At 40.3% G+C, this 72089-nt stretch overlaps 1 protein-coding gene across 1 annotated transcript; it reads right to left on the bottom strand.

The window, feature by feature from the left end:
* Positions 1-37940: 37940 nt before the first annotated feature.
* On the bottom strand, positions 37941-62919 carry LOC139689601 (protein trapped in endoderm-1-like). Its single transcript, XM_071586765.1, has 5 exons — positions 62774-62919; positions 58868-59114; positions 49850-50155; positions 42692-42833; positions 37941-38890 (listed from the first exon to the last, which is right to left on the bottom strand). The coding sequence occupies exons 1-5, from the start codon at positions 62889-62891 to the stop codon at positions 38666-38668; spliced, it is 1038 nt and encodes a 345-aa protein (XP_071442866.1). The 5' UTR covers positions 62892-62919; the 3' UTR covers positions 37941-38665.
* Between the last annotated feature and the right edge of the window lie 9170 nt (positions 62920-72089).

Below are 72089 nucleotides of genomic sequence, written 5' to 3'. Positions count from 1 at the left end.
TTGGGCTTGGTACTGGGTGAACTCAGTAATCGCCAACCAAACCGACCTTTGGGTTGATTACTTTGTCAATCAGGGACACGGATCGATCTAAGCTTCAAATGAAAGATCGTGGGGGACTAACAACTACTAGCAATGTGAATATAAAGAGATTCTGCGCTACTTCAAGGATCTCTACTCGGAGGAGGAAAGGACCGAGGCTGAGTTTGAAGGCCCAAGATAAATTAACTATCTGCCGCATCGTGCCGCGCGTCGACCGCGGAGGGCTTATTCGGAGCACTATAGAATGTACGAATCAACCGAAGAATGAGAAAAAAGATGTAGATGTGGAGAAAATAACAAAAATGTCGGGAACAAGCAGACGCGTTCACCTTGATGTCAGAGCTCTCATTGCGTCGGGACATCCTCAATCGTGCCGTGATCCATTATACGTACCACCCAGATGGGAGCGCGTAGAATTTACGAAGAAGTTCAGGTTTTAGCGTACATGGTAGGCTAGAGGGTAAGCGAAGTATTAGGGAATTTGATAATATTACAAAAAAGTGATTAGAACCATCCAGGCTACATACGCAACGTCCCACACAAGATAATTACGTGCTCATTAAAAGAAATGTTTTTGCTAGTTAATCCACATGCGTTATACTGCATTACGTAGGCCTCAATATTTTGAAAGCAAACAATGACCCCGACGTAACAAGGCATGCGTGCGGTGCGATTTCCAACTCCATTCCCACTTCCAACAGACACGACGCTTTTCACACAAAACAAATACTATCACATTAAATTGAGTGAGCATAAGAGTGAAAGATTGGTTATAGCACACCTGTCTGCAAGTACAAAGTCAGATATTGTATGGGTACTGAATGTTGCATTGCAGACAGTGAGGTTTTTCCGAAAGGTTTCGTCATCTACAGAAAGAAAAAGACCACTTAGACTAGGTGGAGGAGTATGCATCACAGTTTACTCAGAAACTATGCATTTACCACAACGAATACGATGAACACTGTCTAGAAAGGTTTGTGTTACACCAAGTAATATAATTACATAAGCGCAATAATATTTTCATTCTAAAGGCCATCCGACTCGAACATGGATGCTGTATCAAAGCTCGATGGCGACAATCAATTGGGATAACAATTAGGCAGTTAAACAAAAAATCACAATTAATTTGAAAATTTCTGAATACATTCAACAAATTCACGTTAGAACAATTAGTTAAACCGACGACATGAAGTAACAGTATACTCGGCAAACTTACGACCAATAGCCCAGATATTATTACTAATATGTGGGCATAAATGGGTGAATTAGCGACAGCAAAGCATGTAGGTACTAGTAAAAAAATAAGCGATTAAGGAAAAGCGTTAAGTAGCTCTACCAAAAAGATAAAACTATTGGGATTTTGGGGGAATTGAAACGGAAACTAAAAATTACGGTCGGTAAATTACACCGCAGACACATAACGAAAAATATTTGTATGGTAAATATTACATGGAACGGGAATAAGAAGGCTATCCCATACAAATTCGAACTCGAGGCAACATTGGAACCAAGACGATAGAACAGAGATGTCAGAGCGTTCTTAAGGGAGCAAAGAAAAATTCGCAAAAATTATTAAACACTTTAAAAATGACGTAACTACAATGAAGATCGACCAATGCCGCTTTCGGGAATTACCGCCGAGTAGGTGAGTTGATGGACAACTGTTTCGCCCCCAGTCCTGGAGGCGTCTTCAGGTCGAAGTGACCTGGTCAGTTTCATGACACGGCTGGTAGGAACATGTAATAAAAAAGTAAGTGATCGGTGTTACTACGCTTTACTTGGCCACATGCAGAACACGCGCCAAGAATCTGGAATCCACGGGAGAAAACATTAGTTAAGTAATCGGATTCAGTTCACGGAAAATGCGGCAGGAGAGTTAAAAACTGACAAGAAAATCGAGTAAGCGTGACGGGTGCAGTGGATGATTCGAGCGACGGGCCTCTTGATTCTCGAGGAGAGCATACTTTTGGAAAAGTACAGGGCATTCGAGTTCTCTTGCGACACAGGAGGAATTATTATGGCACCAAATGGCACATTGGTAGATTCGACCACGGAGATGAAATAAGAGACACACCGTCAATGACCACTCCAAGTGCTCTGGCCTACCACCATACGCAAACATGCATGTATCAAACCCTACAGCCCGAGAAAAAATAAACAGAATTGAATATTAGAATTTTCTGAATTGGTCCAGCGCAACAATTATTGAAAGATGTGTGTATAGTATCTACATCTACTTAATACCCCGCAAGCCGCCGCAAGGGCGTGTGGCGGGGGGTGTTAGGACACCACCCGTAATTTAGAAAAGAAAAAAACCGCATGCAATAACCACAAAATCATACATCCACAAAAAAAACATGGCATACATTCATGCATGAACACTTACACCCCACACACATACAAACACTCAAACTACATCTTACATACGCATGCACCTGAAAGTATACCTAACAGCTTTGCAGTGTTTCACTTTGCTCCGACTTGTAAATTCAATGATTTCAATATTTCTAAAGTGACTTCGGTTTCTTACTATTATGATTTGTGATTGTTCGGGGAAAGAATGAGTTTTGTACCGATCTATCCTGGAATCTATCTCCCTTAGTTTAACTTTGTGGTCTGATCTACCTAAGTAGCGTGGGGCCATTATAATTCCTTCAGTGTCATAGTTAAACTCGTTTGTTCTGAACCTTTCTAAAAGTCTAAGCCTCGCTTGTTCTCCCCGCACTTCAAGTGGTTCCCAACCTAAATCCCCTAAGAGATCTGTCACACTTGTGTTCTTATCATAACAATTTTTAACGAATCTAGCGGATTGTCTCTGGACTTTATCTAATTCTTTTTGCCAAATTTTCTCCCACGGATCCCAAATACTTGCGGCATATTCCAAATGAGGTCTAACTAGAGCAAAATAACACCTCTCTTTAACTTTTTCATTACATTTCCCCACCACCCGTTTTATGAAGCCAAGTTTCTTTAAAGCTGATCCGCATATTGTCCTGATATGTGCTCCCCATGAAAGGCGTGGTGTTAGAACAACCCCCAAATATTTAACTTGATTTGCCGTAGTCAATACTGAACCCTCTATTTTGTAGTTTATATCCTGTTCCTCGCTTCCTTTGTTCCATGTATGTGCACGAGTGATTTTTGTATATGAGCTAACATATATTTAAGAGAATGCATAAAATAATTATTCTAAATGTTTAACTGATCCCTATCACCCTCCGCCAACCTCCCATGCAGCGGTTTGCGGTATCTTTAGAATACATAAACGTTAACTATAGCCCGCACTCGGCCACGAGAGCGCGTGACATGGTAAAATCAGACGGGCAGGCACTGGCCTAATTGCTGGTTATTAATTAGAATTTGATATTTATTTTACATTTCAGGTGGCTCATTTTTTTCAAGCGACGTTTTTTTTCTCTGGTGGTCATGAAATGTGCGACGGGAAAGCATTCCCTACAACGCTCTTATTGGCCGTCAACTTAACTTTTCGCTGGCATTCCGTTGGTTAGTTTTTTTATGGGAGGCGACCACCAGCTAAGGTCATTCGAACCATTAGAGGTGGGCAGGAATGGATGGAGGGTGGAGAGAAACCCTGCGTCGGCTTAAGCCAACTCTTGTCGAAAGGCGCCAAGGGGTCCGCATTTTAACGTCCAATCCGACGGACGTCGTACTCACCCAAAGTGTTCTCCCACAAAGCACCTCAAGTAGGGATCGGTATACCACTGAAAAATATTTGTTTCCAGGATTTGAACCCGGGCCTTCTCGGTGGGAAGCCTGTACGTTAGCCGCCGCACCATTCCGATCCCCTTGAGATTCCGTCCACCCACCATACCATCTTCATCAGCGTTATCCTCAAGCGATTTGAATTTACGTATCTAATAGGTAAAGTCATGCATATGATCTTTGTGTTTTCATTGTCTCCCAACCAAGGCCGTCCAATCATAATGCGATGCTGATCTTTAACGACGATTCTTCAGGAAGCGGAGAGTCGTAGTAGAGCTGCATTTACTGCGATGAGTTAACATCGAGTCATTTTGCACCGCACTCAATCCATCCAGTGTAGTTTTAAGGTGAATAATTACTATAAAATAAATCTAGCTTTAAAATATTATGAGCTAAAAACAAATGGTTTGTCAGTATTTATAAAATGCACTATAGGCTAGTTTTGGTAATAAACCCTAGGACTAGATTTTCCTGATCATTACTTAAAAATAAGGTCTAAGCTTCCCACTATAACTAGGCTCCGACTCACGGCTCGATATGCCGCACACTCAATTAGTAAGTGTCAAAAGGTCAGCACTGAGTTAGATTCTTCACAAGGGATTTTTCTTCTGCAAATAGATAGCGTTTAATTTAGCCGAAGGGAACGAGGTAGAATCCCAATCTAATTTTCTCAGGGCCTCTGCCGCTTGGCCCGCTTTCACATCGCCGTCGTATTCCGAATGCTCAGATACCCAACGACTAGATATTCGGATTCCCCTTTTACAAAGCGTGAGAAGGGAAGACTGAATTCTTGCACGATGGGATGGGACGGAGAAGAGGAAGGCAAAGTACTGGGCAACGCCCTCATCGAGTCGCGAAATCTCATCTCATCGGGAAAATAAGGGCAACATTCCTGCACCTAATCCCCACGAAAGTCAATGGAATGGAGAAGAGGTCTGCTTTGAAGAAGATGGCACAGGTGATGATAAACCATAGCTGTAAGCAGATATGTAGGCAGCCCTTTCACGAAACGGGCTTCCATTCTCCTTACATATCCTGTTTAATTAGTGATAATATCAACAAGTAAAATATCAAAATGATCACCCTGAAGTAAAGGATCTGGGGGATAATGTGACTCCAGCATGGAATTTGCAACAACTGCTTTTAATTCCATGAATACCTATACGGTTTATTTATACTCATCAAGTTGACTGTATAGTTAGAATATAGACATAATGTTTATATCCGATGTTTAACATGGAAAGTCCTGTCCTTTTCAAGCGAAAATTCCAAGGCATAACACAAGGTCACGTTCTTAGGTCCCCAGCGCCGCAATTCGAATTCCGAAACATCCATTGAACTTACATAAAAACCCTAGCAAAACGGTGTACGTACTTGCGGGTAATTCGCTGTGACTCACCTGAAGGTGTTGCACAGCGACAAATCCTGGGTCGTGGAATAGAAGTTTTTTAAAATGAAGAATTAACGGTTTTCGGAGTCAACGGAATTATTTGAATTGCTCAAGGGCGCCATCATCGCCAATTACTGCGAAATCAACACCTCACTCCAATAATTAAGCCCACGGGATACAATGCAGGTATATAAGGGGGGGGGGTTATTGGGGCCCGAGCCCAGGCACCACTTCCCAAAAACTCGCACCCGCCTCACCTCCTCGCGCAAACATCCGTGCCCTAAAACACCTGTTGCCCAGAAGACTAGTGTACCAGCCACCGCCATATAATTTCAATTTGCAATAATTCCCTGAACTCGTAGCGGTACCAAATACTATATTTTTTCTCAACAACGGAAAATTAGACACCAAAGGTTCACTCAGTTTTCCGTGGCATTTCCATTAACTCCAGATGAGCTCATCTGGAGTTAATGGAAATCATCTAAGAGCAAATTGAAATGCTTCACTCGGCGAAATCACTCAAATGTATCTACGAAGTATTCGCCAGAGCACGAAGACACGAGGGTATGTAGTCGCATCGAAATGGAGGACTCGCTTTGAGAAAACGATTTGGACTCTGGATCTGGACATTTGCTGCCCAGTGTTGTAAGCAGTCCATGGTACGCGAATTTCCCCCGGACTTGGATGCAACCCTGGAACCCGGGGGACCGGGTCAAACTCGGAACGGTGGTAACCCTGACTGGATTGCATACAGCGGCAGAGGGTGATAAGGGCCGGGTCCAAAGGGGACGTCGAGATATAGCATTCGGGGGGAAGGGACGGGAGTGGGCCGGGGGCGCTATCGCCCGCGCGGGTCCCGGCGACGGCAAGCGACCCCAAGGGGGAGGGGGGGAGGAGGACACGGCCCTCCAGTCGCGCCTACCTTGGAAATCTTAACATGTAGGTACTGCTGCTTCATCACCCGATCTGCAAAACATTTCAGCGTCTACTTTGAAAACGTCAATAAACAGCCTAAAACATCAATTCCCGTTGAACTAATTCAAAAATTCAAAATATGTATTGAGGGTTAATTGAATTAATTTGAAATATTCAGCAATATGTTTCATCAGTTTAATGAAATCTATTTCAAACAAAAACTTCATTCCAAGTTAATACCCAACGGACATAGAATATTTCCGACTTGCATATTGAACGTTCACTGCAATCAAAATACTATTCTAAATTTGTGGAACACTGAATTAAATAACATCTCCCTTAATGGTTGCAGGCGAATAAATATCCCAATCCCTAAATTTGGTTCGTATTAAAGCAAACCTTTCATCATGAATTCATTGCATATGTGCAGAAATCTTTTATCTCATTGTGGGAATGCAACACCATATGAAACTAAGTCAATGCATTCAATGGTACCCATTCAACATTTTTATTATTTCATCATAACGCCATGCATAAACCACTCTCCTTATAAAGAAATTGGGGATGATGGTACAAGACTGTAAATTTTGAAGGAATTGTCTGTGCGAATGAATAACAGTCAGATATGTAAAACGGCATGCATACACGTGCAGACGCCTATATTGCCTCATGCCTGGATCACAAAATATTTCCTCACCAAAGTTTGTCGGCATTTGGCAAGCGATATTAAATTTTGTTTCGGAGGTTTTTCGGAACTTCTATGAACCAAGATGGTCTAAAGAGCGCACAGATAAGAAGGAGAACTGCGTTAGGCAGGTAAGCTTCCAAGGGGGAAGCGGAAGCTGATGACGGAGCAAGGACGTTCGGGCCCTTGGGAAAAAATAAATGAATATTTAGGTATGGAGCGAGGTTTTGCAGGGCTCGGAAACTTGGTACATGACGCCAAATTATAAGCGGAGATGGTAGGTTTTTATGGTGTGGGCATGGGGAACGATAGCAGGTGTGAGATTGACGGCAAGGAAAACAAAGCAAGAGTCACCAGGTATGGAGGAGAAGGAGAGAGGATTGTTGGGAGATATCTTAAGGTGTAGGAAAAGTGGGCTGTAATCTTTTTATCTATGCCTTTTTATCTACGCCTATATATATATATATATATATATATATATATATATATATATATATATATATATATATATATATATATATAGATATATATAGTAGTTTTAGGGGAGGCGACCGACTGCTGAGGTCATTTGCGCCATAGGGGATGGACAGGAAAGGATGAAGGGTGGTGAGAAACCCGGCGTCGGCATTAGCCTACTCTTTACGAAGGGCGCCAAGGGGTCCGCAGTTTAACGTCCCATCCGACGGACGGCGTAATCACTCAAAGTGCCCTCCACAAAGCACCTCAAGTAGGGATCGAGATACCTCTGAAAAATATTCAACACCACCGGGATTTGAACCCACGCCCTCTGGAAGCCAGTACATTAGCCCCCGCACCATCTCGATGTATGTATAGATGATTTCGTCGAAGTAACACGGTAGTGTTGAATAAAAAACTTGGACAGCAACAAACAACAAACAGTATAAGAATACACAAAAAGAAAACTCACACGTTATTTCTTGATACTTTCGACGGAATTAGATCCATCTTCATCGGAAGAAACAGAAGTACTCAGTACTTCTAGAACTCAGAGTACTCAGCACCCAGTGCTTCTGTTTCTTCCGATGAAGACGGAGCTAATTCCATCAAAATTATCAAGAAATAACGTGTGAGTGTTCTTTTTATATGTTCTTATATTGTTTGTTGCAGTCCAAGATTTTTATTCAACACTGCCGCGTTACTTAGACGAAATCATCTATATATAACTACATACAATTAAATACACAAATTGGCTGATACACCAGGATAAGAAATCATGTATATCGGTTTCTGATGCAGCGATATACTTTCAGATACCCGCCATCTCTCGAGAGCCGAAGTGAAGAGGGAAGAGGAATGCGCCCACTCGCGCGCCCCGGACCATTCTTCGCCGCAGTGTACTCCGCCAGCCACGGGACTCCGCAGCGCATCCGGGGAAGTGCGCGACCGGCCCCCGGACACTCCCTTCCGCAACCCCCACAAACAATGAGGCCATTGTCGCCGTCTACAGAAACGATTTTTACGAAACTGCAGCACCCACGACTTCTCAAGTACTATCACCAATCACAACGGATTTGTGAGTACACCCAACGAATATTCAGACTATTCGATAGAGCAACTTTTACAAATTCAGGTCAGCTGAGTAAATTAATGCCACTTACTAGGAGGGGCGTCCCCTGGCAGCGTGGTTGTTGAATATCGAGCGAACCACACACTGGATTACGACGTTAGGCAATGTAGCATGGTGCTAGGGAGAATAAGGTCTGCATAATCCCGTGGATGAGTGGCGATAACAGCGCTATTGCATTACGTATAAGAGAAGCGGAGGAGCAGTGCGGACAAACGCAACGCAAGAAACACTAATGGAGACGCCATGAACGATGAGACATTGTACTGAGACATTCGAAGTATCCCGTGTAAAAAATATCGTAATTTCTCTGAGCTTAATTCTTGAATTTGACCGTGGTGCCATACAATCATCTACATCTACATAATACCCCGCAAGCCGCCGCAAGGGCGTGTGGCGGGGGAATAAACAACATTGCAAACGTAGGCTCTCATCCGCTGCCAGGTAAAATGGCCAGTTTTTGAATGCCACAGTTAGAATCCTTGTAAGTTGGACTCACGGGGGTTTGAAGATGGCGGAGCACTTGTCGCGCGCATAAATTACCAAGAAACTGAATATAAAAGCTTTTTATAAAATCTAAAACAATTTTCACGGGGCTTGTGAATTTTGGTGTAGCTTTGGGAAACGGGTCCCGGATGTGACTACAGCGCGAGGGGCACTCCCGAGTCGGCGCCACTGCCGGTGACCCGAAGGCCGAGGGAGTGGGTGGGTGGATGGGTGGGGAGGGAGGAAGGAGACCGGGAGGAAACGAGGAGGGAGGCCGGGGGTGGACGGGGGGTGGCCCGCACCCTCGCGCGGAACGCCCGAGGTCCCCGACGGCGATCCACCACAGCGGTTCGCCTCTCTCTGACAAAGTACGCACGTCACATGTTTGCAGCGATAAGACCGAGTGCACTATGACCCAACGGGCAAAAAACACCCCGGCCCAAAATTCCAAACCGGACGATAACCAAGAACGAAATGTCACTGCCCCCACGCGAGTCCATCGGAGCCCCGCCCCGGGTCCCACTCGTGACCACCGCCGGGGGTCGTAGGGCGGCGGGGGTATGGAGCCCGAAGGCGGTGTCGCCCTCACGGCCGGCTCTCTCACGGTGAACGCCAACACTTAACAACTCCCCTTCAACCTGACATGAGCCCAAATACATTTCAAAATGACTTGCACCTCCCTAGTAACCAATCAGTAAAGGTTTCTCTAATCTTACGTCGGTCGACAAATAGGAAAACTTCGTTGTTGGTCGATGATATATTTTGAACTGAATGTGTATTGTGTGATGGTGGTACGCTCAGAGTGGCTTTCGAATATTTATCGATTGCTCATCTCAATTTCTATTCTTTTACTCCAAGTACCTCCCCCCATAGTGTTCCCTTAAAGGACCTTAAGCGTCTCAACTACCGCTACCCCCTCAGACCACACACCATTAAATTTGAAACCCCTTCAAGCGGAGTGCATTTGCCTCCAGAGAACAAGGTCGGACACGAGTTGGAAGCGTTCCCACCGGGGAATACGCCCTTCCGTCGACATGCACTCCTGCCCCTCGCCCGCCAAAATCTTCCCTCCCAATCTCAACAACTAACTCCTCTTCCCCTCCCCAGTCCGTCCCTTTTGCTCTCAGTATTCCATCGAAAATGGCAGTTGCGCCACCGAAACATTCAAAATGCAAAATCATTCCGGGGCGAAAGAACGAATCTCGAGTGTAATTACTGGAGCATACCACCGGGTTCAAGGCGGAAGAGTAACCTATAACGTATTCCACAAAGCAGTGTCTTCGTTAAAAAGGTCTCTCTCGCAGCATACTTCGGTATTATCCCGACAAAGCAGTATTCCTCAAAGTCGGTAAAGCCGACAAAGGCAATGCCGTAGTGCGAGTGGTCATGGAGAAAGAGGATTAGATTAAAAGGTGAAAACATGTGTGGCCAGTGCCAAAACCTAGCGTTCCTGAGTAATGAACCTACGCCCGAATACCAAAACCAGTTCCAGGATTCTATTTTTTCATGTGACGCCTTTAATACACAACCCCACGAAACCCACGTGGCAGTGGAAATGAGTCCCGATTCGCCATGATTTTTCGGCCTTCCACAAATCCATAAAAGTGAAATCTGCGTCGGACGTATTGTTTCCGGAGTGTATGCGCCAAACTACTCATCATCCGACAAAGTGAATACAGTTTTCAGGGAATTTTCCAAGTTCACCCCTTGATGAGGGATCTAGAATTCTTGTGAACTTGCAAAGGCGCTGTCCAACACTGAGTTGCCCCCAAGTGCCGAATGGTGTCCTTCGATGTCACTTATCTCTTTACATGTGTCCCTAGGGCAGGGGAACTGCCATGACGACAGAGTTGAAGCAGAAGTTGGCCTTATTTGTGCAACAAAAAACCGTTTGTGTTTTGGCGGTATTTTAATGAATGTGTTTTTCTCTTTTCCTCTCCTCTCCATTATCCTTTACCCAACCCACCTGGTTCTTGCACCCCGTGCCACACACCTTATTTTGGATAGCTGCGTATCCATGTACATGAAGGGCACCGATATCACGTTGTTTGGTCAGCATACAGTATTTGTTAAACTGTACATTTAAAATAAGAATGATTGACTAAACCACTCTTGTTGCGTACACATTTATTAACATTTCTTATCACATCCATTATTCCCATCGATAAGCACATACATCTCCAGGAATAATAGCCACCCTCCACAGTCTACTCTTTCCGAGGGCGAGACACGGTGGCTAAACGCTTCTCTGCCCACCGCTCCGGCCGTCAATGATTCGATCTCCAGGTCTGTGCAGTTTGAATAAACTTTAAATACGAGTATTTATAAATTAATAAATCGTAGTATTAAAAACTAGTGATTTCAAAAGCCCTCAACCAAAAATGGAAATTAGCAAAAAATGAAAGGAAAAAGATATTTCATGGAGAAGATATCTTTAAAATGAAAGCCTGCTAGAGTGTACATTTTTGCTCCCATTGTCCGATTTTTCAGCGAGAAGAATGAAATGCAAAGTTACCCAAACACAGAGTGAAGGACACCAAAGCTCATAGAAGAGATTTTATCCAGATCTTCTTGAAAAATATTCTGAAAGATCATGAGCTAAAAAAAGTTACTGTGGCTGTCAATTACTCAAACGTGACAAGTATAATGATAGCCATGAGTGCAGAGATAATGAAGGTAACCCACGGCACAAAAAAACATCAGATTCACGAAAAAACACCCCATCTGCCACTATGGAACAAAATGAAGTTGTTACTGAACAACAACAAAATCTTTTCCGTTTTCTTGTAGAAGCTTCCTAAAAAATCATCCGAATTAATCATCATGGTCGTGTTGTGAATATACGGCAGCAGGCAATGATAAAAACTCCAGTCTGCAAGAAGGACCAGCTGTTGCTCTGATTGGGTAGGCGAGGAAATTGATTACTGCAGCCAGAGCACCTAAACTCTTAAGATTCCATTTTGAAGAGACACAGAAAAGGGGAAATTAAACCGAGCCACACACACTGGGGCTGTGTCCACTCAACGATCCAGTGCTCGCTTCAACTAAAGCATATTCTCGAGAGCATCCCTTACGTAACACTAAACTAAAGGTCACTGGACGCTGGTGATAGAGTTGGAGGAGCTGCTTTATCACTCATTCACATTGCCTCCAAAATAATAAGCCGAGGATTCAACTCCTGGCCTTTCCTTTAAGGATTGAAGGAAACTGATATTTCATCTGAATAAAAGAGGAGGGTCAAAGGTGGCTTATATTGTCACTTCACTGAAGCAGAGAGACAATTATTAGAAAATACATTTTTTGCAGAATTCTGTTGAATGATCAGTAGTTGACTAATGGGAGAGACTCTACGTTGCGGTCAGTCTGACTGGACAGTGATGCCCAGAAGGAAATGAAGTCGCTGATTGAGCCATATCTTCCGTCTCATCAACTGAGGATAAACAGGGGAGGAGGAATTTGAAAAGTATGTATACACGAACCTAGGGGAATCACGCGCAATGTTTCACACCAAATAAAAGAATTCCTGCGAACCCGAACAAAACAAAATGAACAATTTCAAGCTACATTTCTTAATTGTGTTAGGATAGGTGGAATCTTTCGATCGCTTATCAAGACACGACGGCAGATCTATTTTCTTATATCCTGAAATTATCAGATCCGTCGCCACGCGGCAATTCCTACTTTACCACCAAGCCAAGTTCTCACCGAGAGGTTGCCCTACGCTCTTGGAATAATTTGACCAGATTCGAGGTCATTCGCGAGAGAGGATCCGAAAGAGGTTTTCTTTTACTGAGGAGAAATTATTCGCGTATTTAATGAAAATATCGAGTTCGTAAGAGTGTTTTGTACGCTTTAGTTTGACGGCACATTCATTCAGTTCATTTTCTGAAAAAAATATACCTACCTGTCTATTTATCTCCAATTACATAAATATTTTTATTTAAGGAACCAACCTGTTTCCTAAATTTAATATTTGTGTGCATTTCTGTAATTAATCATTCCGAATCCGTAATTAAGAAGTCGGAGAGAGTAGAGAGAAGTAGGATTCGGTGCTGAGGTTCGTGCGCAACTCTCGCTGACTCCTCAGGCCCTCAACCCTCTCCCTTCCTCCATTGCACCTTTCCTTCCTTACTCGCTGCGTGCAAACCTCTCCCTGTTGCGAGAGACAAGAGACTATCTCCACGCCTTTGGATACAGTGGGCACGGTCCGTGTGATACGAGGGATAGCATTCTCTGCGTCGTGGAAATACATGCTGTGAACTGGCAAGCGATTCAATCAGTTCACGATAGGAATTTGCAGCATGATAAAAACACCTGGGCAGTGCTAAAGGCAGTTATACTACCCGGGATTCATTATCTGCCCCTCAACAGGCACCGGCCTGAAGATCAACGGAAATTATACGAGGGTCATCCGGAAAGTAGTACCCGTTCGTGCCGCATGAAGTGCTGACGACGCGAGTAGCCGCTGGACGAGGTCAGATAGCTTCAGTGGCTTGTCTGCCTTCTCTGAGCCAAGTTGCGTGACGCTAGCATTGCCTGTGTTGTTTCTGTGATTGTTTACAATGTTTAAAAAAATTGAGAACGCCGCCAGTTGTGAAGTGAGGGCAGTGATTAAATTCCTCAATGCAAGAAACGTTCGCCCATGTGATATTCATCGCCAATTAAAGGAGGTGTATGGAGACAATGTAATGGACGAGTCGTCTGTTCGGCGGTGGTGTCGCAACTTCAACATGGGGAGGGGGAACACACACGACGATGAGCGTTCGGGGAGACCGTCTGTCATTACAGACCAACTGGTGAGCTCAGTTGACGAATTCGTGAGGAACGATCGGCGCGTCACAATTGATGACATCTGTGAGCATTTTCCCAATGTTTCTCGAACAATTGTTCATGAAATTGTTAAACACCATCTGCATTATGCAAAAATTTGTGCAAGATGGGTCCCTCGCGTATCTCAATGAGCTGGCGGCGAAAGACTATGCAGCAGGAATACAGAAACTTGTCACACGTTATGACAAATGTCTTAATTTGCTTGGAGATTATGTTGAGAAGTAGTTTAAAGTATCCTCTTTCAAATAAAATTTTTTATGTTTGTTAATATTTACTTTTGTGTCTTTATTTCACGAACGGGTACTACTTTCCGGATGACCCTCGTACGTAAGGGATCGGACTATTGAAGCATTATGTCACAGGGAGATGGATGTTTGCAAACGAAGATTCATGCGCCCCACATTTTTGTTCACTTAGGGTGCGCAATGTGGCAATACTGAGCACCAAGTTTGCGTTGATGTGATATCTGGCGTTGTGCGTCCAACAGACATACGATGGCAGAGGGGACCAGAGGATTACCAAGTGCATTACGCCTAAACCAGAGAATCCAAACCATCCACAGCACGACAAAAAACCAACTGATTACATGGTAATTTATCGATAAAAAGTAGCATATTGCCAATTTAAAAATACCGGCAGGCTAGCACTTCACGCTGATTCCCTCGATCAAATCTCGTGCATTTTCTTATAATACATCCAGAGAAATAATTCCTTTAATTTATGGAAACACTCCGTTAACTATGAATCGATTGAACAATAAATTGAATTACAACTCTGTCTCGTGGAACTTCTTCAATACTTTCGTCTCCTTTCACAACGATTTTCCTATGTTTACTTTTAATATTCAACAATTAAGGAAAGTTTTAACTGCTTTACCCTTAAGTCCAATGATGACGACAGTTTCTCCAATCGTGAGGCACTCGGTCGAAAGCTAACGAAAATCAACGATCACCGCATCCACTTTCCCTCATCTATTTCATTGTTTTCAATTATTTATAAAATCTCCAAAAGTAAACACGGAATACTGCGGTGCGAGATGGAAACGAAGGCATTCAAATTGCCCACTTCTGACAACCCATATCTTCTCTTCTGATATCCCATAGTTTCATATCCAACCGGTAATAAATGGACATGATAGAGTTTCTTACAGTTTGGTTCAGTTAACATAAGTGATAAGTAGCTAATTGAGACGTTTAACAATTAGTATTAACAGTGGAGTATTATTAGACTTTCGTTAAGCGAAGAACCTTTTCAAAGGGGAGAGGGTGGACGCAGGGACCTAAAGGGTAGAGGTAAAAAAAAAGATTAGAAAAGAACTGTCGCGATGTGATAGAGAAAAATCAGTGTACACTATAACAGATGCAACGGGAAAAGGACAAGTATTTTTAGGCACAAAGCCACCAAGAAGCGATTCTGGCAAGATAGAAGGAATGTGTATATTGTACTCGTATATATTGGAATATGGAATTCAGCAGCATATCATAAACATATTTTCTAGAGTAAATTACGTTTCTTCGATAGCTCAAGGTGATTAGAGCATCGGCCCGGCAAGTCATAAGATTCGTGGTTCAAGTCCCGGTCAAGGAAATATTTTTCCACTTGTGATCTGCCCGATTCCGCCTTCCCCACCTATCCTGTGTTTGTCCTCTATACGTGTTCCTATCCCTTTCCCTATGTTTCCATGTGAATGAATATTTGCTCGCCATAAGGTGGGATTTCGTGTTTGAAAGTGTGTGTGTGTGTGTGTGTGTAAATATCGTATGTATACATGAATGATAGGCTGCTGACTTTGGATACGGAAAGGGAATATGATTTCGATTAAGATGGCTTAGGAGCGGGAATACGAACTGAGGGAATAGAAAACAACCCTGCAGGCATATTCAATAATTGACTAAAACGAAGGAAGACGAGAAAATATGTATTTTTGAGAGGACATTCCTAAAACTTAAGAGGAAGAAATGTGGCCATCCTTGTTAGATCAGAATTGATATAATCCCAAAAAGAGAAAAGCGATGCGTAGGAGAGGATTACGGCACAATGTGAGGATTATATCGTAGGTCTAGAAGTTTACTTCCACAAGCGGTGAAGATAGTATCAAAGAAAAATAGGAATCGTCCACAAAGGATGGATAAGGGAGCGAGCGAGTAGTAAGGCAAGATCAGTACACGTTGAGAAAGAGGATCTTCTTCTCGCCATACTTCTTCATTTCTTCCTTTATCCGTCCATTTGATCTTAAGCATACTCCTGCAGCACCAGGTTTCGAAAGCTTCTAGTCTTTTCTGATCACCTTTTCCGATGGTCCATGCTTCTGATCCAGGCCTCTGACTGCCACGCTCCATGCCAATGTTTTCACGCATTGTTTCCTCGTTTGTAGTTCTATCTTCTTTAAACACATCAGTTGTCTTTTCATTATGAATGCTCTCTTAGCTTGAGGTATTCTTCGCTTGATATCTGTAGAACGTCTTCCGTCCCATGCGATGGTACTTCCGAGATAGATGAAGGAATCCACTTGCTCTATTTTTTTCCTTTCAGTGTGACTACTGTACTCCGCTTCTCTCTGCCACATACAAGGAATTTAGTCTCCGTCTTGTTTATGTTCATGTTGTATCTTTTTAGAACTTGATCGGATACGTTAAGTGACCCTAAGATCCTCCTGGTTTTCTGCTATCATTGCATTACGGTCGACGAAACGTAGCATGTTAATCTCTTCTCCGATGATCCTAATTCCTCTTAATCCGGTGTCTTATGCTCCTCTTATTGCCTCCTCCAGGTACATGTTGAACAATTCAGGTGAGAGGTTGCATTCTTGTCCGACTTACTTGATAATTTTAGCCTCTATATGGCTTCCATCCCTCATTAGAATTGTGACTCCTTGCTTCTTGTATAGCTGATGGATTATTCTTCTGCCGTTGTAATCATTTCCGAGTTTTTCCAGCAGTCCAAACATCTGGTTCCATTTCATATTTCCGAAGGGAATTCCAAGAATGCCACATTCAGTTGCTTGCTCACATGTACTGTATTCTCTATCATGATTCTCAGACAGAGTACGGCTTCCCTAGTTCCTCTGTTCCTCCTAAAGCCAAATTGGTTTTCCGATTGGTTATCTTCAATTTTCCTTTTCATCCTTCGATTTATTATTCGCGTAAGTAATTTTGATACATGCTGACACAAGACTCAATGTTCGGTGTTCCTCACATTTCTCTGCCTTTGTCTTCTTTGGCATCGAGAACATAACACTCATTTGAGAGTCTTCAGGAAGTCTTCCGTGTTTTTAGCTGATTATACAGATTGTTCTTGGCTTTGTTTCCGAGTGCCTTGATGATGTCTCCGTCAATTTTGTCTTCTCCAGGAGCTGTTTTTCCTAATTCTCCTACTGCCCTATCGAACTCGCTCCTGAGTATGTATGGGACCTGGTTATCGTCATACGTTTCACTCTCGTCCTTCATCAGGTTTTCTTCCAGACGTCTCGGACCACGGTAGAGATCTTCGATGAATTGATACCATGCATTGCCAATATCTTCACCTTCCACCAGTTTATCCCCGTTTACATCCCTCGAGGTAAACATGCAGTTGCTTTTCATTTTCCTTTCTCCAAAATGCTTCTTCACCAGTTTGCATGCTGTGTCGGTATTCCCCTTCTTCATATTTTCGTTCATTTCCTCGTAGCAGCCTTCTATCCAATTCTTCCGAGCCTTTTTGCATCCTCGGTTGACTTGGTTCTTAAGCTTTCCTCATCATCATTCCTGGCGTTCTCGTATTTTCTTCCTTCTTCTATTAGTTCCCTTAACTCCGTCGTGATCCATGGTTTCTTCGTGTCAGCTCTCTTTCTCGCCAGTTGCTCTTCCGCGATTGCCCTCTTCAGTTCATCCCATCTCTCTTCGGTGCTTCTATCTCCAACATCACCTAGTTTGATGTCAATGGCCGAGACGAATCTTTCTCTCTTGTCTTCTTCCGTCAGCAATTTTGAGTCCCACCTTGGCTCTCGTTTGGTCTTCTTAATTTTCTTTTGGCGAAGATGGATCTCCATGATTTCAAGGTTGTGATCGATATTTATGTCTGTACCGGGGTAGCTCTTGCACTGCTTTACCTGGTTCTTGTATCTCCTTCTTGCTAGTATGTAGTCTATTTGGTATAATGCGATATCCCTGGCATCTTCCACGTATACCTCTTTCGCCGATGTTGTTCGCAGAGGGCGTTAGCTAATGCCATATTCTTCTCATTGCAGAACTCGACAAGTCTTTCTCCTTTGACGTTCCGTTTTCCCAGCCCAAAATTTCTGACGCTTTGTCCTTCTTTCCCTTCCTTTATGACTCCGTTCCAGTTTTCCATTATGATAAGATTTTCTTTCCCTTCACCAGTCCGGGGACTTTTTCAATTTGCTCGTACACTTTTATTTCTTCCTCTGTATGGCTAGATGCCGGTCGGCATGTATACTAGATACATGCATGATCGCGGTGTCCGTGGGCTCTCCTTCCAGCTTCCCCATCAGAATTATCTCGTTGCACGGCAAGATTGCCTTTACTCTTCTGCCCTCCTCTTTCTTTAGTATGATGCCAACGCATCTCCGGAATATTTTACCGGGAAGGATGCCATCATGTTATAAATGCAGGGCTGCAATAGAGTGCAGGGCTGCATCTCCTCGGGAGACTAATGTGGTGGTTTCCCTTTGCCTCCCGCATCGCAGTATTTCGGCCGATTCCGTGAACTTCACTCCCTCCCGAATCTATGGCTGTTGATGCCGGACCGATCTCCTTGATCTGCGCAATCGATGCCTTCTACAGAGACCCGCTTCCCCTCGGGAGTGTAGTGCGGTCATAGTGGTTCATATTCCACAGCAAAGTCTCCTATCCTTCCCCAAAGCCGCGGTTACAAGCGCCAGAGTGTTCCATCCTCTCCACGGATGCCATGTTACACGTGTCCACGCACAACGACAACAAGTGTATTACGACTTACCCCTCGGCATTATATCCTTTCCAAGAGATCTTTCCGCGAAATATACGAGACATCACTAACGATAAGGGGTCCTCGTGGTGTTGGCCGGGGAGATAACTTAAATTATACTCGCTCTTCCGCACGTTTTTTTCGTGAAATTATCTGAGAATTAGCGACGGTCTTGTTTGATATATTCAGATACGAGCACAAATATTAGCAGAAGAAACATTGTAATCAGATGAAGCTGCTGAACTGAGTGTATCATCTAGGTAAAGCCTTTAGCATATTAAATAATACATGCACAGTCGAGCTGAGGGCTTTCAGCTTATACATCCCAGAACAGCCCCAGTATAAACGCATCCAAAACACACACATATGCTGTAAACAAGCTAGACAACCATGCCATTAGAAAAGTTAAAATGCAGATAGACATGACTACTTGGTTACTCTAAAGGCAGTTGTAGCGGTACCACCAACGGAATGTGAATTACAGGGCCTAAATAGAATACATCCTGCATCAGATGGTAACATCAGATTAATCCCCCGGCAATGAATCACAAATTGGGCGGCAAACACTCACCACGCGATTATCAGATAGCTCAGAACTGGTGATGTCAAACTCCATCTGCAAACCTTCGGACATACCGTTTATGAGCGATTTCACCCACATCACACCCCATTTATTTTACCTTAAAACCCCTCCCGAGCAACAAAGAAGTTAAAATGTCTTTGCTTCCCGAAATATATACACACATATATATATATATATATATATATATATATATATATATATATATATATATATATATAAATATATTTTCATTAAAGAGATTCCAAAATTCATTCATTAGTTTATAGTTTTATTTAAGAACCATCCACATCCCCGATGATTGTCCCAAACTACAAACGACTACCGCCCTTCGAAGGAATTAAATCAGCGGAATGTCAAAGCTGACTAACAGAGAATTCATATCATTTGCTGTTTCAAAATGGCAAGTAGAGCCAGATAATACAATGGAAAGAACTTTAAAGGGAAAATGGGGAATTTTGGGGAAGAGAGACTTGGAGACAGAGAGTGAAACAGTGGGTGCAAAGTCTTCTTTGTGCTCACAAAGGATAAGGGCCACATGTAAATTCTTAAGTAGGCAGTGAACATCCATGATGACGTGCTTAACCATACGAATGATACGACTCGAGACGATTGTGGTAAATGGTCACTGAATAGATTGACTGATTGACCATAGGTAACGTTCACGACACCCAACCACTGCGCACTAGGATATGATCCAATTTTGGATCCATACCTTAGCCAAGGGCCCCGATAAAGTAAGGTTGCCAGGCATATGCAAAATGGATATGCATAGGGAGAGAAGAATAATCTCTTCCTTAAAAGGAAACTTCTGCGACGCATTCCCACACTCATTTCAAGCTTCAAAAAGTAAAGCTTTCCATCGAGGGCCAGAAAATAAGTCAAGACTTAAGAAAGAGAAAGCAACAGGCTATTTCACCTTATCACCGCAGTACGCTAATACCCTACTGACAAAACCTAGTGCAAGTGATGTTAAGCACCATCCAGATAATCACAGGTTCTCAATTCATAGACAGAATGGGTTCTTGAAAGCGAACATCTTGTGTGACAACACAATTTCTGTTATTCATTCATGACCCAATCAGATCGGGAGGATCAGGAAAACAGTAGACGCCATAGTCTTTAAAAAGCGCTTGATCGTGTACAACACAATTAGCTGATCCGCAAAATGCGACCTTATGGAATTAATGACGGATTAGGAGTGACTCGTTTTCGCGATTTTGTTTCTGACACTAAAAAAAATATTTCTGGATTTATTTTGGATTTTGAGGAAGTAGCGAGCGACTGATGAGTCGTGGGGAGGCGTGAGCGGTACCCACCTTTTCCTCTTTTGCGGCAATGACATTCATTGTAAAGTAACCGACATGGACAGATCACGCGCCGATGATACAGTTATCTACCGAGATATGCGTAAGTAACAAATCAGGCTGCGAGGCTCTCCCTACCTGATTCAACAGTATTAGTGTGTGGTGTCACGAGTCTCTCTCCTCACAAATCTGAAAAATGTGCAGTAATCACACCCCGGAGAAATAAATCTTTACACATTTAAGCCTGCTGGGGAAGAAATTAACTCTTTGGACTCGGAGGCGTTGAAATAAGATTGGCGGAGCATGTAATACACCTAGGAATGACACTATCAACAGACCTAGCCGGGGGAAAACACGTTAGGAACATCTGGGAGCAACCTTTAGGAAACTGGGTTCATCAAATAAAGAGTGAGCACGTATGGAATGAAAGCAATGGAAGTAATGAGGAGAGGTCCTATATCGCGTTGGTTAAACCTCACCCTAAACACGCGTTGTGTTCGGAACCCTTCACAGTAGGGCATAAAAACAGAATCAAGCATAAACATAAAAGCTGCCCCCTTTGGAAAGAATAGTTGTGAACGCGTCACACAATTTTAATGGAACGCGTTGGTTGTGCGGCATTGAAAACGTGAAGATTACACGCGCAATTCAACTTTTTAGCATTTGTCTTCCCTGCCCATATTGGATTTATCCGCACAATTCCCCCCCCCCATGACTAAGACTTCCTTATTTCTTTCCCCTCTGTCCATTTCACCTTTCCCACCACATGGACGCGCCCACGAGAAAAGTGGCTCCTACAACAAACTGTCCTGCACCAATGGTGGGAGGCAGAAGTTTCTTCAGAAGGCACCGACAGAAAATCAACGAGGAAATCAGCCAGACAGAAATTGCTGACGCCGTGGACAGGAGTTAATTTCGTAGAATTGGCCGAAATTCTGCGATATGGACGACAGGCATCGGAAATACTTTCCGGATATTTAACCAAGGAACAGAAGGAAAGATGGAAAAAATACTCACGGAAAACCTAATTGGATTCAGTAAAAAAGCAGGAGCATGAGAGGGAATACCTAGCTTCAGAGTATTGGCCGCAAAAATGAAAGTAAAAAAACCATTGTGTGTTGCATTCATGGGTTTGGAGAAGGCCATCCACAACGTGGAATGGAACAAGATGCTTAAGATGACTGAAACGCTTGGAATGGACGGAAGCATAATCCTTCGCCTGAATCAGGTGACAAACGTGCATATGACAAACGGAAGGATAATGGAAGCCAAAATGAACATAGGGGTAAGAAAAGGATGTAGACTCCTTTTAAGCACTATTCAACGTAGAATATACTTAAAAAATCAAAATGAGGCAACAAAAGAAGCACAAAAATTGGGCACTGAAGGATTCAATGTGTAGGTCGGAGAAATCGAAATGCTTCGGTTCGTCGATGGTATCATAGTAATCGCACAAACGCGAGAGTAACTACAACCAGATATAGATGAACCCAGAATTTTATAGGGCAAGTAATTCTTGAATATAATACGAGCAAACTTCATCTTTATGTGGGGATGAGAGAGGTTGAAGGTAGATATCACAATTCGAGGAGTGAAACTATCGCAAGAGAGCAGCTTCATCTGCCTGTGCAACAGAATAACTTGGAAAAGACGAAGATCTACCGTAATCAAGCGAACAATAGTACAATCTAAGAATGATTTAATGAGAACAAAGCCACCACTATGTTCAAAGAACGTAAGGTTGCGAACAAGGGAGCAGTGCGTTAAAACGTTCGTCTGGAGCATTACACTCTACGGATCAAGAGGTATGGATCACTGGAAACGTGCACCATCGAATAATATGTTTTTGAAAAATGGTGTTGGAGGAGAATGCCGAAGATTAAATTCGGAAACAAAATGAGGAAGGAGGACTCTACGAAAAGAAAGAATTAGGCGCACACCTTGAGGCACAATGGATTAGTTAGAGACATTATGGAAGTGAAAACAGAAGGATGATCCCTCACGGAACATCCAGAGACAAGTCCACAGGACATATTAGGAGGGATGTAAAACAGGCAAGCTATTAGGGGTTGAGGGAATGGAAAACCTAATGCAGAATAATCGAGGGCAATAAACTAATATAAAATAGAAATACTCGTGACGATGACGAAAATCATCAAGGGGAAGTAAGGCGATGGGAACATTTAACATACCCTGAAAAGAGAGGATTAAATTAGGACCAAGGATGAACATCCCAACTCCTGTCGTAATACTCCTCGTACTTAGGTGTGAAATACAGATTATGATGATGAACATGGGAAAGATAAAATGGAAAGGATAGATACATACGCCTATTGTGGTGATTAAACTAAGTGCTCGCTGTGATTGAACCTCCAGCAGAACCGTAATCCCCCATCTCACTAAAACCTTCCTTCGTTTACCGCCGCGTTCCAACCGTCCATCACTATCAGTTGTTTCCCTTCAGGAGCACCCGCGATAGTAACTGATCGTAAAACCTTGGTTGGTTGGTTAGCGGCATTTGGACCTGAACAATGATCAAACTCGTTGATCCCGCCTTCACTTCTAGTAATAATATTCTTTCCATCGCTTCCTCTATGTTTACTACGCTTCCTCTTACCTATTTGTTTAAAACTATTGACACCCCTCGCTGGCTCTCGTCCCCTCCGCTGTATCACACACTATAACTATCACTCCAGTAATCCCCGCTATCCTTCTACCTCACCTCGCACAGCCCTACAATATCTATACTTCCTTCCTCCATCTCCCTATTTCTATTTCTGCTTTACCCGTCCTCAACATCGTCCAAATATTCCGAGTCCCTAATCTAAACCTTTCTGTCTTCTTCTCAGTCTGCTGCTCTGCTATCGAGTCCGCAAGTGAGAATATGAGTCCCATAGTTGCCGGAACTCATGTTCGCACATATGTCCATCATGTTTTTTTGGGATGAATAAATTATGTGTGTTCCCGTTACCTTCCTCAATGATGTCTTTAACGTGAAGCCATCACTGAAGTGGTCGCCCCACTGGGGCCAGATGCATTTTAAAGTCGCTTCATTGAGAAACATGCGCTCCGCTGCCAACTTTTCCTCTGGCTACTACCCTTTGACGCATCGTGGATAACCCTAACGGGAGCAATTTTCATTGCCCTCGCCAGTACAGCTATAGGGTCGTCAGATGGCTCAAGCCCCTCCACCACGTCAAGGTTGGTGTCCATTGGGAGGCAAATGCAGTAATTAACCACTTCAGAACCCCAGCTGTGATTTGAGATTAAACATTGTCAGTTAAAAGATTTTTTTGGTGAAAATCGATGACATTGCCTTAAAAATAAAATCTGAAAATTTTCTAAATTCCACCAGCACACTATTAAACAATATTTTTAATCAACATTATGGAATGGTTAAATATTTACAGTATTAAACTAAACCAAAATTATGATTGAAAATGTTAGTAGATATTGTACTGGGGGGAACGATCCGATGCAGATGATTACAGCATCATCACCCGATGATCAGGTGATGATGCTGTAATAAGGGAAACCTAGGTTGTAATAAATATTTAACTCGGGTGATGATGCTGTAATTAGCGGGATATTGGTCGTAATATTTATTTAAATAGTGAAATTTCTCATTTTTGTGATGTCTTAAGAGTTGTTTCGGCCCCACACAATATCGGCTGAATCTTTTTGTAGGAAATGTTATCATGGACGTCTTATTTCGGCGATAATTAAAACTTACCAATTATCACGAAACTAAGGGAATCGTAAGATGAAGGATTTACCAGCGATGCAAAGTTTAGTACAATATGAGAAAAGGATTTACTTCGGCTGCAAAAATTCAGGCCGAGACTTCCCTATCTTGCCATGGCTGAATATCCTGAGAAATTATATGATACACAAAAATCTTCAAGTGGCAAGGAAGTACGAGTGATATTCCGACTAGAAAAGCTAAATTTGAAAAAAAATCCTGGAAAATAATTAGGTAGCCGAGAGTTGAATGAACGGTGTTTTCAAATTAAAATAACATGCAGAAATTGCGTAACATTAAATTAATGTTCTTCAGAGGCCGTAACTTTATTTTTGCTTTAACTCTGCTATGCTTGCAATCATAAAATATTTTTCAAATTATAAAATGGTACAGCACTTGCTGTTCTTAAAAAGAATTGATATATGTAGATCACCAACCACAGTAAAGTACGCGAAGGATGATTGGAGGCGGAGCTCACCAATAATAATATTTCTAAATAAGCCTACGATTAGTGCAAAACATATATCCAGGGAATATAGAGGCCAGTTCCTTTCCCTGTGCCTCCCTGCAGTTTCCCAGGGACACCTGCTACCAGAAAAATTACACAGAGTGGGTGGATGGGACACTGCGGCGCAACCAGGAATCGAATGCGGGCCATCCGGACACGAGGTTTACCCGATGGACTGCCATGAACCCTCCATCCATGGGTACATTCGCTATAAATGATGACTCAGTAAGTGACCAAAGGAGTCAAACGGGTATATTTTTCTGGCAATTTACAGCCAATGGAAAGCTAAAATGTCGTTATTAATACTAAATAAAAGTATGTACGCTTCTAAATTTCTTCAATATATTATGAGAAATTGGTGAAATTGCTTCTACTTGGAATCATCTATTCTCAATCAGAATAAACGGGAGTGCGAAGGATTTTGGAACAGCAAAAGCTATTGGAATTGGTATATTAAAATCATTTATTTAGTCATTAACATGGTCACCAAAAGGCCATTTCGCCAATGGTGAAATACGAAGTAAAGCGTACCGAGTCAACGTCAGCGCTCAATTTAGTGGAATCTTCCTAAGGTAGTTTTTAGCGGATTGATCGAAAAATATTGACAGAAAAGAGTATCTCGACAACTCGCTCGCTAAACAAAAATTAAAATAGCATAATATGAGAGATATTTGGCAAACAATGCTGCTCTTGTAACTCAATTTCTTACGTCAATTATTGGTTGGTTCGCGCAGAAAAAGCAGACAGAAGATGGAAAGCATCACTCATGCTGTGTGATTTTTCGGGTACCAGAACTACCTGGGAAACCATTGGCGGCACAGGGAAAGGACCCAGCCCTTCGGGTTCAGACGCCGTTGGGGTTAGCATGGGGCGAACTCTACCGTCACCCACCAAGCCGACCTTCGGGTTGAAAACGGTGGTTGTGACCACATGACTGCATACTTGTGCGACCCGGCTTTCAATGCCTCGGCAATATCATGATCCGATGAGTCGAAAGAATACTCTGATGTGGTTCTGTATTAGCTATTCTCATATATGCATATGATGGAATACAAAAAACAAAGCCACGAAGAAAGTTTTATTTCAGACGAGACTACAACCAATTCTCCCCCTTTACTTTGCACATTTGACTCATTTGAATAAATTGCCTGGTGAGAGGGGATTGAAGGAGCCAAGAAGACCATGGCTGGAATAACATACAAGCACTTGTACAAGCTAGGGGCACCGACGACGATGATGGGACACACATCTCCGTGTTTACTAAAGCGCAGCGGAGATACCAGATGAATACAAAGATGTAATTATCCCACCCCACTTGTTAAGTTTAAAGCAGCCACAGGTGTGAGGTCATATTCGGGTCGGTCGCATTACAATTACCTTTACAATAAAGAGGTTCCCCAATTCACAAACGATTTACGGCATAAGCACTCACCCTACAATTCCCGTGGAAATTCTTCGTATTTTCATGCAATGTGAAGTCTAGAAAAATTATTCAGGCGACCTATCCATCGAAGATGGAATGGTCGTCAAGAATAGCCTTTCATGGAATGGTTCATTAGCCTTCAAATTTGTCCACCCTTCATTGTTTTTGTTCGGTAACGATTACATTCTGGTTGAAATCCATCTGTCTTTTTGCACTCGCCGAAATATTAACTATTATACGGTAGTTTAGGTACAGTATACACGAGCAGGACTAAACTTACAGTAACAGACATCGATAAGGGTAATACAATAGTCATCTCCGCGACGATGTGATGAAACCACATGAATACCAATTAAGTTTAAAGGTAGGTAAAAGTTAAATAATACAGCAGATTTCGGTCGTTCAAAATAGTTCAACAACTTAGTGACAGTCCCTTCGCAATTTGCTAGCGTTACACGGCATACTACGAGCCACGCACTTCCTAGCCGTCGCTTGTATTTACAAAATATCAAACTTATTCATAGAGCGTGTAAGGGCCTAGAACTAAGGCACGATAGTGGGCCAGGGAACATGGTAAATTGCACTTGCAACGACTGTTTTCCAATAAATCTTCAGAAACTTAGTTATAAAATGATTTTATGGTGGATTAATGAGTGATGTTCGCCTCTACTGGTCCAGGAATCAAAAAATATAATTCAGAAGCTGATCACAAGCTATAATAAAACCAAATGCATGGAAAAGCAAACTCGAGACTTAATTGTACAAAACAAACATTCAGATTGTTATCAGTATTCGTGCGAGGGTGCACCATCATAATGTTCACACAAACCATTCATGTTTCCGTACAATTATGGCTAAATAGAAATGACCAAAACACCCACCAGAAACAATCACATGCTCAATGATAAGGGCTAAGAGTTGTTCCGTGCACATACCTTAGAGAAGCAATCTTGTTAACTTCTTAGTGAGTGGTAGAATTTCTTTCACAAGTATCGCCGTGGGATCACCAGAACCAATTCACTCCTTCTGATATCCTGAAAATGACCGCTCAGAATAATCCAGCGATTCTTTCAGCAACTCACACTTGAACTCCCACAAGCAACACACTGCACAACCTTCAACTTCCCACTGACGGTTCGGCCCGACGCGCTCCGGGTGCTTCAAAACTACCGAGGAACACCGTATGGAGGCGATTTCATTCAGTGGCAATGCTGCCGCCGCCAAGTATTTAGTTTTCTTGATATCAGAAAATGAATAATTAAAAATTATACCACTCAAAGTATTAATTCATCCCAAAAATGTACTTGTGAATACAAATTTGAGTATATATTATCCTGGTGGAAATTATAAAGTTTAAGAAAGTTTTATCAGGGGGGTTAAGAGAAGAGCCAAGATGGAAACGCGCGGAATTCTAATCGAAGTCTCGTGAGGGACAAATTATGCCGCTCGTATCGTCAAACAAAACGCTATTCTACCATTTTATTAAATCTCCCAGAGTTAAACTATAAGTCTATTCATTTAATTAATTACAAATTATAATAATCTTTGATGATTTCAGTTTTTTTAATAAAACAAAATATGGTGAGATACCTGAACGTCTATTAATGATTTTTCGGGTACCAGATATTCCTCGAAAACCATAAGCGGAATTGTTGCTTTTGTTCAAAAATATTCCATAGATACTTTTAAATATTGCATACAATTCATATGGCTGCTACAAATATGTGATAGTAATTTCTTCTATTCCAATTAAATTATAAATAATGTCAATTTTATTATTTACATCATGATTATATGTATCCCTATCAGGTATCTAAAAGAAAGCTTAAATTGCACGAAACCCAATGTTATCTCTAAAATGACTTGGAGTAATAAGGAGGAATATGTAAAGGAAATAAAAAATTGCTCGAATTTATACTGTTCACAAATAGGCATGCGGTTTACCAATTTTGACGATGATTAAGACAGTTATTCGTTAAAAATATGAAATTTTGTCCTAATGCAAAATTAAGCCTTTTATGCTACCAAAAACTTACAGATATTATCCAAAGAAAACGCACGCTCAAATTAGAGATGTGCACAAATGCCAGGAAGCACACTCAAGCTAATAATAACGGCAAACCAACGAACCCATGGAAGAATCTTTCCTCCGTATCAAAACATCAAAAGGCAGTCAGTGTCCCACAGGTGGCAAAGAAAACAGGTTGCTAACCCAAAAGCACTTGCCGGTTCCCTGGTGCTCCATTGTCAAACCCAAGTGGGACTAACCGACCCGATGGGGGCCATTATTCAACGATGGATTCGGCAGGTACCTCACATGGCCACACTTCGCCAAGTGCATAACAAAGGGATCGGAGACGCCTTCGCTGCGAGAGCGGCAAAGGTGAACACTACGAGTGAACTTGGCGTAGCCTCCCAGAGGCTACGGGACGGCTTGAAATGAGGCTGGCGGGAGGTTCTAAAGCAACTTCATGCCATTTCAAACACACTCGAACGAATTCCCACAGTTGCACAAGCTCTATTGCTGTAAACTATCTGAACCGATATAGGAGACAGGTATCACTCCTGAGATAAGCTCTACACGTTACGGTATCTGTATAATTATTGAAAATAATAACAATATGACTATTATTATATTTCGATTATTTGCTGCAACGGTCACGTAAGCCAGTTGAACAACTTATAAACGCTATTCATAAGTTAAACAATTCGTAAATTTACACTTTCAATAAATAATTGTCCATCGAAATTTAACCTATGGAAAATATCCTACGCAATTAAGAATTCTATACGGAGAGGAAGTAATATTCTCAATATCTCACTTTACGAGCATGCCTCGTAATGCCATGGTTTTGATGATGGAGCCGTATTATGAATTTTGAGGTTTAATTAATCGTTTCCTATTGATTACTGTTTGATAGTCTGCCGTTTATGGCACATTTTGGATGGAAGCAATATTAAAATTCCTGTTCTCTTAGCCTCAGATAACAGCAGAAACTGGCACATATTAAAAATACAATAAAAATCTCTTAAATTCCGCTTACTTCCTTCTCCTCTAATTCCGTCCAACATCCATATCATTTCCTTCCCATATTCGATTACCTAAATTTCTCCCTCCTATCACGGCCTTCGGCATCCCATTGCCATTCAAAATGCACTATATTCACATATCGCTCCTCCTTCAGATCTTTCTCCAAAGATCCTCTCTCCTCCCTAACATTGCCTCGTACTTCTTCGTTTTATTTCCTATCTGTCCATTTCATCTTTCTCCAAACACACATATTAAAGGACTCTTGTCTACGCCTATGATTTTTCTTCAACGACTTTTTTCCATTCTGCACAAACCTATGCACCATTTCAATATTCTGATAACATCTAGCGTTTCTAATCATCGTTCGTGGGAACAATTCGAGTCGCTACCCGATCCTATGTCTGAAATTGTAATATTTTCTCTTAAAGTCCAACGCCAAGTTGAAGACATCAGTCCGAACAAATTGCCATATAATTATTAAACCCCTGTTCGTGTGTACAAAACGATGGCATCAGAAATAGCTCCTTTCCTGAAAATAATATTTGGTAAATCACTTAATGATCGCGCAGTACTCAAAGACTTGAAAGTAGCCAGTGTCACGTCCATATTTAAAAAAAGCGACAGAGAAGATCTGAGTAATTACCGACTTAGTTCATTCATGAAATATCATGATTTTCAGGATTTACTGTTAACAAACAGCTCGGTTTCCATCAGGGTATATTCTGTGAGACCCGACGTTTCCACTTTTCGTTCATGATACTTTGGTATCGGGTGAATATAATGTTCAATTCTCTCAAATCAACTAAGTTCAACTCAAAATATATGAGGAAGAATATAGCAGAACTAGTTTAAATTCAACAATATCAGAGTGTAAATATCATTCGCCTTGACCGGGAGTCGAACCCGGATTCCTCGATATCCGCCCGAATGCTTTAGCCAGTTCAGCTATCGAGACGTCCTCTTAAACTCTGACATTTTTTGTTCCGGGATTTTGACCGGGATCTGGGTGCGGATCCCGGCCAAGGCGAATGATTGTTAAACTCTGAAACTTATGCACTGAAATGCATATTAGCGGATGAATCCTTTAAAAGTTACTATTGCGGCATCTCCCGCAGTTTCTTGGAATAATTAGATATTAATTTCGCAGGCACCAGAAGTGTTTAACCAAAAAGTGAATCGAGTGGAGAGAAAATTATTACTCAGGGGATGATGAGTTTAAGTTCAGTAATCGGTGAGTTCTAAAACGTCTCAGCGTATGTGGCGGAGGAGAGCACGGTGGACAGTGGGCATGCCGACCGGACTCTCCTCCGCCCATCATCACCCCAATCTTTTCAATGTCTATGCGGAAGTTATGGGAAAGGAGTCATGGGCAGGGAAGGGATGGAGAAATACTAAAATCAGTTTGATTTGTAGGTGATCAAGCTCAAGTTAGCCAGTCAGTAATCGAATTAAACATCAGTGCAATATATATGGGGTGATGAACAATTCAAACAAAACAAAAGTTAGGAAATTTTCAGGACGCACGAAGGCTAAGTTAAACGTTAACGTTGGAGGGCAACAACTAGATGTGGTAGAACAATTTAGCATTATTTTTGTACCACCAAGGTCAAAATGGTCAAGGTAGTTGGAGCACAATGGGACAAATTACCTTAGGCAAAAGCTTTTGACGATAAGAGATTAATGATAGATTGTTGAATGAGGGTGTTAACCCGCCGTAAGGGCGTACTCGTATGGATTTTTAGGGCACCAGCCATGCATGCACAATCCCAATCGTGACAACTCTACAAAAACAATCATGACAACTCTGCACAAAAATCAGCTTGATCATGCACTGAATGAGAGTTAATCACACGAGAGAAAGTATTACAAGCAAGAATATTCAATAACACGACACGCATATTCAAATCATGTGGTGGGAGTATTAAATAGGTGGGCCGATGAAAAAAAATCATGCAGGATATCTAAAAAGTATATTCACTACCAATGCTAATCTTCTACTTCGCGCATGCAGTCATATCTATTTTGTTCTCTAATGGTACGAAGAAAAATTGGCATTTTATATCTATCCGTTCTATTAACTTTCTCCCTGGTTTTACGTACGTGTCCTAATCTACAATAGTAAGTCGAGGCTGGTAATATACTGTTTGTATAAAAAGTATCAATAAAAGTTTCGGAAAAATAGATTTATTTCAGATATTGCTACAATACTGGGAAATTCTTCAAAGAAAATCCCTTGAGCGTCGACACACTTTAGCCGGCGGCTTTTCCACGACGGGAAGGCTCTCTGGTAGGCGGATTCCGGAGGCTTCTTAAGGGTAGGCGTGCAAGCTTCTTTGACGGCACTTGTGGTCCCATGGTGGTACCCTTTGTAGGAGGATTTCACTTTTAGGAATAGAAAATAGTCTGCTGGTGCCAAGTTAGGACTGTAAGGGCGTTGGGAAATCGTCACGATGCCATCGCAGAAAGGTCTTTTCAAGCAGACACTCGACTCGGCCTTTGGTCGTCGATCAAACCCTTCGGGTAGAGATTTGCGCATCTTTTGTTTTTAAATTATTTTAACGCCTGGAAACATATTTCCCTTGTTAATGCTTTACCTGTCTTATATATTCATATTATTTCACTTCATTTGTTGTTATATTCGTGATTGCGTGCTCTTTTCATTTTCGAATACCACGCTATTTGATGATTTATCGTTTTATAAACGACCGTCTTGTACCGTCTAAGATCCGTCCTGTCACTTTTCAATTCACTGGGTATGCATTTTCCTATTGCGGCCCGTGTGACGTCGAGAAAAGCACTTCACAAACTGCCACTGCCTCTGTTGCCACTACATTCCTTAAACGAACCGTAAATTGTTGCAGATCACGCCTTAATCCGTCGTAATCGGTTCGGTCGAACAAATTGATTTTTCTTTTGGATTTCTGATTTTTCTCAATGATCATATTGAATTTAGCTTGCAATATTCCGTTGTCGCTAAGTTCTTCAAGTGTTGCTGCAATTAGGACGTCTTTGGGTAAATTTCTTGCCAATAGATCTAGTATATTATTTCCTCGGGTGGGGATTGGTACTAATTGGTTTAACGAGTGTGATGTAAAAACACGAAGCAGTGAATAAGTATGACTCTTTAATGCTTACCTCCTACTATTAAACCATAGTTTTTCCAGTCTATTGATGGAAGATTGAAATCCCCTCCCATTACATTTCTATTGTGCAAATGAGAACTCAAACTAGGGACCTCTCGTTCCAGTTCTAAAATTGAGGTATCATCGGAATCGAGAGGTCTGTAATCGGTACAAGTGTAGACTCTTCTCGACAAAGGGCTTTTGATGGAGCACCAAACGCTTTCCATGCCACTATTAGAGGAATACCCACTCATGCTTTCGTGAATATCTTTAATAGCTATTAATACTCCTCCTCAAACCCTATTTTCTCTGTCCCTTCTGTAAATTCTAAAGCCTTTTGGAAATTTTTCTCGCCTTCGATTTTTTGCGATAGTAATGTCTCAGTTCCGTTAATAATATCAGCTTAAGTACTTTTTATCATATTTTATTCGGTAATTTCGTTTATCAAACCTCGGCAGTCGATTGCCACTACGGAGATAGTTTTATCTTTGCGCAAATCTTTTAAATGTCCCTTCCCGATGCTACTCACTCCAGGCATTATTTTTGCCTGCTCATTCTCGTGTGCTAAATCTAATTTCATGTTACTCACACGGCTCACTAGCCATTCCCTCGACTCGCACGACAAAGCACTGGCGATAACTTGTCACCCTCTCTCTTCCTCCGTGTCCTATCGCATCCCACACCATATTCTCCCTCCGCACACTTATTTCAGCAGTCTGCGTTACATATAGCCTTCAATAGATGTCTACCCTTCCGGAATACACATATATTCTATAACACTTTCACTTCAGTCAATTTCAAACGATACAGAAAATAATAAATTGGTTTCCAGAACATTAAAAAAGTTATTTTTTGCACGCTATTGGCCTGTGGGCAAGTATCAGAGAAAATACGACTATTTTGAATTTAGCTCTTGCTATTCCGATTTTTAGGCTAATTCCAAATAGGCAACCATTTTTTTCGCCTAGCTCGAAGATTCTTGCCTTTGCGGACACTCAATCAATTGTTAAATGGAATATCTAGTTTGTTCTTGGAGACCAATGAAATATACGCATTTTTTCACGTTTTGTCTCACAGCCTAATGTGCATGCATATTTTTCTTTCCAATATGTGATATGTTTGTGCAAGTTTCATCTTTGTGAATGAAAAAGTTAACATTTTAGGTTTTTCAGTTCTCCGGAAAGGCGTGAAGTGAAAAACTTAATCCTTCTCATCGAAGTACATACATCAGAAAAGTTTATGCATAGAGAGCGAAAAGGATAAAAACTCATTTCCTTTAAATTTTATAATGGTGTGAAATTAATAAATTTTCAAATTTTTCTAAATTTGTGCATTCATTTCTCTGGTGGTACACCTTATAAACATTTCATTTTGTTGCAAAAACATATTGATATATAACTTTAACCTACAGTATTAATTTCAACATTATTATTCCATTGGGGCAGACATATTTTTCTATTTTATGTCTATTAACCAGTAGTAATACGTAAAATCAGTGTTTTAGATGCCTGTTTCGTTGTTTGACATGCATTCAAAATTTTTTAGTGAATTTACATCTAAATCTACACATTACCCCGCAAGGCGTAGCAAGGGCGTGTGGCGGGGAAGGGGCGTGTTAGGACACCACCCGCAAAACAGCGTAAAACCACATGCCAAACTAACAAAAGAATGCCAATTCACACACACACACACACACACACAGGCGTATATATTCGAATGTCTTTACTATTGCTATTGTGACTGATTCTTTACTATTAAAATTCCTGATTTATGATATTTTTCATGATTTGATCTGTACTGGAGCCTAGCTCCTAATGACTGTAAGAATAAGGCACGAAAGATGAAGAAGATTCCACTCATATCTTCCCTTGAAGATATGAGTGAAATGGGCAGCTGGTAATAATCAAATGATGAATTTAAATTAATTCCCTGAAATTCTAAATCACTCAGCTATGATCAAATGCCGAGATCTTAGAAACAGTTTCTTCTCCAGCGTCAAGTCCAAAGCTTTAATGCAGCTGTGACGGCGAGAGGCGGCTTTAGATGCTCAAAATTCATCATAAAAACATGCTCATCCGCTTTCAAATGATTTTTGGCCTCCCTCAATGTTATTCACTCCTAAGCGAACCTCTCGCTGTCATATATGTGGGGGATCGAGATGGTGCGATGGCTATAGAACTGGCTTCCCACCCAGAGGGGCCGGGTTCAAATCCCGGCGGTATTGAATATGCTTTAGTGATATCTCGATCTCTACTTAAGGTGCTTTGTCGGTGGAGGGCACTTTGAGTGAGTACGCCGTCCGTCGGATGGGACGTTAAGCTGCGAACCCCTTGGCGCCTTTAGACAAGAGAAGGCTAATTCCGACGCCGGGTTTCTCTCCACCCTTCATCCTTTCCTGTCCATCTCTAATGGCGCAAATGACCTCAGCTGTCGGTCTCCTCCCCTAAATACTACTACTACTACTCGTAAATGTGAACAACATATAGTCGTTGCATTCTCCTAAGTGCTTTTACTTGAATGCATTGCCGAAGGACAGCCGTCGATCGCTCTCCTTGCCAGTCATACATTTTACGGGCTTGGGGCCAAACACAAGGCCCAAGTTAAGCCTCCGACTCGGAATGGTCAAAGGTCATACGATCGCTCCAAGCCCAAATTTAACGCCGATTTACCTTCCCTTCTCGTCCGACCGTAAGAGTTTCGGTATAGCCCCGCTGGTCCCCATCACTAAGTCACTGTGGGGCGCGCGCTCCAGAGGACCGTCCCAGCCATGGATGCCTGCCCAACCCACACGCCGCCCCAATTCGGCCTTGCTAGCAATCGCTCCACTATCGCCTTCGCCACCGGAAACACGTCTAACCGGAAGCTTCCGAGGATCGGAACGAGATAAGCAGAGCGATCAACGACTTCCTTTCTCCGCGCCGCCAGCATTCGGTCCTCGCCCGCCCGGGGGATGGTTCCGAGAGGGCGGCCGACCACCGCTCCCACCCCTCCAACCAGCCGCCGCCTCCGCGGAGCCGCGCCCGCCTCCGCCCCTCTCCTCAGCCCGCCCCCGAAGTGCACGGGAGGCGCCGCGGGGGGCGGGGAGCAATCGCTCCCCACCCCCTGCGGGAGAACGCGGCGCTCTCGTCCGTGGCCCCACTCATCTGCATGTAGAAAGTTGCCCCGAGGGCGTGTGGCGGGGGGTGTTAGACAACCCGCCACTAGAGCTCGATGATTCGGTTCGTTGGTGATAGGTGATTAAATGCCATCGAGAAGTTGAATTTGTGTCATGAACAGAACATGAATGTGAACGTTATGTTTCCTACGGCTTTCTCCTGCTCCCTCCGTCTCCCGAACAGGACTCCCAATATTATCGCTTGACGCTTTGTATTCGTTCATAACGATTATTCTCGGAAGGGCGAAGTTTTCTTTGTACTCTGTTAATACCAAAATGAGGTCCATATTCTCGGGGTCCCAAGACCGAAACATGCCGCCCTTAGCCTAGACGGACGCTTCATTTCTTCTCTACGGTGCATGGCCATGGATTAATAGAACTTTGCAGTTCTGATGAAAGAAGACATCTTGCGGTATATGTATGTTTGGGTGACGCCTGAAAATGTAACGCTCTAACGAAACATAGGTCGTAATAAATATATTCTACGTGGAAAAGCTAAGTCTTCTTTCATCATGAAGGATTTCCACCAGGTTACTCCTGAAACTGTGTTATTTCCAGTTCTGCAGTCCTGTCTTGGTATGGTGCGGATCTATCCTATAAGTGGTTGTAGTTCATTTTTATTTCCTCCTTTTCTGCATTCAAAAGAAATTTCGCAGTGGGTGAAATTAACGTTTGTTTGGAAATTGGTTTTCCGCTAGCATTCATATGATTTTCCACATTTTTTGGGCTTTTAATAAATGTTTTCTTCACTTTCCTCAACCCTTTGACCACCCTTCCGGAGACTATGGCCTTATCCACCCGACTTGTTGCTTGCCACACATCTCTTTGGTGAATCGTACGGTATTTACGTATCCAGAGTTATTCCTCCGCCCTCTGCTCGGAACGAGGCCAGCCGACTACACGCACTCATCCCTTCTCCCGATCGCACGTTTCTTACGCGCCCCCGATGAATGCATTAGGTCTCTCCGGAGGGGGTCCCCAACTAGCCCTTCTCTGCTGGTACGTGGTGAGATCGAAGTGGCTTCTGCCTCTTTCGAGGAAAACGTTTAAGGGCCGCGTCAATAACGAAGTGAATACGTACTTCTTCATAAATTTGTTTTATTGCGTTCCCAACGCTTAACTGAAGGCGGCTAAAAGGGCATTCGTTTCGTAACGAAGCGATTCGATTTCGACAAATTCATTAACTCTACTTAATTTACTCTAACGAACGCCTTCCGGAAATATACGAAACGAAAAATTACGTCCTGATTGTATTCTATGTTCTGCTCTATAAGTGAAACCATTACTGCAATGGCTTCACGCGTGCTTCTTCCTTCCTGAACCCAAACTTATCATTCCCTAAGTTATCAGTTCCCCTCTTCCCCATCCTTCTCTTTATGGTCCTGAGCAACATTCTAACTACGTGTGATATCAACTTATTACTCTACAGCCCTCAATTATGGCTGACCTACCCTTTTTTGGAATGCGATATTATTATCATAATATAAATCTCGTCGCCATTAGGTAATTGTCCTGGTGGCAACGGTCAAATCTGGTCAACGGTCACTCTTACAATGCACATACATAAATACACAAGAAGAACAGATAAAAGACAAAATTCTCATATATACAATAACATTTTCAGATTACCAACCGCATATTTACAATCACACATGGGCTAGTTCACACCATACATACAACGCTCCGTCCATCGCCGCACTCAGTCCATAATTATGCACTATTCAATTTCATACACCGTTAAAAATCAGGTACCGTTCACACATCATTCACTTTTGCAATAAAACTTCTAACGCCGTCCACATCACACAAAAACAATATTTTAATAAGTACAATAGTATAATAATCACTGATCAATGAAGTTTATCACCCAGTGGCTGCTTTACATTTATACTTGAAACTCTTAAACTCCTATGACAATTATCTGACGAAATCCGTCGACCCGATACCTTCATCACGCGTAAATGCTACCAATCTCTTCCTATATCCATAATTGGTGGCTGTATATCTTTACCATACAGCTCATATACGAGTCATATTGTTTCCCGTTGCTTTCCTCATTGCAACAAGGGTACAAGGTTATTTCAATTCGACCCCGTCGTCAGTGTTGACGAGCCGGCCAAGTGAATTCCCCTGGTTCCTGGCACATTCCACCGATGGTTCTCATTCTGCAGGTATACTTGCAATAACTATATCTTTGACTATTATCATCAGATTTCAGTTTCACTTATATCTTTTCAATCACCAGTAATTGTAGTTTACATCTATTCAATTAATGCAATTGAAAAACACTTCCACTGATTTCTTACTGAAGTTTTCTTTTTCGAAGCAAAGATGAAGAAAAACTGCTAATTATGAAAATAATGAGCCTGAGATAGAATGAAGAGCATCAGCACGAATTGGCATGAAACCAGTGGTTAGGTATCTAACTACGTCAAGGGGAGTAATATTTAAAAATATTCAACATTTCACATTCCATATATTTATTTAAAATCAATTAAAGGCACAAAATGTATTGTTCCAAACTTTTGACAAATATAACAAAAACTGGGCTTTGAGAAGGAATGTAACTCTGTACTGTCCTTTCTTTTAAACAGCAAACTTTTTAACTAGATAGCTACTCTATTTCTACACAAGTATAAAACAAGTGCAACATGCAAATTTCAATTTGATTTGCTTTTTCATGGCTACAATTTTAATGATAATAATGTTTCATTGTCATTTTTATTCACCTTCGACCTCAATTTACATTCAGGATAGTTAATACTCACATTGAAATTAGATTGTGAAAGTCATGCATTTAGGGCCAACAGACTAGCTTCTTACCCTCCTGCCTGCAGTCACATAGCAACCTGGGATGCAGAAAGTTGCAAAAACTGATTACGAGTTTTGTTAGGAGTATGCCCACGACCTTACAGGCAGTGAGCAAACTAGCAAAATACAGTCCAAGGGATTTAATGGTAGTACTCAGTTCTTTGATGATGAATTTACGTTAAGTATGGCATATTTTGTATACACTTTGTATAACTTCTATACCCTGCTTCAATAACTGAAGAAAATAAATCACATCAAAATTAACATACCACTAATATTATTTACAAATTTTTACCAATTATTTTTACTTTAATGATGCATATATTATGATGATGATCATTCTCTGTGATTTCTTAAACAGTTTATGGCACTTTTATTTCAAGAGGTTACTTTTCATGATGTCAAGGTATATTGTTTCATTTCTGTCACAGTAGTTTTTCCAGAGCCAGAGGGTGTTGCACTGTTCTTATGGACTGTAATCAGTTTGGGTGGGCCACAAAAGAGTTTTCTGTAAGCTGCACGGTATTGTCGATTGCTACCAGCATAAATAAATGGGTTCACTACACTGGATGCCCAAGCTAGAATTGAAGCCAAAACATGGATTGTAGGATACTTGACCTGCAATGAAATTTTCAAACAAGTCAACATTATGAGCATTCAAACCATTTAGCATAAAGCTATAACTATTCAAAATAGTAATTGGAAATTATCAAAAACAGTTGCAAGCTTTTATATATATATATATATATATATATATATATATATATATATATATATATATATATATATATATATATATATATATATATATATATATATATTTGCTGGATCAGACTGATATACCTACTGACTTGCATTGTGGCAACATACCTAATATACCTACTTCACATTTAGCACACTGCTTAACTGAATGCAATCAACAATCTTTACAAGACAATGACAAGGTGTATTTAAGATGCATATTAATTATTTCAGGGCACTTCAAAGGAGCTTTATGCTGATACTTATTTCAAAAAGTGCACTTTCATAGATTTATTTCAGAGGTGGTCTGAAATTACTCATTAAATCCACTCAACGTATTTGAAGAAGCTGGTTGGATTGTGTCATTACTGTTATTTCAAGATTAATATCCTGTTATCATAGAGCAAGGGTATATTTTTTATATTTAAAAATCACATTAAATTTAAACATTCCAATCATAGTGGAACTTTGCTTAACTGGGATATTACTTCTAATGTAAAACATTCATCAAGAAAAACAATTTTTCCCATTTAAATTTATATAAAATATAATGATGTATCCCATGCAAAAAAAATAAATTATGTTTAAGGTTTATTCAAAGAAAATTATATGCACTTTGTTTAGGATCATGAATTTTTCATCTTTTCTTCTACTGTGGTATGGACCAACATGGAATGTAAACTTGATTTGCAGAAAACAAATCACATTTAGCCTGCTGTTATGTACTTAACACTCCATGAAAGGTACATGGCATTTCTGAATGATAAACAAGCAATGGTTTCATTTTTTAATCATTGCTTGGATTGGTACAAAACAACAGCAAGAGATGTTCTTCAAATGGCTTGAGGCCCCACAATGCCCACTCCCCGGCTTGTGTATGGCCTCTGGCATTTTTTCTAGGAAAGATTCATTTCATTAAAGTTAAAAACCTGTTGTGGCAGATAACCCTCAGAATCTATCAGTTTTTTGAAGTTGCAGAGTGAGTTTCCTGCCAACTTTGTGCCAGAGATTGCTTCTTCACTGTGCCTCACAAAGTTGTGGATGCTGGTTCTTCTCATAAACTTCTCGAATCAACCATGAATTCCCTCAAATACTTCTTTGACCATTGATGATCCTGGCATCTTCTTAATGAGGTGGGAATCATTTCTTCCCTCTCACTTATATTTCTATTAATAGTATCACATTGTAATTGCTTTTTTGTTTATCCATATGAGAAGCAATCTATCAAAATATTTGAGAACACATATGTAACCATTGCATAGATATTCTTGTCATTCCCTTTGAAGCAGTATTTCCCTGATTTTCTCCTTGCTCTTGAGGATAGCACAAATGACTGATGAGGCCTGATTGAATGTGCATGGTAGATCTTCACTCCTTGCTTCACTCCTTGTTTCAATACTTTCCAATAATTTCATTTCCATGGTAATTTTCGTTCTCTTATGACTGTCTTCTTACACCTTTTCTTTGAGGACATTTTGCAAGGATTATTAAACTTTGCACAAAAAACCAAAACTAATATGTCTGAACACAGGTTTGGAAAAATGTGTTATCACTAGCAACACTTAAACATTAGTGGAATGAGTGCTAAACACAGAATGAAGTAGCAGGTGTACAATCAATCTGGAACTTCCCCTTTCCTCACTCATTATGCGAAACATTGCTTGATAAGAGTCATTTTTTAAAATATTCTTTGCTCATTATGTGAGGTGCTTGCTGAGGCTCCACTGTACTGTGATCAAAGTTTATCAATACTATACATTTTGTAAATTGAAGATCTGTAATTGACGAAACAAACATACTTTCCGACATTACCAGTACAACCCATCAATGCCTCTATTTTCCTTGTTTATAACATACAAATATAATTGCCTTGAAAATAGTTCCAAGGAGATGCCTTTATTTATGAAATAATAAGCTGTAAACATAGTGGTAACAAAAATTCTTATTTATTGAGAAATTTGCATTTAAAGGACTTCAAATGAGAGCCTGCTGAAGCTTCTTCCAACATGTATCATGACTCAGTTTTGCATTGACCATATTGGTTGACAATGCATTCAGTAAAAGAAGTTGGCCATTATCTTTTATATTCCTATTGAACTAAATCGACTGGTGTTGGCTGTTCAGGCTTTTGGAGTATTGCTGTAGCTCTTGGTGCCAGATGATGAAGCTACCCTTCATGCACTCCACCCAGAATGTTGAATTCTTCCTTGATGAGTCCAGGTCTTTTCATTCGTATTCCTTCATGCACATGTGGTGATGAAAGTTGAGAGAAGGGGATCCCATGGTAGCTCCCTCTGTCTTCTCGGAGAATCGCTCGTTCCAGAGAAAGTACAAGTTACTCAAGCTATGCTTCACTAAGCCAGGGATACCTATGGCTACTTTTTCATTGGTGAGTCTCCTGAGGATGTTCAGGCTCCATTAGGAAAGAGAGACCACATCAAAGCAGACCAATAGACCCTCATTTTTCACTGTTATGGCAGAAGAACAAAGATCATCTCTTCAATCTTAATTAGATGATAAGAGCATTTCTTCATGCAAGATAATTGGCTTGAGGTATTGTTCCTGAACCTTTGTAACTACTACAATGATGAACTGAAGGAATGGCAAGAGTCTGTGAGAAGATAAGTTTCCCAATTAAGTGGGGAAAGAAATCCATTGTGCAAACAAAAATAATATGTGAAATAATCCAGTAATCCACACGTTCAGTGAGGACATAAAAAGAGCTCACCCCTTGATGTCATCCCTTAAAAAGAATTATGTTGGCAACATAATGGTCAGTGTAATAAACAAATAGAATACATGCAAAATCATTATGAGCTAAATCTCACTCTGCGCAAAAATGGACTTCTCTTTTTACAATTTATTTTCAATAATATTGTTTTTTCTATAATTAGAATTGTTTTATAAAAACTACTGAAATTGTACACATTTTCTATACTTATATCACTGAACCAGTCCTGTTAATTCATTAGTAAAATTCATGTACAATTTTGTATGATAGGTCTTAAATTTTAAGGTATACCTTACCTTTGCCCCATTTTTAACATAAAAGTAAACAAAGTGATTTACTATTGCTATGGGTGATTCCATGCCATTATGGACTAAAGTTGATCCTCCACCGCTTGGATTTAGATTAAGCTTCTAAAAATGTGGAGTTTTTGTGAAAAATATGATTTGGAGCATCTTACAAAATTTGAAAAAACAGCCCACTAACAACCATTGCCCTAATGGTTATTTGATTTAAAAATCATCAAATTTTCTTGACCTTATATGCAATGGTATAATCAGCATAAAATTATGTAGATTGGCTCTTTTTCAATTTTACATTTATGCAATATTTAATTAAAGTAATGTAAAGTTTTTAAAAATAATTGTTTAAAAATGTAAAATTATTGAAAATATACTTTTTGAAAACTGTGGTTTTAAGCAATGGCTGTTATTATTCTGTTTTTTTCAATTTCATGAAGTTCTCCAAATCATATTTTTTTCTAAAGCCAATATTTTTAATTAAGCCAATATGTTCTGTGATTTTTATTCAAATCTGAGAAATTGAGGCTACAGTGACATGCAACGACCTCTAAACATTTGGGCATCTATCTTCATATTAATACAAAATGAAAATTTTTTGCCAGAAACATTTTTTCTATAGACCGTCAAGTCAGTTTCTACTTAACGTACCTCATCATCAACCACATTCACAAGCATGAGCGGCAGAAAGCAGAGAAGGAAACAGCAGAAGATGATGGTCATCATTCGAGTCAATCTGATGTCCTCCCTACGCTGGCATTGTTGCTGGGAATATGCAGTCAGTCCATTGGCACTGAAATCGAAGCATTGGTTTAATCATCCAGCTATTAATAGTCCAATGTTGAGATGTTTGATCAACTCAACCACAGATATTTTTGTGGGTTCAATGCATATCTTAGAAGACGTTCTATAATAACCAAAAACAAGTCTACATCCTCCTAGACTGTATCCATCCAAAATCGGAAATTAAGTTAGTTCCAAGGATCAAACTTTAGAAAAAATACAATATACAAAAAATAGATAAAAATAAAGAAGAAGAGAGAGTTGGGCATCATAAAGTCAGAAGAGCCAATAAGATGACCAAATTATTAGAGCTAACTGCTAGTTTAGCATTGTTCTATGATAGAATCAAAATAGCAAAAAAGAAAGAACTAAGACCACATTTGAAATTTATGCTAACTTTTAATAGTCAAAACTGACTTTATAATTCAACAATACTATTTTATAATTTTTCCCTGCAGGATTTCATTTGAAAAAATGAAAAATAGGATCCATACAATAAGTATTGTGACAGGTTTGCTGAAGCCTCAATGGAGCGGTGGATGAGGGTCCAAACAATCGGCTTGGTAGAGGGGTCCCCACCACTCAGGCGCACTTTAGTTTAGTCACCTCTGGACATGTGTTGAGACAGGAGGTGGACATTTGTGAAGTGTGAATGTTTGTGGCGTCGTTGCGCCAGCATGGAGAGCACCATCGACCAACACTACGCTGTGAAGTTTTGCGTTAAACTCGGGAAATCCACATCAGAGACCCTTGAACTCATTAAACAGGCTTATGGGGATGATGCCTTAAGCCGCGTAGGAGTTTTTGAGCGGCACAAAATGTTTAAGGAAGGCCGGGAGCTCGTCGAAGACGAGCACCGCGTCGGAAGCCCGACGACCGCTCGAACCGATGCTCAGGTGGCCAAAGTGGAAAAAGTTTTGGACTCTGACAGGCGTTTAACCATCGCCCTTATCAGTGAGGAGACCGGCCTTTCAGTCGGAACCGTCCACACCATTGTAACAGAGGATCTTGCGATGAGGAAAGTGTGCGCGAAGCTGGTGCCGAAAGTCTTGGGTGAGGAACAAAAACCGTCGTGGGTAGAAATTTCACAAGAAATTTTGGACTGCATCCAGGAAGATAAAGAAGATGAAGATCTTTTCGACAATGTTACTACCTCAAAGGATAGCTCAAATTGAGCTCAAAGGATATTGGTTCGACTCCACCAAGGTGGTTCAAGTGATGATGACCAAGGCCCTCAATAATATTCTGGTAACCCACTTCCAGGGGGCTTTTGATGAGTGGCAGACATGCCAAACTACAGGTGTATCAATGCAGGAGGAATGTATTTTGAAGATTATTAAGTAATTGTGATTATAACTGCAATAAATTTTGTTTCTTGGAACCAGTCCCGATATTTATTGCACGGACCCTGTAGTGCATTAGATAAGGGTTGATAAACTTTGAAATATGACATCCCTATTGCTCTAGTGGGCAATAAGATCACTAGGTTAGGATGAGGTCACCAATGCAATTCCCCAAGTGCTGAGACAGCATAGGCATGTTCAAGAAGGTTGAAATCGTTCAAGAAAGATTAATTTTACTTTTTCAATGTCTGCAAAATTTTAAATAAATATTTTTAATTGAACAATCTTATTCATTGTTCATCTCATTCAAGTTCAATAGATATTCAAATTAATGCTGTACTTTATGATTAATATTATAATTGTTTATTCATGAATACTGTGAAAAGAGAGGCATCACTTATGCTCTTCTGCAAGGGCCTCAGGAATGCATTTCTCTATTTCCTAACAAGTTTTAAAGACTTGGTGAATGTAATTTTCCCACCCATACCCCTTTCCCCTCTCCAGCATATTTTCAGTCTTACTCGGAGAAGGCCAAAAGCTCGAACAATTTACCGTGTGAGTGTCCTTTTAAATGTTGCTATTCTATTTCTGTTCTATTGTGCCATCCCATTATATATATATATATACATACATATATATATATATATATATATATATATATATATATATACATATATATATATACATATATATATATATACACACACATATATATATATATATATATATATATATATATATATATATATATATATATATATACATATATATATATACATATATATATATATATACACACACATATATATATATATATATATATATATATATATATACATACATATATACATATATATATATATATATATATATATATATATATATATATATACATATATATATATATATATATATACATATATATATACATATATATATATATATATATATATATATATATATATATATATATATATATATATATATATATATATATATACATATAGATATATTTTTTTTAAGAGAGGTCCATCACAAGGAACATTGCTCATAATGCTCTCTTGGATTATGCCCAGATGGGGATAGGAACCCCAGAAGAGAATACTAAAAGTAATATGAGAATAAAATTCACTGTAGTAAATGGATAGAAGGACTCTAAATTTACAGAATATCTAATATTTCTAATGAGGAAGTATAGGGAGCTTGACTTTCTATGGATATAGGATATTCTAATGGATTAAAATATGGGTATATTTTGGAAGATGCAAGGAAATGTATCATTGTAGCACTATATGTGTATAGTCTGTGTCCATGCAAAACCTACCTTAACCAGTAGATTACCAGTAATAATAACAACACCAGGTATTAAACACCAAAAATGAATTTTTCTTCATTTTAAGATACAATAATGTGGAAAATAGATAATTCAAATAATGTAGATAATATATTAAATGCAATACTTGCTTTCACAGCCATCATCACATCTAATCCTTGCAAAACCAAGTTAATGGCAGTAGTAAAGGAAGATGCAGAAAAGAAATGCAACTATGAGAATAGGGACTTGGAATATGTGGATGATGCTGAGGACAGGAAAGTTGGAAAATATCAGGTAATAGAAGGAAAGAAAAATATAGACTTGTTAGGTCTGTGTGTGATGAGTTGGGAAAATAGTGAGGGTCATTTGAGTGATAGTTACAGAGTTATTTATTTTGGAGGGGCAGAGAGTCACCATGGGATGGCATAGTAATGAGTAGGAAACTTTGTAGAAGGTGATGAACATGAAGCTGGTAAATAGCAGAATATTAAAAGTAGAAATAAGGTCAGACCCAGTCAATATATTGGCAATTCAGGCGTACATGTAGACAAACAGCCATAGGGAGTTAGAAGTAAATGATTTAGCAAATGAAATTCAAAAGAAATGCTTTAAGAGATACAGTAGATAAAATATTAAAAAAAGAAGAAGATGCCCTGACAAAATAGAAAAGTTATTAGGAATGCGATGAGAATAAGTGATTAGAAAATGAAGGTTATCAGATTCACAAGAAATTGGAAGGATAAGATAATCACTTGAGCTGATGTGCCCAAACTATAAAGAAAAAAAGAGATATAGTCACCTATTTGGGAGCTGTTTTGGATGAAGGTTGACACAGTGGTGAGGACATAAAAAGAAGTAAGTTAATTCAAGAATCATTTAAAAAGAGGCAGCAAATGATAATGGTCACCATAAGTAATAATGTAAAGACTGGTGAATACTTAAGTATTGTAAGTAGTTTTGTAGGGCTTAGAAATTTGGTCTTTGAGGCAGCAGGATAAGTATAGATTTGATGCTTTTAATATGTGGGTATGGAGAAGAAGTAAAAAATTAAATTGAATGGGAACAAAGCAATTGACGAAGTTCTAGGCAAGAAAGGGGAAGGAAGTAATTATAACTTCAGGCTTTTGGGAGAAAGTCAAAGGAGGTGGGAAAAGTGTTTTCTGAAGATACTGAGGCAATGGGATGCTTTAAATGGTAATAGAGAGGAGGATGTTGGGAAATCGAGTTGCATGGAAGAAAAGAGTAGATATTTAGAAGGTAGATAGTATGCAGAGCAATGACATACATTCTTTAGAATGAGTAATCGTAAACAAATTTTGTGTCATGCTAGATAGGTTTTAGGAGTATCATAGTGTGTGTTGGCATGGACTATCGAAAAATTAAGCTAAACAGATAGACTACTACCAACAATCATCCATGTAAACCTTAATCAGCAATTAGCAGTTAACATCCATCACTTGCAATTGTATTGTAATCTCCCCATGAGTGATGACCCACAATCTTTGTTCAGGATGTTCATAATGTGCAAAATGCAATGATATCTAAATGTATTGAAAACTAACATTCAACTCTTTTTAATAGGATCTTCAACCATGCATTACTCAGCCAATTTGAAAATACAACATGCTCGCCAAGAAGTAAGGTGGGTGAAGAAAATTAAAATAATGGGATGATTAATGAAGTGAATCGGGAAAGATTGTCAATGGTGTAGAACCAGAATTGTTCTCGGCATTACCTTGTAGAGTGGTACAATATAACAAAATCTGACTTATTTACTTGGAAGTGTGGGGGGAGCACCTTTTTCGTGAGAATAAACTAGGAATGTGCACCACAAAACATATTTTTCCATGGCTAAACTAAATGTAGGTAACTTAAATTATGTGGAATATTTAATGTTTGAACATAATGTGTAAAGTTTTGTTTTTTTCATTATATTCAGGGATTATATTTGAAACTTTTCATCAATGCATTATTTTATTAATCTAACTCAAATATAGTGTACCCTTGTGTCATTTAATGTTCGTTGGAAGAAAATTTCTGAAAATCTAGAACACTTATGAGTAAAGGTAAGAAGCTAACTGATGTTGGAAATAAATCCACTGCTGAGACAATTTACCCATGATAACATTGAAGTATTTAGGAGATTGTTAAATATGAAGCCTATTTTCCATGAAAAAGTGAGAAATGATTGCATTTTTAATTTATTTTTTGTTTTAAAGAAATATTTAAGAGAACTCAACTTGATTCAGTACTTCCAACCTGCAGTTAAGAAAGACTGGAATTATAGATGTATATTGTATATTGTTAGTTAATGTAGATAAATTGCATCTAAATTACAGTGTGGATTACATGTAACGTACAAGTAGAAAACACATGCACGTATGAAATTATAGTCCACAGCACATCATTGGTAAAAATCCAGAATAAAGAAAGGAGGGGAAGTAAGTAGGTACATTTGGTTTGACTGTGGTGGTGTAGACCTCTGATGTAGCCTGGTCAAAGGCCATTATGTAACCCCCTTGCAATACATGTTATGTGCATAAAGCAATCAAGGCATTCGGTGAATTTTTTTAAATATAAAAGGTAGTGTGTGCATTTTGTTCATGAAAAAGTGGGTGTATACGATGAACAGAAAATTGGATGCCTATATCTTTTTTCTAACGGAAGGTGATTTTCATTATTGCACTAAATAATTTCACTCACAGACTTCAATTTTTTTTTTAAATATCGGGAAAAGTTTTGGAAAAATACATCTATTTCAAATATAGTTACAATGCCTCAAAATTCTTAAAAGTGCAACCCTTGAGCATTGACGCACTTTTGCCAGTGACTTTTCCATGACTCAAAGGCTCCCTGGTAGGCGGATTACAGAAGGTCCTTAAGGGCAAACGTGCAAGCTTCTTTGATGGCACTTAAGATCTCATGGTGATGACCTCTGAGGAAGGATTTCATTTTGGAATAGGAAATAGTTTGCTGGTACCAATGTGGGACTGTAAGGGAGTTGGGGAATCAATGCAATGGCAATGCAGATGGTCTTCCCAAGCAGACACTGGACTCTGCTTCTGGTCGTCTGTCAAGACCTTCGGCATGAGTTTAGCGAGGTTGAGATCATTCACATTACTAAATTTTCAGTGATCACAGTGTGCACTGTAATCTTATCAATGCCAATATGATGTGCGATCATGTGAACATTTAACTGACAGTCTGAATTCAGCACTTCATGTTCATGTTGCATGCTGTGGTAGGTTCTTGACGTCAATGGCTAACCAGCATGGGGCTCATCCTCCACTCTTTCAGCCATCTTTGAAGAGCTTTTTTCACTTAAAAACTGCAGTTGGTGACATGCTTTCATTTTTGAACCCTTGACAAATCATGCCCAATGTTTCTGTACCCTATTTTCCCAGTGCAACAAAAATTTGATGGCATACTGCTGTTAAATTGTTAGATGCATTTTGCAGTTGCATCTAGTAACTCAACAGGGGTCCACTAAAAACACAATCTAGTTTTAATAAAAGCTTGCAGGCAATTGGTGCTTGGATCTTATGAATGATAGATCCCCCACCACTGAGCCTGCACAACGCAAGCTTGCTACTACATACAGTCACGTAAGGGAAAAATTGCTACTGGTTCTTTTTATACAAACCTTGAATGTCAATGAGGTTTTACCACTACTACTCATGTAAAATTAAGGCTGCTTCCTATCAAGTTCTCAAGTCATAGCCTTACCTGTTCTAACTTATTGGCAAGATCTTGAAAGAAGCAAGGTGGGAGGTATTTAATATGCCTCAATTCAAACTGTTGAAGTTGTGGATATGATGCTAAGTTGGGTTAACCCAGTATATGCTTCATGTATTTCAAGTTTTGAATGGAAAATCCAATTAATATGATTTCTTATATATATATATATATATATATATATATATATAGAAGATCATAAGTCAGATAATAACCACGCAACAGTTATCATCAACCTTAAGGTTGCTTGCTTTTTCATGCCAAATGTTGAAAACCAGTGCTCTTTCATGTCACACTGGTTTTCAATGTGTGACATAAAAGAGCTAGCTTATAGTAACATGTGATAGATAGATGTATTATTCTGAAAGAAGAGCCAAAAAAGCACATTTAAAGAATGTTAACACCGAGAGCTATGAAATAATTGGTTTTTCAAACATACCTGTATTTTGAAAAATATGAAAAAACACTGTTGTTACACATTTACAATTTTGTACAACTTTTTTGTCTTTTCTCCTGTTTCTCATGATCGAAAATTCTACTTCTATATTATACCCCTGCAAGCCACCAAAAGGGAATGTGGCAGGGGATTCCACTGAATTAAGCCATAAATTTTGTCCTATAGCTGAATCTTACCTGTAGCTTTGAAGATTAAGTCTACTTCTACGGACTTTCCAGTAGATGCAGGTGTAAGACATGATGATTACAGCACATGGTAGAAAGAAGCCAAAAACAAAGAGAAACTTTTTAGGAGAGTGCCCATTCTTCTTAAGGATTGTGCAGGAGAAAGTAGGAGGATGTAGACCAAATTGACCCCAGTAACCAGCTAATGGCGGCACCATCATTGAGAAGCTGAACAGCCAAGCAAAGATCAGCATCAGGGTAATATACTTCCCTGTGTAGAGTTTATCGTAAAAGCTGTGACAGGCAATCAGGATGTATCTGCAAAATAATTGGATGAGTTGAATTAAAAACCACGAAAAATAGTTGGGCATACAGAAGAAGCCATTGCAAAAATTCAATTTTTATTTTTTAGCCATGATAACATTAGTGATTTTGAATAAAGAGCTGTTCAATAGATAGCAATATTTAGGTAGGTAATTATCTTGGAAATTCATAGGTATACATTGATAACTGCTTCCTTAAAATCTCAGCATTTCTCATAATAATTTATTTCTTCATTAGAGTGGTTGGCAAACTATTTCAAATGAAGGCAAGCATTTGAGTGGAGAGAAAAAATACCTTGCTTCATGAGATTTAACTTAGGTAATACTAATTCTTTCACATTCACTCACATTTTTTCATGTACAGCTATAATATTGTCAGTTTGCGCATAAAAAAACTTTAAGCAGTCATTAATTTCTCAATATATTTTTCCAATTATCTGTATTTCCCTACTTTTTATTTAACATAATATTCACAATAACTAATGATTAGCCTGAGCAGTAATTAGCAAGGGCACTCAAGCATTTGCAGGCTTAAATCCAGAGAAAAATAAAATCAATTCTATAGTTCATGAAATATTGTCTCAACCTATATTGGTAGATTTATTTTTACTCTGATTATATTTTGCTAGTATTATTTGTATTCAATGTGTGTTTTGGATACACAAAGGTCTTAACTCTACCCCAATGGTGAAGGAGCAAGTTCCGCATTAAAGTGGAATTTTCAGTTTAAATCACATAACATTAATGTTAATTTTGGAGCATAGGGACTGCTTGGCATTGGTGCAACATGAGGTTGAACACATTGCAACAACTCCAGTCACTCTCTATTGGCCAAGACATCGCAACCCACCCCTTCCCCCTCGTGAATGATGAAAATAAGCAATCTTTGGTGAGAAGCACGTGATTGGAGAGGAATGGGGCTAGGGCAGGGAAGGAAAGAAACACCCTCCTCATGCCTATGCCAATTATCCTTATTCATTTACATACCTTTGTTATCATCTCCCTAAATTCTTATCTACTTACATTCCTCCAATAAAAATAACAGTGCCTGATAACAATCAATTAATGTAACAGCTGTTTAACCCACCCCAGGGTAGATCTAACAAGTGGCACAGTCAGTGCCTACTCATAAAATGGAAGCCCCTTTGCCCCAATAACAATGACCTAAATTAGAACAACTCATTATAACCATTCCGTGCAAGGGCTTCATAATAATGTGAAAAAAGTCATGTGTTGATGAAGAATGTCCCTGCAATAAATGATTACTTCTTATTGTCCATAGACCAAGTGAATATTTCAAAACACTTTCCTCAGATGTGTTTTCTTTCACATTGCCACCTCAGGTGATAAACTCAATGAAACCTCAGCAAATAAACTATACTATGAGCCTTTACTGTATCAAGGGTGTCTAGAATATCAAAGTCCACTGGAATAAGGAAAAAAGTGTGTTTATCTTTTTAGCAAATTAATGTCTGATTTTAATATAATGAGATGCTATATTTGGATATAGACTGAGAAGAACTAAATACAGATGCATTTTGCATCTTTGAACATTCTCTGGTGAAAATACACTTTGTTGGACGGTATGAAGAAAATGTCTCAAAGTTGAGTCTTTCACCACGATATTTTTGTTCTATTTGTTAGCCGTCTCAATTTATTATTTAACAACTGATATCTTTCTAAGTCACCTATGCCTGTTTTTTTGCCTAAACCAAGTTTTGGTAATGACCAGTCGGTGTCTCCTACAGAACTTAATTGCTTTCTCCCCACACCCATTCCTTGTTCCTGAGCTGTAATCCCCACCTAATCATCATCTCTTCCTTTGCCTACTGTCGCATTTCAATTCCTCATCATTATCGAATATGTCCCTGCAGGAGCACACAAGATTATATCCTGTAACTGATTGTATACCCCATCGACTTCCTATGATTGATTGGTGGCAGGTATACCTGAGCAAAGAACAAGTTCGTCGGTTCTGCTTATTATCTTTACTAGTAATATTCTATCTGTTGTTTGCTCTATGTTGACTACTTTCCTTCCTATTTTTTCATTCAATATTATGGCAACCCCTTGCTGGCTCTCTTCACCTCTGCTGTACATTATTCTATAACTATTACTCCAGTAATCCCCACGGTCCTTCCATCTAACCTCACAGAGACCTAAAACATCTATGTGTATATTGCCTCTTCCCACCTCTCACTTTATATTCTATAATTTTTCTATCCTCAACATTGTCCTAATATTACAAGTTCTTGTTCTAACTAACTCAGTCTTCTTCTACATCCTCTATGCTTCCGCTGTCTCTTTTGCCTGGTAAGGGTTTCACGATATGACGACCGTGGCAGCCTTGCTGCTCCCACTGCCAGGCACGACACACGGCCAATCAGGCTGAGTCACATAGTTTATATGACTCCATATCTCTATACTGTCCATTATTTAAGTTTTGGGAATAATTATTGAAGCGGTTTCCCGATTCCTTCCTCAATAGTGTTTTTAACAGGACACCATCACGCCACCCCACTGGTGTCAGATGCCTTTAAAGCCACCTCACTGAGGAACAGATGCTGCACAAACTACTTTTCGTCGGGCTCCTATCCTTCAACCAATCAGATCATCTATAATTCTAGGCTAATTTATCACAAGAAGCAAAGCATATGTAGCACAGTAATCAATGCCGAAGAGCACCTGGAACAAATCTTTTATCTTATCATTCTAGCCCACTATGTAGAGGTAGACTGTGACCAGTGGTGGACATTTCAGACCATTTGGCAGATACACAAATATATGCTACAACATATAAGAGTTCATGCTTTAGGAAGGTGGACAGGGACATACTTGGTGACACCATTCACCAATAAATGTGGGTTGTAAAAAAAAATAAAAAAGTGTTGAAAGTAACTATGGCAATACCATTCACATGCTGACCATTGCATTCAGAAGAAGCAGCAGAAAAGATCACCACCAAGGAAGTGAATCTATCAGGACCACCTCTATCCAGAGGTTTCGTCACCCCAATGCACAATAAGATTCCCCTATAGCACCAATATCAGCAGGCAGACAACCAAGACTTGAATACGGAAAGGAATTGGTCTAATATCATCATCAGGAGAAGATTGACAGCTTCAAAAATGATTACTGGCATGAGGCATATCACAAATTAGACTACAGGGATTGGGGAAAATTCGAACACAGATTTTATTTTCATCGGATGAATGAAGAGCAAACCAATAGCCTCATCATGGCTGAAGGCAAGTCAGTGGTAGCACATGCCAAGAAATTCCAATGAGTTCTAGCAGAGGTGTAACTTTCCCTTTTTCCCTTCTCTCTCCTCCCAAATGGATATCCTAAGCAGAAGAAGAGGAACTCATAGCTCCTATATGTACTAGTCAAAGAGTTGAAAGAATACGGACTCATTGGAAATAATGTTCCAGGGGAAGAGATGATCTTTGCAGTTTTTCTGAAAAAGGCCTCATCCGGCAACAAAAACCTATTATTCATCTTTGATGCTCTTATCACACAAGGTTATGGCTTCACAGCCCGGAGATGTCAACAATCTGCATGCTCACCAAAGTAGGTAAGAACAAGAAATAAGCAACCTACTAGAGGTAAATTAGCCTCACCAGTGTCTCTGGCAAATGGTACAAATGAATCATTACATGTGAGATCACAAAAAATTTATTATAATGGCATCATCTGAGGACACAAGTATAAATTCAGGCTTAGCAGATACACTATGGATCTTAAAGTAAGACAAATGCTTCATGAAAAGTGTTTAAATTTGATGAACAAAATTACAAAATCATGTTGCGTTAAGCAGATAAAAAAACTTTTGATAGGGCAAAAACCATTCACCATACAATAAAAATACAATAAGTTACCCTGATCTTAACAATGGTTGCATGAGTTGTCTTATTGCACCACCACACTTTTTTCTCAAAATGCATAAGCCGATATAATGGCCCATCATGGCCCATCGCACTGAGAGGATTAAGGGAAGGGAAGCTCTCTCTCACTCTGGGCATTCCCAAATATCTTCTTACATCTTCCTTCCCTCCTTTCCAACAGGATAGCCTGGGTCAAAGTAAGACTCTTGAAACCCTTCTCATTCCATATGGGAGCCTCAAAAAGATCAATCATATCCCAACTACTATCAGCCAATATATAGACAACACCACAATGTAGATAATGACTCAGGTAGTGGACACCACCATGTGACACCTCCAGTGCATGATGACCACCATGAAGATATCTCTGCAGATGGTGGCCATTCCATTCATTTTATGCATCAAGGTTAGTCCTATTTTTGGGTCACAAGGACAACCTTCACAACGGGCTGGACTAATGGGGCCAAAGAGTGGGAGCTAGGAAGTGGGGTGACCCTTGATTGGCACCTGACTCAAAGTGAAGTGCAGTTACCACAATAACTAACTTCAGGCAGTATGTCATAATGTTCATACAGTATTGGGAGATTAAAGCCTGCTCCTATACAGGGTTTACATAAGGTCTGTAATGGAGTGTGCGACAATAGCAGTGCTATCATTTAATAATGTAATAATTCAACCTCAATCCTCAAGGTGCATACTGTGCTGGATCACTTCCCAGCAAAGACATGCACATAATTGCTAATTCGGACCCTAGCCTTCATAGACTGCCTGCTGTGGTGGAAAACAGCAAGGAGAATCGACCAATACATTCGGAGGCTTGTGCCAACATTCCTGGAAACACTAGATACCAAGGGGATCGAGATGGTGCGGGGGCTAACGTACTGGCTTCCCACCCTGAGGGCGCGGGTTCAAATCCCGGCGGTGTTGAATATTTTTCAGAGGTATCTCGATCCCTACTTGAGGTGCTTTGTGGAGGGCACTTTGAGTGAGTACGGCGTCCGTCGGATGGGACGTTAAGCTGCGGACCCCTTGGCGCCTTTCGTAAAGAGTAGGCTAATGCCGACGCCGGGTTTCTCTCCACCCTTCATCCTTTCCTGTCCATCCCCTATGGCGCAAATGACCTTAGCTGTCGGTCGCCTCCCCTCAAAACTACTACTACTACTAGATACCAAGATTTAAAGGCTCCCAAGGGCAAAACTCATCTCACCACCCCGAATCATTGCACATATGATGCAAGCATACAATCTGAGCGTGAGAATCCCACTGCTTCACACACAATCACTGCCAACCTCATTCCATAGCCAGGATTTCCAGTATTTCCACCAAGGAAGAGAACCGGGTGTGTAGTTCCAAATGAAATGTCCCAAAGGCAATAAATTCGATATGCCATAACTGGTGATTTAGTGCCATCAAAAGCAATCCAATGACACATTAATATACACTCTTGTGTTGCCATTTATGATGTAGAAAAAAAAGGGACGAGGAGAGAGGAATTCCCGGATTCATTGCACGTCTGCCACTGCAGTTTGTCCCTAGCACTCGTCCCGCTTGCATATTTACGTCGCTAGTGATCACACATTTTTCCAAACGCGTTCAAACATATTCTCAGTGATTTTTTTTGTAAAATATATATATTTTTTGCATAGTTTTAAAATTGACCCCGAAGAAAAATCTTTACGAAGAAAAATAAAATTAAAAAATAACAGTAGAAATGAAAAGTAAAATCATTGAACATCGGGAACAAGGTGTGAGCGTGGCTGATCTAGTACGCAGATCAACAATCTGTCGATTTTAACAGTTGGCCGTTTCTTCGAGAACACGGTCAAGACTAAGGAGATAGATGCTTCAAATGGAGTGTCTACGCAACGGTTTCGTATTCTCAACAATGTTGAAAGGTTGCTTCTCATATCATGAACGAAAAGCGATTGCAATGTAACACCATTCACGAGAATATGATTTTTGAGAAGGGGATAGCGATTTTCGCCGAGGTCGTCCATAAGATGTCAGGATCATCAGCAGCTGAACATGTATTTAAGGGGAGACTTGCGTGGTTTGAGAAGATAAAGAGAACCATCATCCACGGCGTTGTGAGGCATCGTAAAGCAGCAAGGTCTCAGTCAAAGGCAGCAGAGAAATTCATCGGTGACTTCAAAAAGCTATTACTTTCTGAGGGTTACCTGGCACAACATGTTTTTAATTATGACGAGACGGTTCTCATCGGGAAGAAGACGCCGAAGCGAACCTATATTTCTACACGTAACTGTAGAGGAGAATGTACTGCCCGACCACAAGGCAATGAAAGGCCGTCTCACGCAGCACACATGTAAGCGGCGATTTGAAAATCAAATCCCTGCTTGTTTACCATTCAGAAGCTCCACGAGCAAACAAGAAGTGTTAAGTCCAAAACAGCTGGCTAAATGTAAAATGGAGGTCACGGGAAACTTTCACATTGTACCATGCCTACGAGGCATCGCCCTAATAAGAAAATAGTGATAAGTACCATCAATTAATTTAACGATTATTATGAGTCGCATTTGTACCAAAATTTGAACCTCCGGAGAAAAAAATATTTTTAGACAGCTTTCTAAGAAAAGGGAATTAGGTACGTATCATAAATAATTAGCAAGATATTCCTTTTTTTGCTTTTACAAATCGAGTTCGCATTTCCATTTGCTTCATTTCACGATAGAAAATGTGAACGTGGCCCACGTTCCGAAACAATGTTTATATAATTTTATATGAATGAACCTTATACGTAATTTATTTTTTCAGTATGGAACGTATTATCGTATTTTACATTAATTTTTATGCAAAATTTGTTTAACTAAACGACTTTTTCGCTTTACGAGAAATATCAAAGAACGGATTACGCTCGTGTTATGAAGCTCCACTGTAATTATGATGACCAATATTTTTTATTTACAGGAATACTATATTAAATCATATTTTATATGTTTTTATTTTAACAATTGTCCTAGAAAAAGAAGGTATACTTGTGCTAATTAATAAGAGGCATAAGTCCATTATGGATCATTTTAAGTGAGAAGTTACATAAGAGGGATGTCACGAAAGAAACTTAAGCTCCGGCTTTGCGTGGTGGTGGGTTGGGCTAGAGCCACCATCTTGGTGCCCATACGTCCCCACATTCAGTACGCATCCTGCTGCGGTGGTGTGCAGACTATGGTTCTTCTATGTTGCTCACTGCAAACGGTTAAAATGAGCGCTGAAATATAAAATCCCGCGAGTTGTGAAGTGCGATCTGTGAATAGATTTTTACTGGAAAAAGCCACAAGCTGATTTAAATTCATAGGAAACGTGGTAAGTGTACGGAGACGAAATAATGAGTGAAGGCCGAGTGAGGCAGTGGGGCATTCAATTTAAAAATTGCCGCACCAATGTTCACGTCGAGGGCCGTAGTGGTCGGCCTAGCTTTGAGACATGAAATTACGGATGGCCAGTTCTTGGACATCATGGATATTTGTTCATTCACTCTTTAACGACATCACCATCGCGAAATACTGTCACTCATCACTTAGTCCGCGCACAGCACGAATATTTCGTCTAATGCTGTGAATCTTTGAAGTTTATTGCCAGTAAAAACCTTATCATTAAACGGATTTTATATTTGGCGGGATCTCCTATTGTACTGCTCATTTTGATTCGCAACTGTCAACAAATGACAAGCGGCGCGCCCTTTCAAACACTCCACCTCGGGGCGAACTGCCCTAGTGTCATGTCAAAACAGCAAACATTCGGCTCCCCGCTCTAATTCGCTCGCTACACGCACACAGAAGGGGTTGTGTTGGTGCGGTGGCTAGTCCTTGTTTGTGCTGTTAGTCGAAAATGGAAATTGACGAAATCACGGAGCAACGAATAGCAGGGGGATCGAGATGGTGCGGGGGCTAACGCGCTGGCTTCCCACCCTGAGGGCGCGGGTTCAAAATCCCGGCGGAGTTGAATATTTTTCAGAGGTATCCTAATCCCTACTTGAGGTGCTTTGTGGAGGCCACATTGAGTGAGTACGCCGTCCGTCGGATGGGACGTTAAACTGCGGCCCCTTGGCGTTCCCTGCGGCCCCTTCGTTAAAAGTAGGCTAATACCGACACCGGGTTGCTCTCCACCCTTCATCCTTTCCTGTCCATCCATAATGACGCAAATGACCTCAGCTGTCGGTCGCCTCCCCTAAATACTACTACTACGTTAACGTAAGTCAATTTCTGGACCGCAGTCGCACCATACTGCCCACAGCCCTGAGCAAAGCCTAGCGATTTCAGTTTCCTCAAGCAATGCTCTCAGCACCAGCAAATAAATGTACTGAAGTAATATTTGACATGTAAAAGATTAAATTATAAAGGTGATGTGGAAAATGAAACCAAACTTGATCAAAAATATAGGTGATACATTAATATAACAAGTGTATATAACATTTAGTCCATTTTGGCTGTATAAGCTTATCATTACTTACTGAATACTTAATTCGTATTATTCATTCTCTGAAGATATTGAGAGTTGACTATCAATATGTAAACAATATAACATAGAGCCATAGAATATAAAACAAAAGCCATCTCTGATAATATTTAACTATGCTTAGATAATTACATTACGATGAAAAACACCCCTTTTCATCACCATTGAATGGGATATTATAAAATTAAAAATTGAGTTGACATGAAATTATAATGATGGAAGAATGTGCATCCATGTTTGTCCATAAGCCTACATGACATGCTACCGTGCTTGCTCAAGAATACTTTAGCACATGCTTGTTAATTGCATCATAAAACTTAAGCAGAAATGTACCAACTGGTAGCATTACTTACCTATTTATTGTAATGGCCACCATGTTCATGAGTGAAACAGCAACATTTCCATAAAAGAAAAATGGAAAGAGCTTACAAAGAGTATCACCCAGAACCCAAGCCTCATTGATGTATCGAGATGCAGTCAGAGGGAGGTTTGTAGCACAAAATAGTAGGTCTGAGAAGCAGAGGCTTATCACAAAAGCTGTAGTTGCATGGCTACGCAGTTTCGAGCAGCGGAGAAGAGCCAATGCTGTAATTAGGTTTCCTGAACAAGAAAATATTCGAATGATAATGAGGGCACACCAAAGTTCAATGCAAAAAGCTAACACAACTGTGTCAATCCATATTAACAAATTAAGTATAGAAGAACAGAAATTAAGCACTAAAATACCCATATACATGATAAAACATGTCCACACTCCCATGACACAGCTTTTTTACTGAGTAGGTAATAGTTTTCAAAGGGTTTTTGATAAATTAGCTCACAATCACTTCAGGCAAACAAACAAAATTTATTCCTCCAAATCCAGAATCAAAATTTATTAAGGGAGTTCAATATTAATCATTGTTAAACTGCTGATTACAGTAACCCATAATTGAGCAGTTCATAGCATAGGTCAAACACTTGCAATGCCAAAATTGTCCCCCGTGCACAAGCACCGTGGATGGTAGCTGCTTGGGCAGAGAAATACGAGGGGTACGAATTTAACTCGGCCATGCTTATTAGTGCGAAATCGAGTATGAATCTGGGAAGAGGAACATCCTGTAAACATATGTAACGGTCAGCCGGCCTGATGTTGGCACGGATATTGTTCTTGATCACTGAACTATTAAGAACTATATTATACAGCAATACACATCCTAATTATAATAAAAATGGCTCATTATAAGTTTCTTCCTAATTTAAGCTGAATGTATTTTGTTATCTCTCACTGTTTACATGTATTTAAGTCTAGAATAGAACAAGGTACTTTTCTGTTTTGATGCTTGAACAGGCTTTCAATCATATGGTTTCAATTACTTAAAGATCTAGGTATAAAAATTCTCATATTTCAGCCAAGTTCAACATTCCCCACCGCCAGGATCATTCTAAAGAAATGAGGCGTTTTCGAGATGATTACTCTTGCAATCGGTAGCTATGGTTCTAGTCATACCTAGATTAATTTACTGTTTTGGTGCAATCTTCTCCAACGTTTCTTGGGATAACATTACATAAACACGTGCGTGTAATGCAATTCCGTTGTCGTAGTAAGTACATGTAGTTACATACGAGCAATGCCGTCGTGTTTACCCAAAGCCTACCAATAAATGTTTCTCACCAGAAGGTGAATGTGATATTTTCCCTTCACCTCGGGTAAATGAATGTTTGTTCATGAATGATCAAGCGAAGGTTCATTGTCACTAATGCGTCGTATAAAGAAGAAAGAGTCCCAGCCGAAGAGGAGCTGTCACTAAGCCAAGTTACAGTAATTTGATTGTCGACTCTGTTATTTGAGACCACATTTTTATTGAAATTGAGGTCAATAAATTTGAAACACGAACTTCGCGCATGGATAAAATTTTCAACATCTAAATGATACTTTGCTTTGAGATAATTGATACCAAAAGTCAATGTTAAAGTTCAAGATTCAATTATTTTGAATTCGGCATTAAGTTGGTTTTCCTCCACGCTGGGTTTGGGTGTTTATGATTTTCCTTGTCGCCATTTTTAGCCCGTAATCTGATGAAAACATTCATAACTTTTTTCTCTTCATATAAGACCTACAGGGTGCATCCCGAAAGTAATGCAATTATTTTTTAAGTAATTTCTTGAACAGATTTGCACAAACCCTTTAAATTCTTCTAAGTACAGTCCTTGGGCTTCAACACCTTTTTCCAGCGACTCTGCCATGACCGGTACGCGCCCTGGAAGGCGTCTTTGGGGACCTCTCGCAAGGTCTTCGTCACGGCTGATTGGATCTCTTTTATGGACGAAAAACGGGTTCCTTTCCGCGCTGCATTGGTCCGAGGGAGCAAAAAGAAATCTGCTAGGGCGATATCAGGACTGTGGGGCAGCGTTTTCACCTGATACGCGGCCAGGAACTCGGGGACCCGTAGCGCGTTTTCGTGATGGAGTTGCCAGGCCTTGGAGATATCTTTTCTCCCTTTTTCGGAGTCCTTTTAGCACATCCACATAGTAGGCAGCGTTAACTGTTTGTTCTTGAGGAACAAAGTCCTCATGGACCACTCCTTTACTGTCGAAAAACACAATGAGCATTGTTTTCACTTTTGATTTACTCATTCTTGCCTTTTTGGGCTTGGGGGACTAGTCGTTGTGCCACTAGGAGTTTTGGCGTTTTGTTTCTGGGTCGTATTAAAAAACCCAACCCAGTTTTCATCACCAGTGAAGGCATCGTCCGAATAGTCAGGTTCATTTTCAATACTTTGCAAAAGTTCACTTGAGCTTTCCACCCGGTTGGTCTTTCGTGAAACGGTCGGCGCGCAGAGGTTTTCAATAACTGATGTCCTACCACTTCCACAGCTCGGAGAACACTAAGACCGGTTTTGCAGTAAAGTTTAGCGTCCTATCCGCTTACTATAAGTAGTTTGATTCCACTCCAACCAATAGGAGCGGCGCGGGAAACTTAATTGCATTACTTTCGGAACGTACAATGTAGATAAAGAATAAGGAAGTTATATCATTTCATCATCAATTGAAGTCAATGAATTTAATGGTACATGAGATTCCGGAGTAAGTACCTCACTGAGCTAAAGTAGCATTCAGCCTCGTCAAAGGCAGATATCCCATTCGATTTCGAACTGTCCGAGACTGAGTTTGAGGGTTCGTTTATGAGAAAATCCCTACTTTTGACTCTCGAGTCTGATGGATGACTGGTTTGAGGGATCTGCTTCCACGGCGTGATGCGGCCGTGAAATCATCCGCGGTTCATCGAAGAAGACTGTCGAATCACACGACTCAACGGCACAGATTCGCCCATTTAGATTCCTTTCGTTGGGAAATCCACCATTAACTAGACCATCGCGCTATTTATTCCCTCTGAAGTTAACACTATATATGCATAATGTTAAGATTGTTTAAGCATTCATTTTAAAGCATTACACCCCTGAAATAGGATTATTTTGAACCAAGTCAGGGATTATCACATCAAATTCACTCGGGTCGGATTATTATGCTATTGTTATAGTTATGTTATTTATTATTTGACCAAATCTGCTTTCCCTCTGAAGGTGCATTCAGGATCTTATTTCACTGGCACGAGCTATTTTCAAACTATTCGCCATCCTTCGTCCCATAAAAATAGAATTACAAAGTTTGCACCAACATAATTGCTTGAGTCCCCTGAAAATGCTCTCCACTGCGGTTTCAATTGCAAAACTAGTTGTGTTATGAGCACTTCACGTTGGACGCTGGTTTCTGCTTTCCCGCAGTCAGCGTCAGCTTGTGCTAGTCCGTGAGAGAAACAGGGGGGCACCGATCGCCGCTGGCCGCCGCGACTACGGACCACGCAACCCCATGATGACTCACTCGCAGCCGACAGTGCTCACTTAAGAATTAAACGGAATATAACTACAGTCCACGAAATAAATAAATAAAACGAAAAGCATCTATTTGGATCACGTACCGTCACATGTCTACGCAAGCAACCTAAAAGGCGATGGTGACATTTCTAAACGTGCGAATGGAAAAGGAGATATTTGATGAATAAAGGACTATTGAGTTGTGTGCATCGACTTCACTTCCAAATAGCCCGAATGAAAGAGTGGGGGAAGCTAGTGCGCTTGCTCCCGAATGGAATCGGCGCCGACAGAATGGAGGATGATTGCAGCCGTCGAAAGCAGGCGTTGTCCGAGCGCCGGTGCTAGCGATTCGGCGTCGACATCCCCTTAGCTCGGTCGGTCGCCCATGCACACCCGTGCTCTTACCCGTCACGCCGACCACGATGAAGAGTAGAGCGGCGGCCGCGGCGAAGAGAGTGGCGGGCCGCGGGTACGGGCCGCCCGAGGTGGCGTTGAAGCCGGCTCCTTCGACTGCTGCCTCCATGGATCCACCACCACGATGGATGGGCGCTGCCTCGCTGCGGGAGAGGAGGAGCGGCGTCAAGGGCAAGACAGGGCACTCCCACCAGAGAATTACTTCTGTACATGAATATTATACAATATACAATTCCCTGCAGGCATGCGAGTGCCCATGCCTGCTGGGCATGGACACTCGCATTTATAAACCTGGTGATAATTACGATGGGTCACGGTAGTCCAGGGTTAGAGCCTTGGACAACTGACCTGAAGGCCACGGTTCGATTCCCGGGTAAACCTCCCTGAGCACGCTCAGCTCCACCGAATCTTTCCACCAGAACTTCCTGGGAAACCATAGAAAGAAGAGAACTCCCCCCCCCCCACCTTGATATGTGAATTTCACATACCGTCGGGCGAAGTACTAGTTGAACTCTACTATCACCTACCAAACCGACCATCTGGTTGATTAGTGTGTTTATGGGCTAATAATTACGGTAGAGTAAAAGAACACTACTTGCATAAAACTTCTAAAGTCATGCATCTGGACGAAATCCAAATCGGACAAAAATCGAAGTTAAAAGAACTGCAGGATACATTGCGACATTACTTAACATTAACATAGTCATCCGCTAATGTGGAATGAAATGTAACAATTTCAAAGTGTAATAATCATTCGCCTTGTTCGGGATCGAAAATTAGAAACCCTGCGAAGGCGATAAGCGCAAAATTCAATTGAACCTTTGCCATTTGACTGCTTTTATTGTGCGGCAAAAAAGGTATGATGCATTGTCTTAAATCAGAAAATGGCGATTAGCTGCCGAGAAGTAATGATGAGTATTTTTAAGACCAACTACTGCAAATCGGCATTTTTAAGCTGCTCATTGAACTAACAGCATTTCTTTTCAGTACAACTTGCATAATAGCAGAAAAGCTCTCCACGATTCTAATAAATGCATTTGCGTCTGGTTTTTAAAAGCCATAAATTCGCAGCGCCGCAGTAAGAATTGGTCGTTTCACACAGAAAACTTCGAAACAAAATATTATGAGTGGTACAATGAATTATGTTATGCAATTCTATGGTAAAGGCTGTTTGTATCAGAGGTAAAAAAGCAGGAACATTACACGAAATTTTAAAGCATATTATTATTAATTATTTATTCAATGTTTTAAGATGGCCACAACTCTTCTGAAAATATAATAAATTTGTGAAATTGCGACAGTGTTGACCTCTGCGAAAAGCTGATATAAGGCTAATGAGACTAAAATAATCACAAGTTATCTATTGCTTTGAAATATTTACGGAAAGTGGCAATGGCACGGATGCTTAGAAATTGTAATTTTTGATTGACTTCTGAGGTAACTTTCCAGCAAAAATAGGTAATCTAATTGGTATGGCACAAGTGTCAGTGTTTTCCTAGTTCTCATAATTTAGTACTGCACGCGTACATTGCCAGGATATACTCGTAAACACTTGCACAAAAGCATTAGAGAAGTTAAAAATGCACGTTTCATGAGATAGATATGAAACATTTTCTTTCAATCAAACAACGTGTCCACTCCTAGGGCAACTGCCTTACAGACAAGAAGGGCACCTTTTTGATCGAAGTATCCAGATTTCCCTAAATAGCTACCATAATATAGACCCTAAAGCTAGTTTTTACATGCAAACAAACGTTATGAATGCATGGCATAATTTTTATCATTCATATTTCCAAAATTTTGTCTCGAACGGGTAACTGGACTAAACAAAACATCTATGTGAGACAAATATTTCATCTTTGAAAAAAACGAAAAAATCAGGCGATTTCCATTTATATTCATTCCAACAGCTTTAAATGTCTCTCACAGCCATAGAGTAACTTAGTTCTGAAATAAATCATAATATTAATGCCTTTTCTATGAAAATTATTTATTATTATTGAGTAATCTACCGATTTAGGTAGGTTTTGGATGGAAACAACTACCAAATAAATATTTCATATAAATATTTCATAGAGATATTTCATAAATATTTCATGGATTTCAATTTTTTTCCAATTGAACTATTATCTTGGTTCTTCAAATTGAAGGTAATATACAGAGGGGAAGATTTTCAATTTTTCTTTCTTTTCAGAAGAACCAAAGACGGCTATATTTTCTATAAATATGAATGAGGTCGACTGTCAGATGTGGGATATATCGGATACTTATAAATATTCCTGAGAAGCCAAAGTGTGCCTTTGGAATAGAAATAGTCGACCGTGGCCTTAAGTTTTAATAGTAGCGTACCAGAGTAGCTCATGTCTCTTAACCATTTCCACAGTGTTATCTGCTTATTTCCTGGATTGATTAATGAACTCTAAAGATTATCAAAACATGTTAATATTTACAAAATAAATTCTTAATTTTTTCATTTTCAGTTATACTAACATTAGCTATATTTTCAGTATCATATTCATTTGTGACTGTTAATTTTAAGCTGCCCAAAACTTTCCAGCATAAACCAAAATAGCCATTATGCCTTTGCTGTTTTACTACCTACTTACACAGTACTTCTTTGGCCTGGTTCTCAAAGATGAACATACAAACAAACGCGTTATGACCTCTCTGAATTGTTTGGAGATATTATAATCTGTTTGCCCTAAACTGTACAACACCGTTGTTTTATTCTCGATGTTGAAGATGACGAGGTGGTTAATTGAATCCGACTTGTAAAAGTATACTTTTTGAGGAGAACTCGCAAGTTGTTCGCATAGATCGAGGCACGTGCAAAAATACTTTATCCTCCTGAATCTCAATCGAGTAATTTGGGTTTAGAGACATCAAATTTATCTATTGATGAAACTAAATAAGTGTCTAAACACAGTTTCCAGTAACCAAGCATACTACGAGGAAACTGTCATGATATAGAGCGGATAAAGTCGGAAAATGACTGCTCAAATCCATTGCCACATTCAAGTTGTTTCTTTCGGATGATGTGTTGGAGAATATAGTAAAATAAAATATATGCAGAAAAAATTATAACTCTGGACCTTAAAAATGACCTCCCGAAGGCACCAGCAAATTTCGGTACCGGTTACCCTTGGAGAAATGAATGAATTCATAGGTATTTCACTAACCATGGGTGTTTTTCGTATACCCGAAATTCGTCTGTATTGGTCAAATGACCAAATGTACATGGACACATTTGTAAAATATATTATGCCTCGGCATCACTTCCTAGCCATTCTAAGATATTGGCACTTTTTTTAATAATAATTAAGCGCGATGTAATGATCCTTCGCCAAAATTTTGTTCCATTCCTTACGAAAAAAATGAGAAATATCGAAAACCTGTGAAACTTGGGAAATAAGCGGTAATTGATGAAAGCATAGTTCCGTGGTGTGAGCGTCTGATATTTCGCCAATTTATGCCGGAAACAACGACATGAATATGGAGTCAAACTTTAGAAGCTTTGCCGACCCGAAGGCTACACTTATAATGTCATTTTATGCCTTGGTAAAAGAGAGACTTCATCAGGAAAGGGATCACACGATATAGTAATGAGACTAATGAATGGACTCTTATTTGCAGGTCGCATTGATACACGGACAGTTTCTACACAAGTGTGCCTCAAGCTAAAGATTTATTAAAGAAAACACGTACCTGTGTGGTATAGGAAGCACCAGCAGGTAATTTTTTCCCGAGGGAGCAAAGATTAAACAACAAACGGATGACTTATTATTTTTATTTTATTATTTAGTAATCTACCGGTCAAGGTAGGTTTTGATTGGACATAGCCACCAATTAATATTTCGTGACTCCTAGCAAAACGCAATCCAGCAACCTACTCTACATCAAGTCCCTCTTCATATTTGTGTACTTCCTTCCACCCTTCATCCCGTCCAGCATCCCTATCCTGTTCCTGCCCCTTCCTCGTTTGCCTAACATTCTCCCCTCAATTACAGTCTACAACATCCCGCTGCCGGTCAATACCCCCTTCATCCACTTTTCCTGCCTCCACAGGATTTCTCCCAACAAACCCCTCTCTTCGCCCACCATACCAAGTACTTCCTCATTTGTTTTCTTCTCTGTCCATTTCACCTTCTCCATTCTTCTCCACACCCACATTTCAAAAGCCTCCAATCTACGTCTATCCTCCAGCTTCAATGACCACGTTTCCGCACCGTACATAGCTACGCTCCATATCAAAGTTTTTACGAGTGTTTTCTTAACATCCTTACTCAAAGTCCTCGTCATCAACTCCCTCCTCCTTGTGAAAGCCTCTTTGCCTAGCGCAATTCTTCTCCTTACGTCCCAACTACTTTGACCGTGTTGGTCCAAAACACTACCGAGATACGTAAACTGCTCTAGTTTTTGCCCTCCTATTTTAATGTTAAGCTTGGCCTTTTTCTTTCTAGAAAATCGCATAACCTTTGTTTTCTTAATATTGATTCTCATCCCATACCTGTCGCACTGAATTTCCAATTCACTCAGCAATGCTTGCAACCCCTTGGCTGACTGACAAACTAAAGCTTGGTCATCAGCAAACCTAACTGATTTTACGAATTCCCCGCCCACCTTCATTCCTACCTCCAGTTCTTCCCATGCCTCTTTAATCATTTACTCTGCATACAGGTTGAACAACAACGGTGATAATGGGCAACCCTGCCTTACACCTCTTCCTAACACTGCCCAACCGGACTCCCCGTTCCCCACTCGCACCTGAGCAGTCTGAGACATGTACAGGTTGCGGATTAGCCTCCTGCCCTTCCAATCAACTCCTATTTTCTGCAATATACTCATTATTTTATCCCAACTTACTCTATCAAACGCCTTTTCGAAATATAGGAAACAAGCAAATGCGTCCTGATTGTATTCAATATTCCTCTCGATTACATTACTGCAATAGCATCACGCGTACCTCTCCCCTAAACCCAAACTGATCATCCCCTAAGTAATCATTTTCCCTATTCTCTATCCTTTTGTTGATGATCCTGGGAACCACTTTAGCTGCGTGGGATACCAAACTTATTGTTCTGTAGCCCTTACATGATGTAGCCTTTACCTTTTTCGGAAAAGGAACTAACACTGATCTCACCAAGTCTTCCGGCCAGATTCCTTCCTCATACCTGTAGATACTGCGAATCAGTCCATATAGCCTCTTCCTCCCACATTTTCCTAAAAATTTCAATAGTTCCACAGGATTGCAGTTAACCCACACGGCCTTATTTGATTTCATTCCCTAACCGACTTTTCCATCTCATCATCGAGTATGCTTGGATCTAATCTACCTTCATCAACGTTATACTCCCTTTCTATGACTAAGCTGTTGCTCTAAGTTCTTTACCATACGGTTCTTCTATATATTCCTTCCATTTCTCTTGGACCTTTTTTGTATCAACTATTATCTTACCCGACTTATTTCAAACTGTTAGCACAGATTTTTTCTTCATACATCCTCATAGTGATTTACCTCGCTCTATAGTACACTAATTTCACCTTTCCTCTGCAAACATTCCATATCTTTGCACTGCTTCTTCCAAAATGCTTCTGTTACGTTATCTGTAATACTTCTTTATTTATTGTTTAACTCTTTGTACTCCATTTTGCCTGACCCTGTGTTTAAATTCTACCATTTTTCTTCTCTCATCTATCTTTGTAACCAACTCATCCGTGATCCATGGTTTCCTTGTCCTTTTCCCATTAATGGTTCCTACAGTTTCTTTTGCGGTTTTTAATATTATCTCTTGATAAATTCCCATTTTTTTCTATATTACTCAGCTTTTTACCGTTCTACATGGTTTTCTCTACAGCCTGCTGATACACCTTCCTAGTCAATCCGTTTAATGCTTCTGTATTCCATTTCCTAACCCACCGCCCCTGCCTTATCTTTTTTCCCGCTACCGGGCTCGACGCACGGGCGATTGGGCCGAGTCCCGTAGTTGCCTGGACTAATTTTCTCCATCATAGAAATCTTTGAAATCACAATTAAGGTGTTTTTCGATAGTGTTTTTAGCGTGACGCCTTCGCCCAAGCAGCCGCCTCACTGAGGAACAGACGCTGCCCGGACTACCTTTCGTCTGGCTCCGCACCTTCGACCTATCTGGCATGGGTTACCCAACCAGGAGCAACTATCATTGCTCCCGCCAGCACAGCTCTAGGGGTCATCGGAGCGCACGAGCACTATCACCACGTCATGGTTGCAGTCCATGGGAGGGTTCGAGTACTATTTGCAAAATAAATATTACAGAATGTTAATAGTTAATTTATGAATCTGCGACCAATTTTTTAACATTGAATCCTCGCATACATTCATCAATCGATGATATCATCAATCACATTTGTAGCCATTTTGGCATTTTGGCATTTGACGCTTAACAATAAAAATATAACTCGCGGACGATGCGGCACGGTGAAGGAAGTGGAGGGCTTTAACCTCTTAGACCGAACAGAAACCATCGAAATAATCACGAATGAGACGGACATTACAGGTAAACGGCAGAGGGTGGAAAATTTATTACGAGTCCTACAAAGATTCATAATAGGAAAAGAATCATAATAGTAAGAAACCGAAGTCACTTTAGAGATATTAAAAACATTTAATTTACAAGTCAGAAAAAATTAAACATTGCAAAGACATCAGACATATTTGTTGGTGCATGTGTATGTTAGTTGGTAATTTTGTGTGTTTGCATATGCGTGGGTTGTGTGTTTGCGACAAATGTTCCTCCTGCCAGATTCGAAATGCGTGCTGTGATTCGGTTTTTGTGTGCAAAAGGATTATCAGCTGCTCAAATTCATCCCGAGTTATGCCTGGTGATGGATCTACAGTAATGAGCGAAGGAATACAATACAATAGATTCGCCACTTCTAAAATGGCCGCACAAATGCGCAAGACGAAGAGAGGAGTGGCAGGCCCAGGATCAACGCCGATGAAATCGTTCAGCATGTGAACCAAGAACTGCGATCTGATCGTCGATTCGTACTATCGACAGTCCCAACCGTGCACTTTGCGACTATTTCCTCTTATTTCACTCGAAGCAGTGGCGTCGGATGCGACAGTTGGAAGACGATGAGGAACTCAAGGCCTCACGCTGTTGTCAACTGGTTCAATTATCTGACGCTGTGCTCCTATCATTATCATATAAATCTCGTGGCAATTAGGCAATTGCTCTGGTGGCAACGGTCAAGTCTGGTCAACGGTCACTCTTACAATGCACGTATATAAATACACAAGAAGAGCAGATAAAAGACAAAATGCTCATATAAACATTAACATTTGCAGATTACCAACCGCACATTTACCATCCCACATGGGCTAGGTTCACACCATACCTACAACGTTCCGTCCATCGCCGACTCAGCCCATAATCACGCACTTCACATTTGCAATACAACTTCTTTCGCATTCACTTTTGCAATACAACTTCTAACGCCGTCCACATCACGTACAAGCAATATTTTAATGAGTAAAATAGTATAATAATCACTAATCAATTATGGGGATCGAGATGGTGAGGTGGCTATCGTACTGGCTTCCCACCCAGAGGGCCCGGGTTCAAATCCCGGCGGTGTTGATTATTTTTCAGTGGTAATTTTCGTCCGTCGAATGGGACCCCTTGGCGCCTTTCGTAAAGAGTAGGCTAATGCAGACGCCGGGTTTCTCTCCACCCTTCAATCCTTTCCTGTTCATCCCTAGTGGCGCAAATGACCTCAGCAGTCGGTCGGTTCCCCTAAATACTACTACTGATCAATGAAATTTATCACCCAGTTGCCGCTTTACACTTACTCTTAAAATTCCTAAAAATTGGATACTATGATGAGGTATCAAAGACGCTCGTGCTCGGTGATACGAAAAATGCTTTGAAGCGAGCGACGATTATGTAGAAAAAGGAATAGGCTTGCAGGAAATTATATCCGCCAAAGAAAACATTTCGAACGAATGTATTTTTTTTGTCCAAACGGCCTTTAATTATCGTATATGCCTTATATTACGTTCTTTAGCGCTTCGAAAAGAAACATTGTCATACATATAACATTATAATTAATAGCAATCGTCAACATTCGGAAGGCAGTAATTGCTACGGACGCACTGGTCAGCTTCATCAGCTACCATGCACACACACCGTATATCTATACAACGGTACGAGTATCCTCAGGGTAAGCCTATTGTTGACGCATGCTGGCATTGGCGGTATTGTCTAGGACTAATTAGAGTTGTTGGTTTAAATTTTGCACAGAGCACACGAAGCAGGGTACTATTTACAAAGATACTCCAAAGAACATCCAAAACGATAGAATAAATGAAATGCCCAATGTCGAATGCCATGGATAAAGAAATAGCCGAAGCTCCGTTTCTTTCGCTGCTTCTGAATAGGTAACGGATCCCGCCAGGTGGTTACACCACTGTTTCCCGGTGTCGCAGAAGGGGTAAACAGGGAGAAATACAGTAGGGTAAATTTTGAAATCCATAGCTTTCAATTCTAGGGGGATCAGAATTGAAAGAAAATAGGTCGCCTGCATCATTGACTAATTTTGCCGCAGGTGAAATGTCGTCGAGGAAGCGTTGGACTCCATCATTCACATCTTCGTCATTGCTGAAGTACCTTTTGGCCAAATGTTCTTTCAACTTGGGAAACAAGTGGTAGTCACTGGGTGCTAAGCGTCCTGGCGTTGGGGTGGATGAGTGATGATGTCCCATTCAAACTGTGGCCCCCGGAGGGCGATGGTTTGATGAGTAGCGTGGGGTCGAGCGCTGTCGTGGAGAAGGCTTACGCCATTGCTCAACATTACTCTTCTCCGGTTCGGATTCGCCGGTATGAGTTAGACAAGTGTCCCATGATACCCGTTAGCATTTATTGCGGTCCCAGGAGACTTAAAGACGACCAAAAATATCTCATTTCGATCCCAAAAACCGTAGTTCTTCGCAATGCAATCCTTTTCCGATACCACACGCGCTATTTCTTGGATTTCTAAGGAATTATCGAACGACCCACGTACCTTTAGTGTTATGTGAGTATCGCCTTTGTAGTTACCGGAAACGTAATGAGCTTCGACGCCCTTCAAATAATCTAATATCCAGATGGAATCTGGGGAAAAACAATAGAGGACGTGGCTTTTTTATTAATACGAGATCAACCGGCTAGAGAAAATACCACTTCCACATTATCGACGTGAAATAATTAAACTATCGCCCGAAACATGCCACGCATTGAATGCTAAAATACAATTGGTGAAATTTAAGAGCGAAGCAATGACGTCCTAT

Source organism: Hetaerina americana, unplaced genomic scaffold (genome assembly GCF_022747635.1).
Source record: "Hetaerina americana unplaced genomic scaffold, ioHetAmer1.1.p SCAF_257, whole genome shotgun sequence".
NCBI lineage: Eukaryota > Metazoa > Arthropoda > Insecta > Odonata > Calopterygidae > Hetaerina > Hetaerina americana.
This window is presented reverse-complemented; position numbering and strand designations above follow the sequence as displayed.

Coding starts and splice junctions, on each gene's coding strand:
- LOC139689601 (XM_071586765.1), bottom strand. CDS start 62,891: ATGGAGGCAGCAGTCGAAGGAGCCGGCTTCAACGCCACCTCGGGCGGC. Junction 42,834..49,849: donor CTTAATCTTCAAAGCTACAG/GTAAGATTCAGC, acceptor CTTCGATTTCAG/TGCCAATGGACTGACTGCAT. Junction 38,891..42,691: donor TGAATGTGGTTGATGATGAG/GTACGTTAAGTA, acceptor ATTTCATTGCAG/GTCAAGTATCCTACAATCCA.